The sequence below is a fragment of the Sturnira hondurensis genome, unplaced genomic scaffold (assembly GCF_014824575.4).
Source record: "Sturnira hondurensis isolate 20B ecotype Veracruz unplaced genomic scaffold, ASM1482457v3 Scaffold0021490, whole genome shotgun sequence".
NCBI lineage: Eukaryota > Metazoa > Chordata > Mammalia > Chiroptera > Phyllostomidae > Sturnira > Sturnira hondurensis.
The window spans coordinates 1,304,231-1,375,467 of NW_028094121.1; the positions used below are offsets into that span (position 1 = coordinate 1,304,231).

A 71,237-nucleotide genomic window follows, 5' to 3' on the forward strand; every position below is an offset into this window, starting at 1 on the left:
GTCACAGAAACAGCTGAGGGTCACCACCCTTGCAAGGCCTGAGGAAATCTACCTCTTGATTTGGAATGCGGGGCTTCTCAGAGCATTCCAGGTGAGCTGCGTCCCCCTGGGGCATCCTGTTGGGAAAGGCCCTGCTCCTTCCGCTAGCTCTGACTCTTTTGGCGGCATCCCCATCCCTGTCTCCATCCCAGCTCCAGCCTCAGTTCTCTCCCCATAGCAGGGCACAGTAGCTGCACCTGTGATGCGGCCATCCTGCAACACTGGGACAAAGGGACAGCGCCCTGAGCAGGCTGGCTACAGAGCCAGACCCCAAACCCAGGTGCTGACTCATGGGCCAGTGCTCCTTCCACCAGCTCAGCCCCTACCCGTCCTCTCTCTGGTGAGACCAGGAAGGGTGCCCTGCCCTCTGCATCAAGGGTCCCTGCGAGAACAAGGCTGGGAACCAAATGTCCCTGGACTGGAATCCGGGGGCTCCCACTTTCCAGGTGGCTGATTGGAAGCAAGTGGCCTCACATTTCTGAACCTCAGTCTCCCCTCTGTAATATGGGTGTGCTAATACTGAACCCACAGAGTAGCTGGGAAGGGTGATGGAGCAGGTTAGTTCTCTCTGGACCCCTCCCTTGATATCAGGACACCAGGGTCCTGCTCCTAGTCCAGGGAAACAATTTTCTGGCTGAGCTGGGTCTCGAACCTCTCATTTTTTTCCACGAGGAATAGGCTGTGGTGTGGTGAGGCCGGCAGCAATGGCCTGGGGGGCTAAGGATCGGTTCCTGGAAGAGAGTCTTTAGCACCTGGGTGGGGGCATAGCCCAGATGGGAAGGGCTGTTCCTCCCACCCATCTGCTCCTGGACCCCTCCCACCAGGGATGGCACTCTAGCCCCTCCCCCAGCTCCCAGCACAGATGGCAGGAAGGAAATGCCAAAGCACAGAGGCAGGGAGGGGCCGCCCAGCCCCCGGAGGCTCCAGCCCTTGCCAAGCTTCCCACAGGAGGAAGAAACAAGCCTCTCCCTGCCCATGGCACTGCCCCTACAAGAGCCACAGCCCACTGATGCCCTGGTGCCTTGCATCCTGTTGTCATGGTAACCAGGACTAGCTGATGTGCCGACAGGCAGACCAGGAGCCGTTGCCACATGAATCACTTGAACTTGATGTGACAGATACAGGCAAGTGGCCTGTGGTGGGAGGTGGTGTCCCTATGGGCAGAGGGCTCAGGCTGAATCCCTCTGGTCGTGACAGGTTTAGGGACCCCAGAAACCTGTGAGACCCTAGAGGTCCCTATCAAAGGTAAGTCCCCTTAGATCAGTCATGGGTCCTCTCCAAGCCCCCATTTTCTGATGCATGTAATTGGGGAAATGGACTGGGTGGTAAAGATCAAATAAAATAACGAGCATGGGCTTGCTTTGTAAATTCAAACTGGTCAAATGCTGGCTGTTTAGGAAGGCTCAAAGGCCCTGTCCTCACGTGGGCTTAGGCTTCAGTCCCCCTTCCATCACTTACTGACTTTGTGCCAGCCTCAACTTTCTGTTCTGTAGAATGGGGACAACCCAGTCTCCCCAGTGGGATTCAACATTTCTCTTAGTCACTTAATAAGTGTTTACCAAACCCATCCATGTGACAAGCACCATCTTGGGTCCTAGGGACACAGGAGTGAAGGAGGCCAACCCATTTCCTCTCCTGACTGAGCCTGCATTGTGTGGAGGGGCAGCCCCACGGCACCGCACATGGCCCGGAGGGTCCTACGAGGAAGGCAAACGGCTGGGATGCAGAGGACTGGGCAAGGGCTTATTTAGGAAGGGTGCTCAGGATGGACACTCCGGGAAGGTGGCATCTGGGCAGAGACCTAAGTGACGAGAGAGGGCAGGCTCTCAAGGGAGAGTGGTAGTCCCCACCTTGCCCAGGGACAGCAGGGCGGGCGTCCTGAAGTGTGTTGGACGTACAGGAGGAAGGCCACTGTGGCTACAGCAGGGTGAACCGTGACCTGAGACTTTGTGCCAAATGTGCGCTGTAGGTACGTGCTGCGGACGCTTTTGCGGCCGCTGCTGGGGCCAGCACAGGGAGAAGCCAGTTGCAGAGGCCCCAAGTGCAAAGGAGGACGGCGTGAACCCTGGGGCAGCAGTAAAGACGGAGAGAAGTGCTCAGATTCGGGATGCTTTCGGGAGACAGAACTGCTGGGACGTGTTCACAGTCCTGATAGGGGAAAGGGGGAGAGACAGGGTCACACCTGTGTCTCAGGTCTGAGGATATGGGTGATGGGTGATGCCAATTTCTAACATTGGAAAACCAATTACTTTATAATACAATCATCTGTGAAAATGAAACTTCAGTCCATGGCACGGAAGTTACCTCTGCAGGGGAGAAAAGACCATGGTTCAGGCCATGCCACCTCTCCTGCCCCGTCCCCATGGGCCTGCCCCAGCCTCTCTGGGAAAAGTGCTGGGAGAAGCTTCATGGCAAGGGGCTTGGTGGGTCAGAACTGTACTTTGCAAATGACGGAAACGCAACTCCCATCAGTGGAATCCAAGGACTTAGCCCACGGGAATGACCTGGCGAGCACTGGGCCTGAGGTGCTGCTGGCTCTGCTCTGCTCTCTGCTTCTCCCCACGTGGCAGCTTGTCCACCCCGACTGCACACTCACTTTTTCCCCCCTGAGCAGGAAACCCTGAATCTTCCCGGTTCTTTTAGAAAGAAAGATCAAACCTTATTTTTAATGTTATTCTCTTCCGTAGTGTTGGCTTGACCACCATATGATAATGAAGTTTGCAAAGAGGAAAAAGACAACTCCAAAAGCACATATATATTAAAAAAAGATTTATTATTCTAAAAAGTATTCAAATGCAAAAGCAATGAAGTATGTCTAAAACAGAAAAAATAAAATATGAAAAATTCATAATAGCTTCCTCTCCATTTTTATACCCTATAACTTCCAAGAAAGACTGACTCTTTCATTTCCAGTTGAAAAACTTGGAGAACTTAGTTGTCTTGGTATAAATTATGCTCCACCCTTGGGCTAGGAAACTATGGCCTGGGGCAGAGTCTCTATAAGAACACAGCAGCTCACACTGCGGCCGCAGGGCTATAGGAGGCTAGGGAAGGGCTCCCCGGGGGAGGGAAGTGTGCTGAGAAGGTAATGCTCCCAATATCCCTTGCATGATCTGAGTGTCAGTCAGCTCAATTCCCAATCAGAGAGATGGAAGGGAACCATGAGAACAAAGGAAAATTCGCAAAGGTTGGAAAACTGAGTAACTGTCACGTGGAGACCCAGGAGGGACAGCCAGAGAAAAGCCCACAGACCCAAAAGTCATCTACTGAGAGCAAAGGACAGAAAACCTTGACCCAACAGACAAAAGGACGAGGCTTCGGCAGGGTTTGTCTGTGTGTGACCGAGGCTGGAAAAGCAAGCTCTAGAGTGATTGTGGAGACCAACTATACAATCTGGTAAAAGTTTGAGAAAAACCCCTTTGTCCCCAGAGACTGGGGTTGCCAGAGATCTGGGAGCTGAACTGGCAGATCAGACAAAAGCAGGGATTGTCGATTGCCTTCCAGAGAGCCGGAAGCTCTCTAGCCACTCACACGTTGTGCAATGTCAGATAAATTAGACTTCACATCTCCCAGCCTCAGTTTGCTCAGATTTAAAATGGTGAGTGTGGAAAATAAAACAAGGTACTAATGCGAGTGCCTCTCCCTCATAAGGTCCAGGGAAGATGAGATGAGATAATGTATGTGAAATCGCTGCCACAGAGCCTGGCGCAGAAGGCATGCTCAGGAATGTCATCTACCATGTTCATTACTGCTACAGGGGTGGGTAGGTCCAAGGGAGTCCCTCTGGGTGCCTATGAGAGAATAGTCCCAGCTTTCATTAGTGGTGGCTGTGGCTACCATGAGCAACAGTGATGGGAGCTCTCCTTTCTGACCACCTCTATGTGCCAGACACTCTGCTAGGTACTTTACTTGCATTGCCTCATTTTCCCACCTAGTAAGGATTTGAGACAGTGTATCAGTTAGCTTTCGCTGTGTAATAAATCACCCCAACATTTATGACTTAAAACAACAACCACTCATTAAGCCCACGGTGCTATGGGTCGGAAATTCAGCCGGGCTGTTCTGGTCGTGGCTGAGCGCACGCAGGCAGCTGCAGGCAGCTGCTACTCCGTTAAGTGGCTCCACTTCTGGGAGTTGCCTCGCTGTCATCTAGGTGACGGGGGTGGCTGAGCCATGTGTCTCTCTTCATCCAGCAGGATGGCCCCAGCTTTTTCACACAGCAGCTGGGCAGGGTTCCAAGAGGACAAATGAAAGCCCACAGGGCCCCTGGAAGCTTAGGCCCAGAACCGGCCCCTCCACCACCTTCTGCTGGACAGCGTTCGTGGCAAGGCCATCCTAGATTCAAGGGGACGGGAGAAGCTGCAATTCGGTATTGCCCCGGCACGTGCTCAGAGAGGGGTGGAGAGTCGTGGCCACTTTTGCATCTACCACAGGCAGGTACAAGTATCACTGCCACTTTACACGTGATAAGATTGGGACTCAAAGAGATAATAAAAAAAATGCCTTGCCCAAATTACGCAGCCAGTAAGTGAGAGAGCCAGGATTTGAACTCATGGGTCTCCGTGCTCGACTGCGTTATGACATGCTCCCGGGGTAACTGGCAGGGCTCCTGTCAGCCACGATTCCAAACAGCCCCATCTAACAGGCATCAGAGAGCTTGGCTGAGTTGAAGGCGAGGCAGGAGCTGATAGAAAAGTTGAGGCTGGGGATTCAGATCAGAGCCTGCGGCCATGGCAAGGATGCCAGTTTTGTGACATGACTTCAGCCTGCCTCACAAAACCACAGAACTCAACTGGACAGGCCAGAGCTGACCTTCTCCCAGGCAGAAACCTTGCCTGGGCCTCGTATTGGCAGGCGCCCATTGACAGCTCCTGGTGAGGGAGCTCCCAGATCATGAGTGGTGACAGTGCAGGCCAAGAGATCAAAGAGGTGTCACAGGGGGAAGAAAGACCTGCCAGCTCAAAGGCACTCTGAGGTGTCTCTGCCTGTACCAAGGGTGAGCAGAGGGCACTGGGCTGGAGATGGGACTGACCCACCTCCTCACCTCCACTGTGGCCAGCCCCTCCCCCCACAGAGACACCAGAGCCAGGAGCACAGCTGTGCCCAGCCAAGCTGACGGGTGCCAAGACGGGCCTGGCGGGCTCCCTCTCATCTGTCTCTCTTTAGCAGGAACAAATGGGAATGAGGGAATCAATTAACAAGACTCCTTAGCCAAATGACTGCTGCTCCCTCCTTCCCCAGCCTGTTAACCCTTTGTTTCCAGGGCCGGGCAGGGCAGCCCTGGCTTGCCAACAGGGCTCACCCCCCGAGCCCGCAGCTGGAAGCTGAGCTCCTGCCTTGTCTGTGCCAAATGCCACTGGCAGCTGCCAAGCAGAGGAACCAGAGCCAGAAACACAGACACCTCCGTTCTACCTCAGCACAATTTGGGGTCGACCTCAGAGGATACTCAGGGACTCTGGCCCACGGGACAGGCCTGGCCCTTTTTTTAAATCTCTCCAGAGACATGAGGCCCTCTCTTGGGTCAAAAAACCCAGAACATAAGCAACAGGCCTAACAGCAGCCTTCAGATGGGGAGGGTGGGTCATGGCTGGACCCTTCCTGGAGCCCACACTGGGTCTGGGAAAGGTAGGGGCCCAGGAAACTGGGCAGGGTGCATCGGGCCACATTCAGTGAGCCCTGACAACTCTAACCTAAGAAGCAAGTGATCAGAGCTAAGAATTCTCTCTAAGGAATTCAGAAAGGCAACTGTGGGGCCTAGAAGTCCAGGGGAGTTAAGAGTCCTGGGTTTCAGCCCCATCTCAACAGCTGACCTGGAGCCTGATGATGTTTGGAATGATTAATCAATAGGCCACTCTTTCTCCCACCCACGCTCACCAAATGCCTCTACTTGTTCCCCAGGGTCTTTCCCTCGAGCCTAGGCAGCTGGGCTTCAGTCTTGAGCCACTGCTAATGCAACTGAGGGGGTGCTGTCATAGCCTTCGGGGGTCCGAGACATAGGTCAGCTCACCCATCCTTCCATTCCAAGTGAGTGCCTTCCGTGTATCCGGACAAGCAGACATGGGCCCTGGCCTTGGGCAGAGTGAGGGCGAGGACCACTCCGTGTCGAGGGTTGTCCATCAGGAATGAGGCCGACTATGCCCTGAGTCCCGCCTCAGCACCTCCTGGGTTACCCGGTGGGTGCAGCCCCCTCCTGCCTGGCTTCAATCTCCCTGACAATGGCCGTGAGCTTCCTGAGTGACGGTGGGCCCTACACAAGCAGGGGGGTGATGAAGCAATGGAGGACAGACTTGGGCAAGGTGGAGCGAGGTGAAACCAGCTGGAGACTGTCCAGTAAGCCGAGGGCATGTTGAAGCTCCAGGGCTGCGCGGTTACGGGTGGGCTAGAGCCGACTCCCTCCCCTCCCCTCCGTGCATTGGCCAGCTTCCTTTCTCCCATGGCAGAGGGGGATCTGAGCTGCTGAAAACCGCAGAGCCTCACTTTAACCCCAAGTTCAAAACTCTCGAGTCAGGGCTCTGATTGGCCCATTTGAATCATGTGTCCATCACTGAAACCATCAAGGCTGCTCAGGGGGTCTGTAATACATGGCAGCTCCATTCCAAAAGTAGGGTTAACATAAGGGGAAAATGGTTCCCTAAAGACACGGCCACAGGTGTCCACCAGACTGGCTTTGGGCACGTGCAGGTATGGAGATAGATGTATTGAGCCAATAAGTGCCCACCACACTGAAGGATTAAAGTTCTGTAGATCATTCAGAGGTGATTGCTCAGCAACAGCAGGCACTGCAGAAAGGAGAGTCAAAGTCGATCAGGGGCCTCTCTGGCTTTAGTCACTCCCTCTCTGCAATAGGGGGTGTTCTGGGCAATCTCCCGAGTCCTGGTGCCCTAGGATCCCACGGCCGAGTCTCCATACAGATGTGAGTGAGCAAAGACCCTCCTCTCAGAGGTCAAAAACCCCCTTTTATTTCTCAGGCCTGGGGAACTCCTTCTGCTCTTCCTCCTCCCCCACCTCCATTGCCCCACCCCCTATAACTGCCCCCCATCCCTCTGAGTCTCTGCCCGGTGTCCTGGGAAAGAGCACATGCAGAGCTGTCCAGAGCTGGACATCCAGAGCTCAGATCCCCGTTCTCTCTGTCACTTACGGGCTAGGTGATCTTGGCCAGGCTCCTTAACACCTCTGTGCCTCAGTTTCCTCATCTGCAACAATGGAGTTGATAATAAAAACTCTCTCACGGGATCATTTCGTATATGGCCATGTAAGTGTTAGTTATCTGTGCTATTATCTCGGCTGCCTCCTGCTCCACCCTGCCGTGGAAGCAGCGTGGGTGGGCACATGTGAGCCGAGACTGGGGACAGAGCAGTGCACCAGCCTGACTGACACTGCCCTGTCCCCCTCGAACTCCCTGCCTGGTTGAGGCAGACACACCAACGGGCAATTTCAGTGCTGGCCAGGGCCACTCTCTAGAGAAGCCAGGGGGAGCTGTGTGGCCACAGAAGGGGCTCAACCCCACAGAGGGAAGCCAGGGCAAGCTGTCCAGCCAGGTGACGGCTGGAAGACAGTACAAGTGGGTTGGGTGAAGGAGGTTCAGGGTGAGGGGTCCAAGCAGAGGGGCCAACAGCACGAGAAACTCAGCCTAAGGGCTGGCGAGGAGGCACAGGCTGGTTGCAGTCAATTCCCATAGAGGGGTCACGACAGGACTCAGTGCCCACCTCCCAGTGGGCCCTGTGCCTGGGTGTGACTTTGTGTGATTGACTGGAGCTGAGTGTGTACCTGAGTAGCCGTGTGGGGGACAGTGCTTTTGTGGATGGATTCCTGTGTGCAACTCTGAGTATGAGGGTGTAAAATATTGTGCGTTTGAAATCAGGGGTTTGATATGTCTGTTTGAGACAGGTTAGGGTGTGGGTTGTGTGTCTGTGATTGTGTGCCCATGGTGTCCCTAAGCTGTAGATACGTGGCTGGTTGGCTATGACCAGGAGTGCCCATTGGTCTGGTGTGCAAATGTTTATACATGTGTGAGTATTTATGCATCTGTGTGTATGTGTATTGTGTGTTTGTCTTTGTGTAGGTGTGTGTACACGGGTGTGTGAGACACATGCACTGCTGTCTGTGAAGTCCAGAGCGCTGCTCCCTGCTGTAGACCACACACACACACACACACTCACAGGGCTGGGAGGGGTGGCTGCCTGCCGCTGCCACAGCCAGTCAGAACTTGCTAATTTGCATGTTAATGAAGCTTGGGGAGCTCTCCAGCTCCAGACTGACAGGAGCCCCCCTGCCACGGCACCCCCTCACATCCTCCCCTGACAAGCCTGGGAGGGGAAAGTAGGGAGGGCTGAGAACCAGTGGAGGGAAGAGGAGGCGGAGGCTCTGGGCTGAAGCTCCCCTTCCTCTCTCTCTCTCCCACCCCAGTGCAGGCCCCAGGCCCCTCCACGTGGCTGCCTGCCTCCCAGTCCCACCGCACTCACCTTCCGGACTGGGCTAAGTGAAAGGGGCCGAGGCAGAGCCCTGGGGTGATGGCAGAAGAGGCTGCTCAGGGTTCCCCATGAGGTGAGGCTGGGCGGACCAACCCCTGCCCCCTACAAGGAGCACCCAAAAAGCCGCCTGGGGCACCCACCCTGGAGAGGCATCTGAGAGCTGGTTGGTGCCCTCAGCCAGTAAGTTCTCCCTCCTGCCTCCTGTACTGGCTTCGGCACAGGGGCAAAGGGGACCACTACGAGCTCTTCGCCCTGTCCCCAAGAGAGGGCCCAACCCGTGTGTGATCAGGGCTTCTGCCCAGGGAGGGAGAAAGGGAGACAGGGTGGGGGACAGGCCTGGGAAGAAAGACTGCAGACAAGGTATGTGGGCAGACTGGGGTGGAAACAGAGAGCACCTGCCCACTGAGTTCTGCGCCTCCAGGGAGACGAGGGCGGGTGGCAGGTGGGAGCCCTTGCAGCTTTGATCAACAGGTCAGTCCCTGGCTGTGCGCTGCCTCATGCTCAGTCCCCTGTCCCCCTCCACAGTCTTCCGTTGTCCCAGATCCTTCACCTTTCCTACCCCCACACCCTCCTGCCCCATCCCTCCTCCCCTCCTTCCTTTCTTAATCAGCCACATCCCACTGGAGGCTGGGCTCTCTGGGGAGTCATCAGCAGCTGGCTCCTAAAAACACTGTCTGGTTTTGTCTCAGAGGCGTGTCCCCTGCCTTGTCAGAGAGAGTCTGGGCTGGGGGGCCTGGCTCCTGCTGCCTCAGCTTGACCCCCACTGGAAATTTTCTTCCCCCCTTTGCCTTTTCATCTCCCTCATTTCTGACCTGGGTCTCAGCTGCTGCCTTCCTGTTTCTTCCTGGGCCTGAACCTCACTTCTCCCTCTTTCTTTTCCCCAGATGCTCAAATATTCTCATTCATTCCCCCCCCCACCCCGCCCCACTGCCCCTTGCTCTAAAGATTTCTGGGCACCTGCCCCTGCCCCATCCCCTACCTTGTGGCCACGCCTCTCCCCAGATGTGTCCAGGCCAAAGCTGGGAGGCAGAAAGGTGAGGCCCCCCCCACAGTCCCCGGCCCCCGCCCTGGGCCCTGGGTCTCTGCAGGTGAGAGGAGAGGCAGGCAGTTACTGGTGTTAATTGCAGGGAGGATGTCTGGCAGAAATAAGGTGGTTTTTCTGCTTCAGTGACGACTGTTACAATCAAATTGTCCACAGACAATTAGCGGAGTGGGAGAAATAAGAATTAGATTTCTAATTATTTTCCAAGTAAAAGCCGACCTGGACCCCGTGGGTGAGGGGGAAGGGCTTCTTGGGGAGAGCCAACAGGCACTTTCAGGGGCCTAGCTTCCATGGGCGGAGCCCCAGGTAGGAGTTCCCAAGGAGGGAAGGGAGGGGCACACCTGGCTAAGCCTCAGGTGTTGGAAAGAGCTGGAAATCTGGACACCTGGATCCCAGAACTAGCCCTACATGGTATTTGCTGTCACCTCCCATTTGGGGCCTCAGTTTGCTCACTCCAAAATGGGGGCATAATCTATCCCAGGCAGTAAAACCACAAGGAGCTGAGCAGGTGAGGTGGTGAAGGTGCCTGACAGACACTGGCACTGGGCGGGGTCCTGTATACCTGCGTGGATGCGCAGGCTCACACATGCACATTCCTGTATGGAAGCCTCTGCTTCCACACCCTTCTGCCTCCCTGGACGTCTGCAAGTCTGTGTCAGTGACAGAGGACAGGGACTCTCGGGAAAAGGGGGCTCAACCCACACAGACACTAACTCCAAACAAACTCGCCTACCCACCCCATATGAGCCTCCATTTTCACATGCATCAGATGTGACTGATGACGGTGCCCCTGCCTGGGGTCGAAGCCAGGGTGCCACGACACCTACATAAAGGACGTACTTCCTGTCAGGCACACGGCGTGTGCTCAGTGAGCATCGTGAATGGTGAAAGTGCCCTCCAAGGTGTACCACCCAGGGCTGAGGGGGAGGATGGGGCGGTTCAGGGGGGAACGGGTTAGGAAGCTGAGGGAAGGATGAGAGTGCACTTGTCAACCCTACTAAGCACAGGCCTGTGCAGAGCGCTCTGAGCTCACCAGGCCCAGCCTTTGTCAGGGGCCACAGACACCCAGAGAGATGCACAGAAGACCAAGCACAGAAAGACGGACTGGGCTGAATGGGGCTGTCCTGGGTGCGCGTCTGGGCTGTGCCCTTTCTGACTCGTCTACTTCCCCTCTCGAAACCTCGGTCTTCTTCCCTGTGCAGTGGGTGGCATATAAGTGGCTTTCTTCTGGAGTCGTTCTGAGGCTGCGACAATGCCTCCAGCAGGGGAACGGGGGGCTGTTGGCACAGTTACTGTGACTTGAACCCCAGCACCCCCATGAGTCCTGAACACGGATTCGGGGCCCGTGGGCGGGAGCCACTGGGCCAACCCCGGCCTCCAAGCCTGACTCCACCTCAAGAAAAAGGAAAAACTAGCCCACTAATGTCCTCAGAGTGCCCATACCTGGTGACAGCCAACACCTGCACGGAGAAGATTCCATGCAAGTGCGGCACATGCTCACACTCTGCTCTCACTGTCCCACACACACACACACACACACACTTGCTGGGGCAGCCGGAATGTCCCCGAGTGAACTGAGGGGGAGCTCACGGCCGCACCCACCAGGGCTGTGCTGGAGGCAGCTGCATCCCAGCTGTGGGGTCTGAGTGGGTGAGGGGAGCTGCTTGGAGACTCAGGCAGGAGGGAGGCTCAGCTGCACCCTGGGCTCCAGGCCACCATCTCACCTATCTCTGAGGCCAGCTGGCTGGGCTTGGCAAGGCAGAAGTCACCTGCCTAGAGGTGGCAAGAGCCTGTACCTGTATCGATCTCCCCCACTCCCCACTGCCCTGCCCGCCTTCCCCCACCCTCTGAGTTGCTTCTTCCTTTCTCCACCACCCCACCTCTGTCTTTGTCTCTCCGACTCCTTCTGGCTCTCTCTGAGTGCCTGATCCCTGTCTCTCTGGGTCTGGGTCTCCCTGCCCTGGTGCTGGGCTATGTAAATGTGGTATTTCCACTCTCATCACTGGCCTGCCTGCTTGGCTCACATTTAATTTGATCTGTGGCAGCACCTCTATGGAGCCACTCATCAAAGCAGGAAGACAATTAGGTGAATGTCAAGGTGGCCTAGGCCCCAGGGTGACAAGGGCCTGGGGCTGGGCCATGAGGGGTGGGGCACAGACACTTGGCTACAACCTTCTTCTCTCTTGGGGCCTGTCCACATTCAGGGCCAATACCTGTCGGTGGCCCGGACTGTCCCAGTGAAGACCAGGCTCTGCTCTGCCCAGGACCAGCAGCTCTGAGGGGCATGTCTGACAATCCTGTAATGGAGGCAGAGGTTGGCAGACGCCCCTCCCAGGCCCCAGAAAGTAAGAGGCCTGGGCACCTGCATGGCTGCAGTTAGGTGGGCACCTGGGCTGGGTTGGATTTAGGAGAGGGGCTGAGCTCTGGGCTGGCTCAGGGTCTCCTGGGAGAAGCGCACATTCTTTCCACAGGCACTCCCCAGCCCTGCCCATGTGCTCCTGGGAGGGGTCCTCTTCTGAGCCTAAGCCCCGCCTTTCACCCTCCCTCTCTTCCTCGCCTCCTGTGTCTTTATCTTTGGGCCTCTCTAACCTCTCTCTGACTTTATATAAACTCATCTCTTTGCTCCCCAGGCTTGCCCTTCTTCTGTGTCTTATGCTTCACCCCACAATGTTCTGAGTCTCCCTGACACCCTCCAGCCTCGGCTACTGTGATTTCCCGGCTTCCTCAAAGCCCGGCCCCAAGGGCTCACCTGTGGGTGGCGACCTTCTAGGCAAACCCCAACTCCCCACTCCCAGTCCCAGATTCCTCCTACTGTCCCCCACATCCCAGGAGCCCCTGAATCTGCCTCCCTAATGGTTCCCTCCTGTCAGCTGTCAACATACTCAAGTCTGTTCCTCCTTTAAACAACAGCAACAACATGAAGAAAATAAAAGGTAAAGAAATACTCTCCCTGACAGCACAACGTCGTTCACCAGGACTGGCTCTCTCCTTGCCCTGCAGGGGAACCTCTGGGAGAGTTGCCTACAGTCACTCCTTAATCCACTCCAAGCTGGCTTCTGTACCCATCATACCCTAGAAACAATCCTGGCCAAGGTCACCGGCAACCTTCTTGTCACTAAATCCCATGGTCACACCTCATCTGCATGCACAGCTGACCTGTCCTCTTTTCTTGGCTCCCTTGTGCTCCCATGATGCCTCCTGGACTTGTGCTCCCACGATGCCTCCCACACCTCTGACTGGTACAACTCCTTGGACTCTGCCTCTGCCTGTGCCTCCCAAGCCTGCCCTCCAGAGCTCTGTCCTGGAGCCCCTTCTCCATTCACCTTTCACACAACCTGGATGATGTCATCCATGCCTGAGGCTTCTGTCACCATCGGTGTGCCTATACTTCTGATCCTCTGCTCCAGCCCATTCCTTCTCCAGAGCTTGGGACCAGACTAGCCACCACCTCCTGACCCCTCCCTGCATGTTCCATGGCTATCTCAAACACAACATGGTCCACACCAACCTTTCCCTCTCACCCCACACCGCTCCTCTTGTGTTCCCCAACTTGATGACTGGCACCTCCTCTCCCAGTTTCTCAAGCCAGAAACCCGATAATCAGACCCAAGCCCATCACAGCCACACCGGGTGTACAGATTCATCAATTCTGCCCCTGAAATATCTCCTTCTGTAAGGCCCTGGGAGTCCACCCTCACCTTCCCCATCTTCCCTAGACAGACCCACTTAAGCCAGGATGTTCTCATTGCTCCTTGGAGGCATCATATGCTTTTCTGCCCTCGGTGTGTTTACTTACTCTTTGTCCCCACATGGAACGCTTCCTCCTCTCCTCTGCCTGCCCAAATCCATCTTGCAACCCTTCTTCATAGCCTAGATCCAACCCCCTTGAAGGAAGCCTCTTTTCCCCTCCCCGGCTGGCAGAACCTCCTCTCACCCTAAGCTCCAGGACCCTTCTTGCCTAGTTCATGCCTGCACACACAACATCACCTCCACCCTTCCTCCTGCATACATGGATTCCTACATTTCCCAGGCTCCTTGCTGGTAAGTGGGCCATGTGACTGTTCCTGACCAATGAGCTGTAGGCAGAGGTGAAAGGTCACTTCCTGGCCAAAGCACACAAGAGCTGGTACATGTTCTGCTGGCTGCTGCAGCAACCAAGAAAGCCTCTTTTGAGATGGTGGATCCTCAAGATCAAAGTAGTGTGGAAAGCTGAGTCGCCCACAAAGGACAGAAGCCCTGAGTGATGCCTGGAGAGATGCCAGCATTATTTGCATAAGCAAACAACAAACTTGTTGTGTTTATCCATTGAGATTTAGGGACTGTTTGTTAGCACAGCACAGTCTCTCTTAGCCTACCTAATAGAGCCCTCTCTGAGTGTTATTTCCCCACCTCTAGTCTGATAACTGTCTGCTCCTCACAGAGTGGTTGTGAGGATTAATTATTCGAAGGTCCACACTGAGTCCCCAAGGCACCTACTGAATACCAGGCCCCCTGAGAAGTGTCTGACTATGAGATGTCCTTGCTGGGTGGATGTTATTATAAACTGTATGTTTGTGTCAGGCCTAAATTCCTATGTTAAAGCCATAGTCCCCAATGGGATGGTGTTCGAGTTAGGGGCCTTTGGGAGGTGATTAAGTTTAGATGAGATCGGAAGAGTGGAGCCCCCATGGTGGGATTAGTGTCCCTATGAAAAGAAGAAGAGGCCAAAGCACTGTCTCTGGCATGGGAAGAATGGGGAGAAGGCAGCAATCTGCAAGCCAGAAAGGGTTCTCACTAGGAACCAGGTCTGTAGGCACCTTGATGTTGGACTTCCCAGCCTCCAGATCAGCGAGAAATGAGTATTTGTTGTTTAAGCCACCAGGTCTATGGTATTTTGTCACAGCAGCCCAAGCAGACAGAGATGGCAGAGCTCCAAGTATTAAAGAAAAGAGAAGATAGCTTTGTTCAGATGGGCAGGGCGGGCACTGAACAATTCGGGGTGGAGGGGGCAGTGACGAAGATCATCACACCGCCTGGAATGGTGAACTGTCGTACTCCCAGTTGTTTTGAACCCACCAATAAATATGGAGACTGGTTTTGTTGCTAGAAGAATTGGGAGGGGGTGCTCCGAAAAGAGCATGAGGGAAACAAGAACGGTGGTTATAATAGCATAATAATAGTGTTAGGAAACATTCACCTTGTGCTGCTATGTGCCAGGTACTGCTCCGAGTACTTTACTTACATTTATTCATTTATTTCTCACAGCAGATGCCCTATGAGGTAGACGTCATCCCATTTTACAGATGAGGAAATCAAGGCAAAGATAAAGTAAATAAGCTACCTAACACCCTGTGGATTATAAGTAGCAAAGCCAGGATTTAAATCTGGGTGGTTTGACTTCAGAATTGCTCTTTACCCCTCTACTGTGTGGGTTCATTGGGAAGAGAGAGGGCAGTGGGGGCCCCACCCCCAGCACAGCACCTGGCCTGGATTTGAGCTTCCAGAGTTAGGGCGAGGGCAGAAGCTGAAGAAACTGATTTCATGAGTTTGCGAGGTACTACACACCAGCACAGCTCTTTGGGACCCAGACGACAAGACACAGAGCTGAATAGGAACACAGCTCTCTCCACCTTTGCCCCTTTCACTCCCCACCCTCACCCTGCCACCTTGGCCTGGATGCAGAGCCCAGAACCTCTCTGATCCAAAGGGCAGGGGACTTGGAGAGTGTCAGAGGCAACCCCTGTGGCCTGGTATCAGTATTTCACTAGGCAAGGAAGGGTGAGGAGGGTTTTCCCAACACGTTCAAAGGTGGCAGGTGTGCACGAACAGGAGTTCGGGCAGAACCAGCATGGAAGAATGGGTGGGCTCCCATAATGAAAGACAGGTTTGTGGGCCCCTGTGATACACCACCTGTGGAGCCTGGCAGAAATGGGCCCTCAGTGAGCAGGTAGGGACTCAGCCTGAGTCATTTAAATGCAAACGGAACCTCACTGGTGTTCGGGGAGGTCCTTCAGCTCTGCGACACATTGTGCCACAGGCAGTGACTCACCTAATTCTTACCTCAACCCATTTTACAGATGAAGAAACCAAGGGTGAGAAAAGCTGACTTTCCAAAGTCACTCAGCCATTAGAAGTCGCAAACCCCAGACCTCTGCACGGTCCACATCTCCAGTGAGATGACAGAAATGCCAGCCTTGCTGAGAGAATGCCCCACGTCTCCAAGGACACCCCCCACTGGGAAGCAGGCCCTTCAGGTCTCCCACTGCCTCGCAGAGGTCTGTCTACCGGGCCAAGCCTCTGCCTCAGCCGCCCACTTGTGTGCTAGGGACAGAAGGGGGACTTTATGTGCAATCTGCCCGACTCTCCAGAAAGCACTTAGGTTTATGATGTGCATGAAATTGATCACCAGTTGGCGCAGCCCCCGCTCACTTGGTGCCAGCCCAGCTCTGGCAGGAGACTGCCCCCCTTCTCCCCCTTTCAAGGAGCATCAAAGCCGCCTGCCAAGGCCCCTCGTGAGGGTCCTTCTTCACTAACAAGTGCAGAGTGGAGGGGGGAGCTCTGCCCAAAGGCCTCTTCACAGCGCCTGTACCCCCGCGCCCATGACAGTGAAATAGCTCCGTGTTTTATGCCAATTCCAGCCTCTTCTGCTTCCCTCTAACAAGCTGATGCTTTCAAAGGCTCCACTAATTGGTTTGCGCCTCACACACCATGACACTTTGATAGTCACTTAGGACAGGCGTCCACCTGACACACCCACAGTGCGGGAGGTCACTCGCCTCACTGTACCAGGATGCCCTGTCTTGTGCGCACATGCGAAAGTGCCTGTGCACCCTGTTTCATGTGTGGGAGACATGTGTCTTTATGGGCACACCTATGTGCATGTGTGTATATGCTCTTTTGAGGTCATTTCTCATGTTGTCAGTGTCTGTGCACAGGTGAATGCTACCATCTGGGCACATGAGGGTGTGCGTGTGTGCCCACATACCTGGGTGGGTGTGTTTGCATGCATGTGATAAAGCCTGTACATTTAAGACTGCACTCTGTGTTTTGTATATGTTCTGTGTGGATATCTACTAGCAGGCACATACATGTGAATTTTTGTAAGTCTATAATAAGGTGTGTATTCTAGCCCAAGTGCATCTGTGGTGTGTGGGTGTGTGCACCTAAGCACAGGGCAGGGCAGGGCTGTGCATCTGTGTGCACGCGGGTGAGGTGTGGTGGAAAGGGAGTGTCCGGCTGAGCTACATATATGTGACCTGCATGTACTTGGGCATTTGCGCACGATGTGTGATGCAAAGGTGTGACATAGTGGCCAAAGGCCCATGGACTCCAGGTTTGAGCCTGGCCCTGCCATTTACTAGCTGTGTGATTTGGGGATAATCACTTGACCTCTCTAATCTTCAGTTTTCACATCTGTAAAATGGAGATAATAAAAGCATCTACATCACATCATTGTTGTGTAGACCCAATCGATACACATGGAGGGCAAGCAGGAAGGTGCAAGATGCGGGGGTGCACCTATGCACAGGTGGGAGAGTTCCTTCTTACCCTCCCAACACCCCCTCTCCCCGGAACATGGCGGTACCGACCCTTCCCCTGGCCACAACAGGAGAGAGACCCTGTGGCACTTGGGGAAAGAACTGGTCAGGCCCAAATCACACAGTAACAGCTACAGTCTCTGAGACCTTTGTCACACACCACGTGAGTGCACGTTTATTACCTACCTTTGACAGGTGAGAGACCGAGGCCCCTAAGTGGGTGCGAGTTGGTGGCTGAGCCGTCAGAGGACGCAGCCTGCAACAGGCTTATTCCTGAGGGAGGGGGCAGCTTCACGAGGATGGAGCAATGTGCACCTCACCTTTGTGTACCCCGTGCACAAAATGCACAAACCTGGAGCAAAGGGGATTCCTCACCTGGCCTCTCGCCTGGGGTGTCTGCCTCAGGACAACCCCCGAGGAGCCCAGCCCCGTCATGTGAGCACAGCTTTGGTCTAAGCCCACGACTTACTCACTGAGAAACCGAGGCTCACAGAGCGCTAGGAACTTGCTCAGAGCCGTTAGGACAGAAAAAAGCTACCACAGAGGCCCCTGGCACCCAGACCATGACTCTCACTCCCTTGTTCTCCTCCTCCACCCCGCGGCCACTCCACCGGCACTGCCCAGGCTGGGGCGTTATGGGGCAGGGGCAGGGGTCTCCCCACGGGCAGGTCTTGGGGCCATCCAACTAGCTGGCGCTCAGCCTGCAGGGTCCACCACATGCCCATTTGGAAGGGACGTGATCACTAGACCTGGGCTCCTGCACCTCCTCCACCTAAGATTGCAACCAGTATTCGTTACTTCTTTTTCCTTCCTATCTTGCAGGGCAATCTATGTTATTTTCTCATTTTTTAAAAATTAAAATTAAAAAAAATCACAACCAGCAGCACTGCGACCTCCCCAGTTGACATTGCCACTCTCATTAGCACCGTCCTCCCCCAGAGTCATCACTGTCACCAGCATCAGCGTGTGACAGCGGCCACCACCAAATCCCACCCCTGAAGCTGTCCTTACCCCTAGCCCTTAATAAATGTCTCCAACCTGGCTCCAGAATTCAGCAAAAATGGTCTTTCCCCGCCATTTGCATTTCATTTCTCCTCCCACCCCTATGCTCATTCCAGAATCATGTGACCTGAAGCCCTCCCCAAATCTGCATCCTGCCCTGCTTCCCTGCTCCCAAGAGCCCCTGGCCCAGCCTATCCCGCAGAAACCTCAGGCTGGGCTTTGGCCCTGAAGCCTCACTGGGGACTGGCAGTCAGCCAGAGAACCAGGAGGGCAGGAGGGCAAGCAGCCCCCTCCTCAGGCCTAGTGCCCCACCCACCCAGCCGGCTGCTGGTCTGCCTTCCTGAGCTCATTAACTGCAGGTCACTGTTCAGCAGGAAAGACAAGGCGTGGGTTCTCTGGGCGTTCATTAGCCGTGAGAGGAACAGTGTGTGTGAAATTAGCAGTCACCTGAGGACCTCGATAATTTCATAATTAGGAGGCCTAATGGCTCCAGCTCTGGATGGCAAATGACTTAACCCCTTGTCTGCTGGTCACCTATCCCCCAGCCCAAAGTGGAGGGGAGGGCTTGCAGTGGAGGGGAGGACTGGGGGTCCCCTCCAGTCCTTGACTCCCTGTGATCCAATCACATTCATTTCTGCCACTCCAGGGCCCGGCACCAGTGCTGGCACAAAAGCAGTGCAAATGCAAAGTGGAGTGAATGAAGGAACGAATGAATGACCAAACAGGTGTCTGAAAGGCAAAAGAGTGTGAGCCCCCACTGCAGGTGCTCAGGGGAGGAAGGACTCTGCATCTGCATGAGTAGGTGTTGTGGCCGTGTGCACGCCTGTGTGCGAGCGCACATGCCAGCATGAACACACGCACACACAGGTGGGTGTGTGATGCCTGCTTCTGAGAACCTTATGTGTGTCCTTGCCCGAGCTCACATCTGCTGCCTCCTGTCTGGAAACGGTGCTCGTCACGTGACAGGGCCCCAAGCGCCTCTGTTGAAGCCAGCCTCTCCTGGCACCACCTGAATAATGGTGGCTCTGGAATTTCTACACAGGGGTACACTGGAGGGAAAGAGGGGGTCTAGGGACTTTGCCTTGAACCTGCATTTGCAAAGCCATGCATTGTCTTTATTGAAATGAAATATCATTTGGGAAGCTGATGCTAATGACAGGGGACTAAAGTCGTACCCTTTAACATGGGGGGGGCGGGGCTGGTTATGACAGCTTCCCCAAACCTGAGCCTTTCTCAGCCTACTCCCCCTCCTCCCAAACTTGCCCTGGTCAGGAAGAGGGGAAGGCTGAGGTGCAGGGTGGGGTCCACTGGGCTCCAGGCTGGTGCAAGCCTTCCCCAACCTGGGACAACTGGTTCAGAGTCTTCAGGGACCCTGCCTCTCGCCCTTGATTGCAGAGTAGAAGTGGGGAGGAGGTGAGTGGGTGAGAGGGGAGGAGAATAAAACGGGAGGAGAGGAGGTATGAGGAGAACAATAAAAGACTAGAGAGGGAGACCAGGAGGAGAAGGGGGAAGAAAGGGGAGGAGGAGAAAGGATAGAAGTCCCAAGGAGGTGAGAGGCAGAAGATAAGAGGAGAGAGGAGAGGGGAGGGGAGGGGAGAGGAGGAGAGGCAAGGAGGCTGAGAGCATTATCAGCACTTAAAAAGCGAGCAGCTCAGTTCTTCTTTGGCACAAATAATGGCTTTTTATGAATAAATCATGTGTCAGACGCCTCCCAGGGAGTAGGCATGGAGGGGGGTGCGTCTGCTGGGCTCCAGGCTGGCAGGGAAGGGCCAATTGCAGACCCCCAGAGGCAGGGGTGTTGCCCCCTTTCTTCTGATGGGGCCCAGCAGGACAGAAGCCTTCTCTAGAATCACCACTGGCCTGAGTCAGGCAAAGCTCAGTCATTGCTTTGAGGTAGTCTCACTGCTCCCTGCTCAGGAGCCTGGCCCATCCCAGGCTGGGAGCATCCCTCTGCTCCCTTCCCCTCCCACAGCAAGGCAGCCCATAAGACGCTCCTGGCAGGGGAACATCAGCTCAGCTTGGTGCACCGGAGAGAGAGGTCTACGCCAACACAGGCAGACACATCCAGGGAGGAAGGCATGCAGCACACACAGCTCACACAGGCATGGACGTCACAGCCCTGAGCACACATGTGGGCACACTCAGAGAGGGAGATGCTGTCAATTCCAACACACATGCACAGGCCCACACAGATAGATACATATGGGGCTACGTGGACACACAGACCTACACACACACACCAGCAGCCCACCCTCCGTCAGTTAGGGTGGGGGCAGCTTTGCAGCCCATATGGTACCCAGACCCAGCTTGGCTGTCCCAGAGTCTGGATGTGGGGTGGGGCTGGGCTGGGGCATCTGTCTCAGGGGTGGGTCTGTCAGCCTCAATGTTCTTCCCACCCAGCAAGGACACCTACCACACCCCAGTGAGGTCTTGCCCCTCAGTGGAGCCTGGAACCTGTACAGGTTTCACTGGCTCCGAGCTCCTTGGTTCCTCGCTCTCACAGGCCCCTCCCAGAAGAAGTGAGGGCCAAAGGACAGCCAGGGTGTTGGAGGTACACAGTCCATGCAGAACTCTGGCTCTGCCCTTTGCCAGCAATATAACCTCGGAGTCATTCCAATTTTATTTGCTCCTCAAAACCAATCTGAGACAGATGCTACTGGCCCATCTTCCAGACCAAGGAAGTGAGGATCTGAGTGTATTGCGCTTTTCTTTCTATGACCACCCTCTCCTCACAAACTTGAGGACCCTGGTGTGCTTGTTTCTTCCTCCTCTCCCTGAGGCTGCTCCTTCTCAGCCTGCGGTTCCTCTTCCTGGGCCACGGTGCTCTAAGTGCTCATCAGAGCAGACCCGAGTGACCTGTTCTTCCCACTCTGCACCACCCCCACGCCACCTCCAACACCTCTATGACAGCCTCTATGCTCTCGATTCTCGGACCTCCCTCTCCAGTCTAGACACTTTCTGGGTTTCTGACCCCACGATCCAGCCAAACTCTCCCGGATGCCATGTTGCCCAAGCCAGGGAATACCATTTGCACAGTATATATTGTCCCATAGGACATAACTCAGATTGAGCCCGGCTGAGGCTGAGTGCATCATCTGCTCCAGGGCACCTCCTGCCCAGAAGTTCCCCATTCAGGGGAGAGTCCTGTCTGCCCAACCAGAAATCAGGCATCACTCGACTCCTCCTTCTCCCTCACCCCCCACGTCCAATCCACAACAAAGTCCGATGCCTTTATACCCAATGAGTCTCTATGGGACCTCATCCTTTCTCCTCCAACCCCACTGACCTCTCCCCCTCCTGATTTGAGTCACCACCGGTCACTAACCCTCCTCCACTGTTGCCCTACTCTGGCCCATTTGCTTCCATCATCACTCTTTCGTCTCTGCACCTCGACCACTCTAAGCTGCCTTTTGTCCTGGACCCTTCACGATCTCTTGACTCCAGGTTTCTGATCTCGCTGTTCCCTCTGCCTGAAGCTCTTCTGAACTTCCCAATACCGGCTCATCCTTCAACACCTGCAACAACACCCCTCCCCCACAGGCATATCCCTGACTCCTCAAGCACAGGATAAATATAACTGTGTTATTTGCTCCCACAGCAGACCCCCGGCTCCTGCACTCATTACAGCTCTGGTCTATAATCACCTATTTACTCATCTGTGTCCCCCTCAAGCCTCGAAGTTCCTTAAGGGCAGATTGTACCCTTATGTTGCTCTCTGTGGCAGCCCCAGTGCTTGACACAAGACCTGGCACATAATAGGTGCTTAATAAATCTTCCAGATGAATGAGTGAGTGGGTGAGTGCAGAACCTGTGCTGAGCGCTTTACATACCTTTTATTTACTCACTCCTCACAAGAAATCCATGCAATCAATGAGTAATATTATCCCGTGATCTAAACCAGGAAAGCAAAGCTACCGAGGTTGAAAACATGCCAAAGTTCAAACAGCTGGTAAAAAAGGGAGAGAAAAAAAAAAAAACACCAAGCAGGAAATAGATGGATTCAAACAGAAACTGGTGAGCCTTCAAAAGCCACCTTTCCTCCATGCCACCCTGCCTTCCCAAGCCCTGTTCCCTTTCTGACCCTGTTTTCTCATCTGTGCAGAACCTAATACAGAACCTGACACTAATGGGTTCTCAGTAAGTATCTGAGCCTTCTCTCCCAACTCTGAGGGTCACTCGGGGCAGAATTTCCCCAGGCCAGAAACTTCTGCAGCACGTGTTCACAGAAGCAGGTGCAGAGCTCAACAGGGGCACATTCCCGGCATCCCAAACGCAGGAGGCCCTCAACCCAAGTGCGCTGAGCACAGACAGGCAGCGGGGAAGGCTGACACACACACTCAGACGCAGAACCACAATAGGGACTCCGGCTCTGGAACGCCCGCCCCCAGGATCCCTGCCAGTTATCCTCCTCCCCCGCCACTCTCCCTGCTAGCCCAAGGCGCGGGAAATATTTAAAACAATTTTATTCATGAAAATATGCTGTACAATGCACTCTACACGGCCTCGACACGGCACACACGCACACGCTGACGGCACGGCCACGGTACACAGCCTACGATATGCGCCGGGGACGCCGCGCCCACAGCCCGACCCGACACTTATAAATACGGGAGAGAGGAGCCCTGGCACAGAGGAGAAAGGGGTTTGGGGGTTGGGGGTGGATCCGGAGCTGAGGCCCACAGGAGAGGCTGAGAGCTGTACTGGTCCGGGTGGGGGATCTGGAAGGGCGACTGACTCCGAAGGAGGAGGGGAGAAAGGGAGGGAGGGCTGAATCGTGAGGGTGGAGGGTCAGGGTTTTAGGAGGACAGCTGAGGGTGCACAGCCAATAGGTAGGTGTGAGTGTGTTTTCAGGAAGGGGGTGCTGGCTTCCGGTGGGTGAGGCTAAGACCAGTGGACAGTGTCGATCGGGAACCAGATCGGAGCTGGGGCGGTCGATTCGCTACCGCGAGGGCCCCCCACAAGGGAAACGAAGATGCAGAGACACCAAGACTCACCTGCCCTCGCCTCATTCCCGGGCTGGCTTCTCCGACCAGCGCAGCCCACCTCGCTCCTCCCCACCCCCACCCAGCCCGGAATTCAGCCTCCACCCCCAGGCTTCCTGCCTCGGGAGTAGGGGGAGCGGCTATCGGGAGTCTGGGCAGGAATGTGGGGCGCCCCAGCCCCTCCCTACCACTTCCCTCAGCAGCCATCTTCTGAGGAATGTCTCTAGCAGGGCCGGGGCTGCCTCCTGGATCCTCCCTCTCTGGAGCTGGAACAGGGGTGGGGACCTGGGGATCAGGATGGGAAGACGAAAGCCCCTTGGGGGCGGGGCAGACACCCGGGGCGCAGAAGGCGGCCCCTCAGCCAGGTACCCAGCTCTGGTTGGGGGGCGGGGCCCCGGCCAGGCCAGGCGGCGGTGGAGGCAATGCCGAGTCGAAGTTGAAGTCCATTTCGTCGCTGTCCATGAAGTCGTTGAGGATGATGGACTCGACGTCGCACTCGAGGCTGCCGCTGAACATGTCGAGGTCCAGGTCGGCCGGGAAGCGGTCTGGCGCGGCACCCAGTGGCCCGGCGGCAGTGGCGTATGGCCCGGGCAGTGCTTCCAGTAGGAGGCCACCAGGCGGGCCCCCGAAGGCGGCCGTGTGGCCAGGCGGCGCCAAGCTCGCGGTGCCCGCCTCGCCGGGCAGCGTCATAAGGCTGATGGGGTGAGCTAAGGCACTGCGCGAGGGCACCGGCGGCGCGTACGGGGCCGCGCCCTTGCCGGGATAGGCGGGAGCCGCGCCAGCCAGCGCCAGCTCCGCGGGCGCACCCAGCACCGGGCCGGGGCGTGGCGCGGGTGGCGGCGGTGGCGGCAGCAGCGCGGGCAGCGCCCCGGGGCGGAAGGACGCGGCAGCTGGGGCGAAGCTCGCCTGCTTGTTCTCCTGAATGGTCTGCATGGGTAGGCGGCGCAACGCTCCCAGCACCTGTGGCCCGAAGCCTCCACCCCCGCCGTAGGCACCGCCCTTGCAGCCCCCGAAGTAGGCGGGCGTCCCGGCGCGGGCCCGTGGCCCGTACGCGTCCTGCGAGCTGTCCAGCAGGGCCTCGGGCATCCCCGCGCCGCCGCCGTGCAGGCCCATACGGCCTCCCAGCTCCGCCAGGCGAGGCATTTCCCCCGGGCAGCGCGCACCTAGCGCGGGTGACAGCGCGCTCGCCGGACTCGGGTACATGAGCGGCGACGATGGCGCCAGGGCCTCCAGGGCCTCGTCATCCTCCAATTCGGCCGCTTCTGCGAGCAGGGGTCTCCCGCCGCCTCGGAAGTCGGCCCACGCCTCGTAGTCGTCGCTGGCATGCGAGGCTGGGCTGGTGGCCCATTTGGCCGGGGCAGGCACAGGCCCAGGGGCTGGTGCGCCAGGGGGGCTGTCATCGGGGCTTCGCTCAGGTGCCTGTAGTTGCTTCTTCTTGCTTGCCTTGCCTTTGATGCGCAGGAACTTGGCCCCGTTGTCCATGGACACTGCCCTGCGCCGCGGGGTCTTGCCGGTCTTCCCGCCCTCAGGGTTCAGCATCCACCATGAGCTCTTGCCAGTGCCTTCATTCTGCACGCGGATGAAACGGGTGTGGAGCGACAGGTTGTGCCGGATGGAGTTCTGTGGCCAGAAACAAGGACATGGATGGGGGAATGGGAAGTGAGGAGGCCATGAGTATGGGGTAGAGATGGATAGAGGAGGGGGAGGAAAAATAGAGAAAAGGAGAGGATAAAAGAATGGTAGAAGGGCCAGAAGAAGGAAGGGGAGGAAATAAGGAAGATGAAAGGGTGAATGAGGGAAGAGGTTGGGGGTGAGGGGAGGAGGTGTAAGTATCAGACAAACTCATATCTATCTAAACCCCAGAACCACATCACCCCGCCCCCATAGGCTGCCCAGAAGGTGGGGCGGAGCTTTGGGCATAGCTTTTCCCAAGAGGCATGGCCAACCCTGAGGGCTACTCTTAAGGGGCCTGCAGCAGGGGAGCAAGACCCCCTCTCTGGCTCAGCCAGGCCCCACCCTGGGGCCAGCCGGGCTGCCAGGGCCCCCCTCCCCAAGCAGATTATGTAAGGACTCATGCCGCTGTGGCTCATTTGTCCGCCCCCCCTTCTTCCCCAGCCTGGCATGGAGCCAGGAGCCCGAAAACCCAGGGCTCCAGAAATCAATCTCGTGGTGACTGATTAAGCCCTGTTTAGAACTAATTGCTCTTTCGTGTGTGGGGAGAATAAATTACCTGCTTTAATTTCGTGTCTTTAAAATGCAACTGCAGGTAGAGAAGACTGTTAACCCTTTGCTGGGAGGGCCCGGCCAGGGAAAGCAGAACAGGCTGGGCATCCCCACAGCAGGTGGAGGCCTGACACTTTTCAGAGATTTCCCCCAACTCTTCAGGGCTCCTTGGAACTCTCCATAGGCCTTGGATCCCAGCAGGCCCCTTAATACACATCTCTGGGCACAGCAGTCTCCCACCCCACTTCTGCTCAGTGCCCGCCTTCAGGCCATACCAGCTAGCTCTCTGGCCTGCCCTTTGGGTTACCCCCGCAAAGTTCCTTCCTGGTGAAACCTTCACAAACCTCCACAAAGCAAGTGGGTAAAGTGCCCATTTATAGATAAGACTGAGGCTCGGAGAGGTGAAGTGGCTTGCCCAAAACCACAGCCCTTCCTGCTGTCCCGGGTACTTCCCTGGGCTTCACCTCTGCCGCCCCTGCATATAACCTCTTCTAAATGTCTTTTGCGCCAGCCTGCAGCACTCCCCATATCACTGCCTGCTTTTGCCAGGCCTGTCCTGGGGACAGAGGAAGGCAGGAAAGGCCAGGGGTGACTGACTTCACACAAACCTATTGGGCCTGTCACACCCCACCTCTAGGCCTTGACCTCCTGGCTCCGGTATGACAGCAGAAACAGCATGGGCTTGGGCTGCAGGAGGCTGGTCAGGACGTTTGGCTCCTTTCAGCCACCTAGCTGTGTGACCATGGGCTGTTGACTTAACCTCTATGAGCCCCAGTGCCTTAGTGAACTACCCTGAAAAAAAATGGGTGATGTTCAGTAACCACCTCATTACCTGAGGTGTGGTTCTTGACCAGGTGCTCACCCTGTCCAGAAGACCTCACCTCTTAGGTCACCAACAGACCTGCTCTGTCTCTGCCTCCGCCTCCTTTCTACTGCACTGAATGTAACTGTGCTGGGCACCGACACTCTAGAAAGCTGGCATTACCCCATTTCAGGGACCAGGGAGTGGAGGCCTGGAAGCGTGATGTAACGTGCCCACAGTCCCACAGGCGGCACTGCCAGGCACCACTCCTGACATGCCCAGCTCACAGACCTGTCTCCACCCAGCCGTGTAACCACTGATCCGTGAGGGCTGTCCCTCCTGCCTCCTTCCCATCAGTGTCCAGAGGAAGGGCCCTTTCTGCTGCCCAGGGTACCCTCCCTCAGCCCAAGCTCCAGGTACTGACCCGATTCTTCAGGGCCCCCCAACTCTCCTGCTGCCTTATCTCTGGTACTTTCTGATCTTGGAAGATGATAGTTGGGGATCCAAGGCCCCTCCCAATGTTGCCCTGCCTGGCTTCTCCTGGGACCCTGAGAGGAGAGGGAGCTGGACCTCCAGGGAGTGGTGTTCCCTCAAGTAGATACCCCCTTTCCCAGCTCCCGCCCCTGCACCTGCCTCCCCAGCCCCTCCCCCACACCTGTGTTCAGGGCCTCTGAGGCCTCAGTTCTCCCATATGGGACTATCTGGCTTACAAGGCTCCGCCTCACAGCTTCTCCAGCTGAAGGTCAGTCAGGCAACACCTCTTTATCAATGTCACTGCGTGCCAGCCTAGTTCTGAGTGCTCAGGGGTGGAGGGAGGAGGAAGGACATCAAGTACCAGCCCCTGCTCCGCACTACCTGTTCAGCCCGGATGTTGTACGTACTTTATCTCGCGTAACTTATCAAACTCTGTACAAGTCAGGGATTGTGATCCCTATCTCAATATGAAGAGAGTGAGGTGCAGAGGTTAAGGAAGTTGCCAGGTCACACAGTTTAAGTGGCAAAGCCAAGTATTGATTCCAGGTTAGTGTAGGGTGTCAAACTCATTTTCAGTGGGGGCCACATCAGTCTTGCAGTTGCCTTCAAAGGGCCAAATGTCATTTTAGGACTGTATAAATGTAACTACTCCTTAACAGTTAAGGGAGAGCTCAGTGCTGCCGCTGGGTAGACACAAGGTGCCGGGCCGGATAAAACAAGGTGGAGGGCCGGATTCAGTCCTCGGGCCTTGTGTTTGCCACCTGTGGATTAGTGTCTAAAGGACACTGGCACTCCACAACAGGAGAGAGGACTGAGTCGGAGAACTTCCAAAGCACCTTAGGAAGCCCGTACTCCGGCGCTTCTTAAACGTTCCACGTAAACCTTCCCCAAAAGCTGGCAGCATGGGAAGACTGGGGCATGTCAAAAAGTCAAACTTCCTTACAAGTCTTGTGCTTTCTTTTTAGGATTCAAGGGAATTTTGCTTTGTGCTTTATAATACACCCAAGTTTTCTGAATACAGATAAAAATGTTCCAGGCCTATGAAACTTTGTATCCTCCCCTCTCTGCCCTCTGCCCAGCCAGGTACCACCAGATGCCTGAGCTCCAGCCTGAAAGCCCAGCTGATCAGACCCAGAGAGAAGAAAGGTCTTGGCCAAAGTTGCCGGGGACCTGGCGGCAGAGCTGGGAATTGCATCCCTAGCTCTGTGCTCTTCCCCTTCCACCAACCTGGGCAAGTCCCTCCTCCATTCTGGGCCTCAGTTTCCCTACCTGTAAGCTGACAGGATGGGCCAACTCTACTCTGAAGACCTTTTGTATTTGATAATGAATGTTCCTGGAATCATCCAGTCCAGAGGTTTTGAAACTTAAAAAAAAAATTTTGACACTTTTTGTGAACGGAAGAACTTAAGACAATACTTGAGTGTTACACAATCAAGCCATCAGAGGGCGGGGGCAGGGGTGCCTGAAGCTCCGCCTGCTCAGCATCCTTCTTGCACTTTCCCTTTGGGAGGGATTCTGCAGGCCAGATGGATGGGCAATTGGGGCCTAGTGGGTGCCACGCCTTGCCCAGAGTCCCCCAGGGAGGAGGCCCAAGGCTGGGTGAGGACCTCGGCCTGTGACTGCTGAGCCAGGCTCTACACTCAGTGTGCACCAGGGCTGTGCCCCAGGAGGGAAGTCCAGGCGCTGCAGCTTAGTGTGGCTCCTCAGGGCCCAGCCACCTGGTACCCGTCAGAGCGCTGGGCCAAGACCCAATGGCAAGCACCGATCACGTCTCACCCATGAGGCCTCCTGGGAGGCCAGAGGCCACAGAGGAGGTGAGGGTGGCAGAGGAGGGAGATGCCTCTGCCAGGCAACAGTAACCAGGGCTCCCTCTTAGAGTCACCTAGCAACCCGCCACCACAGCCATGCCCTGGCATGCCCAGGCTCCCCTAGTGCCCAAACTGCGCCAGCTTCTGGGGCCTCACACCTCCCACACCTCCAGACAGAGCTGAAGGTGGTTCCCTGGGGAGATGGGACCTCCCTGATTCTGGGCCTCAGGGAGACCATCAGGGGCAGAGGGAAGGGGCGGTGGCCATCCATCCTATGCCCATCCCGTTCTCCCTCAGAACCTGGTTGGAGGAAGCCAACCTCCAGGGGCCTCACCCACCAGAGAGGAGGCTAGTGCAGGACAGAGGGTGGGCCCTGGTCTTCATTTGGCTTCTAGTTTTGGCTCTAATAGCCACAAACAACGTGGCCCTGGAGTAAGATGCTTTGACCCCAATTTCCTCAAATGACCCCCTGCTTCTGCCCTCACTTCCCTGCGAACCTCCACTACGCAGCGGCCGGAGTGACCCTTCCATGTCCCTCGGAGCCCTCTAATGTGCCAGTCCCAGACCCAAGAACAGAAGCCCAGCAGGAACCACAAGCCCCTCCGTGGCCTTAGAGGCCACCCTTGACACTGTCCTGCTCAATCCCTCCCTCTGTCCCTCCAGCCTCACAGGTGTGGTCCTCCTGCCTTGGGGCCTCTGTCTCAGGGAGACATCATTCACTCGGCTACTCACGTCAGCCCCTTATCTCCTTTGAGTCTTTGTCCAGACGTCCCCTTTCAGGAGGCCCATCCCAGCTACTCTGAACAATTGCTCTTCTTCCTTGCCATTTCTTGGCCTGCTTGCCCTACTCTAAATTTTTCTAAAGCCATTATCACGTTCTAAATTAATATATAATTTGTATATATGGAGGCAATATACACATTAATAAATCACATGTATGTGTAAACATAATTTGGCTCCTCTATTATTTGTCTGGTTTTCCTTATATTAGGATATAAGTTTCATGAGGGATTTTTGTCCATTTTTTACTGTTCCACATGTGTTTGATACATGTGAGGAATTTAATAAATGTGTGTAGAATGAATGGGAGGGAGAGAAGAGGGAGGGAATATTGCGTTACAGGGAGAATGAATGAGGCTGGACGGAGTAGTTGGCACATGATAGGGCTTTCTCCAAACTGGGCTGACAGGAATGAGAGAATGAGAGACAGTGGGGTGGGGGAAGTCAGAAGAGTGTGATTCGCAGCGAGAACTGTGGAGAGGCGAAGATGGCCTCACAGGGCGGCCAGAGCAGCTGCCCACTCCAGCCCTCTCTCCTGCTCCCTCCTGCTCCCCAGATAGACCTGGTTAACCCAGGGCGTGCTGTGGCCGAGGTCCCTCAGCCTGTACCATCTGGCCAGAAGATACTCCAGGAGCCCCAGTGGGAACAGATAACCTTGTCCTTGCTGACGGTGTCTCCCTCATGAACAGGGTCTGATCCATTTGGTGGCGGCAGCTCATCTATCCAGCAGGACACCCTCATCTATTCCCAGGACACCCTTCGCCCACGAGCAGTAATGCATTCATCCGGCAGCACAGCCCCATTTATCCAGCAGCCCAGTCCCATTTATCCAGCAAGTACAACCTCATGTGCTAACAGCACTCCATTCACCTGACGGGCCCCCTCATTTATCCAGCAGGACACCCTCATTCATCCTCCAAGTTGGAGGCCCCCCTCCCCACTGCGGTGTGCCTGTGTTCTCCGACGGTGCAGCCCGACTGATCCAGCAGGACGTCATCTCTCCTACAAGTACACTTCATCCCCTGACAGTACAACCTCATTTATCTCATAATGTAGCCTCACCTTCCCTCCAAGTACCACCTCATTCCCTGACAGTACAACCTTGTTTATCTTCCAGTACAACCTCATTTCTCCTTCCAGCACAGCTTCACACTCTGATAGCCCAACCTCATCCAATCTTACTTCTCCAGCCACAGCCTGCCAGGAAGCGGGGGTAGAAGGGGGAAGAGAAAAGGGGTCCCACCGGCCCTGTCCCGTGTCTACAGAGGGCTGCCTGGTACTATGACTACATCCAACCTCCCCAGGCCCAAAAGGGCCCCTCGACTTTGAACTTCAGGTTGCATGGCCCAGTCAGCACTCCATTGCCCCACCTCCCCTTTGGTCCCCTCTGGGGCTAAAGAGGATCTGATCTACAGGATGGGTTTCCTCTATCTCCCCAGGAGGGAAAGAATCCCAACTGATAGATAGGTTTTGCTGATTTATGTGGCATGGATACTCCCAACATAGCCAATTTTAAGCTGCCAGTATGCCGTGATCACTGAGTGTGAAATTGCGAAGAAGTGTGCGTGGCGGCTCTCATGAGCCAGTGCAGGCCAGCGCACACCACTGGCTATGCATCCAACACTGGGGCAGGAGTGGGGGCAGTACCTAAGCCCTGCCAGATCTAGGCTGGGTTCATTACCTACTATTCTACAAAGGGGGGAAACTGAGGCTCGGGTGGGTTAAATAACTCCTGAGGCCACGAAGCTGGGAAGTGATGGAGCCAGGTCTGGGTCTCTGAGCTGTTGGATTCCAAAGCCAGGGTTTATACCCGCAGGGTGGTGGGCAACATCGCCCTGCTGCCCACATCAGTGGCCAGCCCTGCCCTGGTTCTCAAGCCCATTTCCTGGCTTGTATCAGAGACAGGAGACCCTAGGCTTGTGCCCCATCCACTACAAACCCTGTGCAACCTCCTGGCCTCCCTGGCCCCTGGGCAATTTCAGGACCCCTCTCAGTTAAGTCCAGGGTCTTATGACTGTCCTTCTAAGCCCAAAGCCAGGTATGAATGCCCCTCCAGGTTCCACCATTGTCAAGATGCATTCCATGCTCTCCTTCAGGAAACCGAGCCTGTCTACAAGGTGGGGATGGTAATCCCCAACCTCATGCGAGTGACATTGGGTGTCCCCTGTAAAACAGGGTAACAACACCAACATCCATGGGGGAGGTCTGGGACGTGGATGAGATCCTACATGTCAAGAATCTCATCCTCTCTCTGTCTTAGAGCCCCAGGAGCAGCCCCTGTCCCACCCCTCACCCTCCACCCCACTCTGGCCCAGTCTGGCCCAAGAATACACACCTGTCTCAGACAGAGCCACAGACTCTCCAGGGGTCACTTGCTCTGCTGCCTGGGGTGAAGCTGGGGTGCTCAATCCAGGCAGGCTTCCTGGCAGAAGGGGTAACCTGGATGACCACAGGGGCCTGAGGCCATGTGTAAATCCTTGGTACTAGGGCCTGTAGTAGAGGAGGGGTAGAAGGGCAGGTGGGGCATCAGGGCCACAGGTGCCGACAGGCGAGTAGGCTTGGGGTCAGCAGTAGGACAGAAGTGGGCAGCCAGGGGCTAAGAGGAACCAAATGTTCAAAACAAGTCATGAGATCAAGGGATAGGCCCTGGCATCCTCCACCCCGATTCCAGGAGACAGCAGAACCCATACACCCAGCCTGGGCAGCAAACAAATCAGCAGCAGAAATCCAAGCTCAGCCCTACATGGCTCCTCACCACCTGTGGGCTTGAGTCCAACTCCAAGTGCTGTTCGAGAGCCCTTGATGCTCTTCAGCTTCATCGCCTCCATTCTCTTAAGCTCATCTGAAGTTCCAGCCATCCTGGACGTCTCACACTTCCATGCCTTTGTACATTCTCTTCCCTCTCCTTTCCCTCTCTCTGCTCAACTAGTTCCTGCTGCTCCATCAAGGCTAGCTCTGTGGCTTCTTCACAGTCCCCTCTGCGAGCCCTGAAGATAGCTGCTCCCACCTCAGTGTTATTGCAGAAATCGAACTGCAAACTGGAGTATAAGTGTATGTGAGCCTGCCTCCCCACCTGAACTTTGTGGGCAATCCTTAGCCCACAGGAAGTCACACATAGGATAGAGCTCTCAGCAGCCACAAACCACTCAGGGCCTGGCCATTCTGTTCAGAGCCATTCAGGCCTCTCCCTGTCTCTCTCCCTCTGTACCAGCACCTCCCCACACCCCTGCTCAGGCCCTGGGAGCAGCTGCAGTGACCTCACCCAGCCCTGCCCTGCGCCTGGCTCTGGAGAGGGCCCAGCAGCTGTGCCCCAGCCCTGCTGGCTGGCTCCTGGAGGGAAAAGAGGAAGAGTGGGCATGGTGCCAAGAGAACCATCTGCTCTCCCAGGGGCATGGCCACCCGCACAGACATTGGCCTCGCCCCCAGGGGCTGCCCTTGGCCCCCTGTACCCATGCCAAGGGGCTCCAGGAGCCCAGGGCAGCCCACCCAGACTGGGGCACCAGCCATCACCTGCCATCTGTCTTCTCCTGGATTCTGAGAAGTCCTTACAGGACGTGTTGCAGCATGAATGTCCACTGAAAAATGAACAAGTGCTCAGGATTAGCTTGGTGCAGAGGCCAGAGGGCAGCCCTGGGTGTGCTGAGCCCTGCCTGCCCCAGCCTTGCTGGGCTAAGAGGCTGTGATCTCTTGGGGAGGGGCCTGCACCCCCTCACATCTGCTCAGCTGGCAGGTGCCTCTGGCAGAGGGTAAGCCCCTTCCCCCACAGCCCCAGCTCAGGTTACAGAGGAGGCAAGGCCAGCTGAGGACAGGGGGAGGGGACAGGAGGGTGGAGGAAGCATCACAGCTTCCCAGAGTGTTGGGGGAGGGGAATTCAGATCTCTAGATAGGACTCAAAGCCAGAGAGGAAAGGACCAAGCCCAAGGTCACAAAGCCTCCCAGTAGGCAAAGAGGAGCTGATGTCCAGGCAGCCCTGGGTTCAAGAATGACCTTGAACAAATCATTGCCTTCATCTGTAAAAATACAAAGCCTAAACCCTGCCTGCTTGCCTCCCAAGGCCATGGGGAAGGCTTTACAGGCTAGAAAGCAGTGGGTAACCCTAAGGGCAGGACAGAGCTTGGACATCCTGAATACCTGACACCTCGGGAACAGAAAGGGAGGCATAACAACAAGGACCCCTCTGCCCCAACCCACACACACAAAGTCAGTGTCCTCAGAGATCAGAGCCCAAGGTCCCTACACTGCATAGTAGTAGGGAGGTAGTTCTTTTTCCTTTCCCACAGCAATGGATAACAGTAATGATGTTTGCTAAGATTTCTTGAGCACTTTGCATGTATCTTTCCTATAATTCTCACAACAAAGCAGGCAAAAGTCCTATTATCCCATTTTGTAGAAGAGGAAACTGAGGCTCAGTTGCCCCAGGCCACACAGAGGATGAGTGGCAGAGCTGGTATCTGCTGCTCCCTGCTTGTTCAGACTCCTAACAATACCGATGCCTCACCTCCAAGATCCGCAAGTCACCAAAGGCTGTGGCATAGCACCTCAGGCCTGGCATCTTGGACTCCACCCCCTCTCAGGTTCATTTTCTCTACCCGGGTACCAGGCCCGCACTGGGCACCAGGGCCAGTCCCCTGTACTCCATCCTCCACACCACCCTCAAATGATCATTCTCCATCCCCTAAAGCTTAAAGCACTAACTCCCCACCTTGGCATTCAAACCACTCACCCTCAGGCCCCTGCTTACTTCTCCAGCCTTAAGTTCTGGCCAGTACAGCCAGACCTCCAAGGGCTCCTGCCCTGTGGGTCTAACCTCCTTTGTCAGTTCCCCTCTCCCACCTTCAAACACTGTGGCTCATCCTCTGGCCTTCCAACACGACCCTGAGCAGCCCATCCTGAATCAAAATCAGGAGTCCTCGTCTTGACCTGGGGGCGCCTCAAGCTCAGGGAGCCGCTGAGTTCCTCTGGGTGGCACTATGCTGTGGGCCAGGAGTAAAGTGAGTGGAGGAAGCTGCCATCAGGCTTGGGGTGTGCAGACAAAGGGAGGAGACATCACAGGGTGGGGGACATATCTCAGAGAGGTCTCTGACAAACCCAGGGACCTCGACTCATCCCCGAGGCTGCAAGTCTCAGGGCCAAACTCCGAGGGAAGCAGAGCAATGATGAGGGCAAGGGCAGTCAGCTTGGAATGGCCTGGCCAGGGCACTGGTCTCGGGAAGAACTGGCCCTGGGGAGTTTCAGTTCTGTCACTTACAGCGGGATACTGGGAAAGCCACTTTATTTCTCTCAGCCTTAGTTTCCTCATCTGCAAAACAGGGACAGTAACAGTATCAGCTTCAGAGAACTGCTGTGAGAGATAAACAAAATCATGCAATGAGAGTTGAATCCTGAGCTGGAACAGTTCAGCGTGGATAAAGCAAGGGTCAAAAGACGAGAAGGTGAGTGACGTGGCCGCAGCAGTTGACTGGGGCCAGGTGGCTGAGGCCTTGCACTTCACACTGAAAACCCAGGATTGGATCCTGTAGTAACAGGATGGTGAGGTACACACGCTCTTGTCTCTTCCACCGGATGGGGAGCTATCAGAGAGCAGGGGCTGCAACTTTCAGGTTCTTCACCATTCTGGGTATTTACACTGATATTTTCCCTCCATCCCCACAGCCAAAGGCTCTCGGTGGCTGCAGGCATTTGCCCATTCTCTCCCTTTATGTTCTACACAGTGTAATTCCACAATGTGGGGGCTGGGCAAATGTGTTGGGGATGGTGGGCCGGTGTCAAGTCCCTGGGAGCTGACTGCAGGGGTTCAATTCAAAAACAGTTAGGAGGAGGAGTGGTTCAACCCTGGGCCGCCTGCTTAGCGAAAAGGCTGGTCCACACTGGGAGCAGGAAAGAGGGACAAGCAGGAGCCTAGGAAGTCACCATCTAAGGCATCAGTTCAGAATCTGACCCATCAGATTAAAATACAGATTCCAGAGCCCACCTGATGAGAGTCTACCATAGAGGGTCTGAGATGGGGAGTGAACACCTTTATTCACTAAAAGCTTCTACGTGACTCTGATCATCAGCAAAGTTTGCCAACAGCTAAGGATTTAAGGCAGGAATTATTCTCAGGCAGATGCAGTGGGTTCCAGAATCACCTAAGAGGCAGGTCTTTGTTCAAACCACTTAAGCACCCCTCCGAGTTTCTGAGGGGTTCCCCAAGGGATCAGTCCATGAGAGTCAATAGCTGCCTTGGTGAGCATGTGACAATGGCAGTCGGTGTGGGTTGAGAACTCCAGTGTCTGGTGTAAAGGTGGCAGTGGAAAGGCAGCCTGAGATCACAGGCAGCAGGGAACACAGGAGGGAGGGCAGGGCCTGGACAAGGCCAGCAGAGGGCCCGGGGTCCAAACAGAGCAGTGGGAGCTTGGTTGGCTCCCAAGGGAACTGAGTCCCAGAGGGTTCTGGGGCATGCGCAAGCCTTGCAGCAGGAGGGTCTGCTGGTGTGTGGGGCTGGCACCGCACCAGCACTGGAGATGGTAGAAACAGACAGGTATGCACCTAAATCCAGGCTCATCCTTGTCCCAGCTATGCTGCCTTGGCCAGATGATTTCACCTTTCAGGGCCTCCATTTCCTTAACTGCAAAATGGGGCTATAAACACATACCTGGCAGGTCTCAGGGAAGATGAAATGAGAGAGATTATGTGAAGTGCCTAGCACCAGACATTATGGCTCTTAATTCTTGTTCCCCTTCCCACAAGAGGCATCACCCCCTTGGAGACTAGAAAGGTTCTCTGCAAAGGAGGAGGCCCTGGGGGGAGGGTGTGGGAGGCCCCTCCCCCACACGCCACCTGGCCCCCCTCCCACCTCCACATATGGGTTGGGGGGTGGGGAGAGGCAGCAAACAGCCAAACCGTCCCAAACAGGAGTTGGTTTCCATGGTAACCAGGGTGCCAGGAGGAAGGGGGATGCTCTAGATCCAGCTGTCCCCTGAGCACCCTACCCAGGCCCCAGAGCCTCAGCTAATGCCCACCCAACACCCTGTACCCCCATCTGCCTCCTCTGGGAGCCAGTTGAGACTGCCATGAATACTCCCTTCATTACGCCCAGAGTATGTTTGCTACCTGAGTACTGCCAGGGGCAGGGTAGGCAGTTCCAAGCAGGAGTCCTGAGTTCGAGTCCATCGAACTGTACTCAGATGCTTCCACACTGAGAAATCCCTCCTATCAGTACTTCGTGTCCTCTGTCCCAACTAACCCCTCACAACTCCTGGAACCAGAGGGTTTGTCAGACACAGCCCAGGAAGGACCAAAGACTGTGTTAAGGCCCTCTGGACACTGATGGGAATACCAGGGGCTGGAATGGGACAGAGCTTTGCTCCAGCTCACACACACTGGGTCAGGTTTCCCTGCAGGCACTCTGTCCACCCCTCTCCCACTCCCAACTCCACAGCTCCAGCTGACCCCAAAGGATTGAACTAGGGCACCCTGAGTGCTACTCCAGGGAGATAGGACATGGCTGAGAGGAGGAAGCCCTAACATTAAGACCAGTAGCAACAGGATGGCAGTCCCCAAAGTCATGAGCTCTCAGTCACTTAGTGTATATGAAGGGACTCCCCCTTCCCCCTGATTTGGATGTAGAAAAACTAGACACCAATGGGTACCTGTTTCCCAGGTACCCACACCCACAAGCTGTAGTAGGGAGGGGGTACTGGTGAGTCAGCCACAGGTAAGGGGGACAGCAAGGTGAGGAGGGGCTCTCTGTTACAGCGGATGCGCCCACATCCCGGAGACTCCCACCCGCAGACACAGCCCAGAATCGCCCTTCATCCCTCACCAGACATGCATAAAGGGGTTTCCACAGCCCCCTGGACTACATGCAATGGCCATCACCACTGAAAGACAAAGAGCACCCTTTCAAACTCCAAATACAAGCTCCCTTCCAGCCTCAATGGCATGGTAAAAGCTTGAGTTTTGGGGTCAGAAGGAGGTTCAATTCCCAGGTCTGCCACTTCCTAAGGATGTGACCGGAGGGCGAGTCACTTCTCCATCTGGGACCAGGGATCTTAGTAAGCACCTGGAAGAATGGTGGCCAGGATTTGATGGGATATGCTCTTGGTTAGTGGGTGCCTCCTTCCCGGCCCTCTCAGCCACCCCCACTTCTCTCTGGCAGAGCCCCAACTCCAGTCAGTCCTGAAGCTGGAGTCCTCAGGGCCTGAGAGTGGGGCCCCAAACCGCAGAAAGTGGGGATTGGGGGGCACTGAACTTTCCAACCCACAAACCCCATCCCACCCACCCCCCGCGCCGTTCATTACCTTAACACAAGTTAAAAATAACCGTCTCATCTCTTTAAATTAGTCTGTCTGCAATTACCGCCTGGCACGGCGCTGCCCGCCATCCTCCCGCTGGAGCGGCGCCAGGTGGCAGGCGGGGGCCCTCACCCTGTCTGTCGGTCTATCTGTCTGCTCCCTGGCGCCCCTCCTTCTCCTCCCAGCAGGCGGGAATCTGCCCCTAGGGCCCTGGGGGGTCCAGCTTCCCAAGTTGCGTGGGTATGGGGCCAGGGCTATGGGCTTGGGGCAGGTAGGAGTGAGGAGACAAGGCTGGGAGCAGAGGACTGGGGTGGGGGCTCCAGAGCGCGGGGGAGGGGCGTCAGGAGGCCCTGAAAGCCGGAAGGGCCCGCCGAGCCAGCGCTCGTGGGTGGGTGTGAGCAGGTGGCCGTGGGAGTCTGCCGGGCGTGCCAGCAACTGTGCCAGGAGCGGCTGGCACGGGCTTGTGCCCAGGAGGCGGACAGCTGCCAGCCCCCCGCTCGTGCAGTGCAGGGAGGGGGGAGTGAGGACACCCCCCAACCCCGGCTCGCACAGCCTCCTCCCACACCCCACCATCCCTTGGGGCTGGGGATCCCCGAGGACAAAGGAGGAGGAGGGAGCCCTGCTCCAGCAGGCTTTGGGGGGAGGAAAGATGGGGGCGTCCCCTGCACTCACAACCAGTGCTCAGCTGTAGCAGGACCCTCCTCCTGGCGGCTCAGATAAGCCCCTCCTTCTAGCCCCCACCCCACTTAGGACCTACAGTCCCGCTTGGGCCAGATGAGGGTAGCACCACCCCCCCTGATCCAAACCCCAACAGCCAAGCTGCTCCAGGCCCCGAGGGAGAAGGAAGTCCTCACCCACTGTGCTCCTCCCCCACAAGAATGGGAGGCGCCCAGGCTTGGCCTGGGAGCTCCCAGGGGAGCAGGCAGCCAGGAAACAGGCAGAACAACTCCAGGAGCTATAAGAGAAAGGAGCGCTAAATGGAAGAAGCGCCAGGATGCAGAGCAGCCTGGAAGACTTCCCGGAGGAATCATCACTAGGGAAGGTGGAGCTGGAGCATCTGAGAAAGTGGGAGGCTCTACCTGGATGTCAAATACCCACCCTTCCAGGACACTGCTGAGAGATGGGACCTGCTGCCCAAGCCTCTTCCCAGACCGGGAGACCCTCTACTCTGAGGGGAACACTATCAGCCTCTTCGAGTTCCCAGCACTAAGCCCAGCCTCTTTTCAGGCTTCAGCCTGGCGGGTGTACTGTGCTTGCCGCCTCCTTCAGTTTGCACAGCTACCTCCTCATATCACCGGTGGGACCACCAGGCATAGGCCAAAGACATCAGCCCTTCCTGATCTGTTCCACTCTACCTTGCCCATGCCACCTCCCAGCCACACCTAGAAGCCCTGGTCCTATAGTCTAGCATGCCCAGTGGTCCCCCAGACCCACCTCCTTGCCTTTGCATATCCACTCAGCATTCCCTGGAAGACTTTCTCCCAAATTCTACCCACAATGGAGACAGCTCAGATCAAGTTCCACCTGCTCAGTAAGGGCTTGCCTGGCTCCCCAAGGGATCTAACCTGCCTTCCCCGAACCTCTGCCCCCACCTTTGGCCCTTTCTGCATGTAAAACACAGGGCCTGGGGATGGAGCTGGCTGAGCCCTGATGTGTCCTGAAGGCAGGTCCTCTGTTTTTCCTTGAGGCCCCCCTATTCCATCGAACACAGGGTTTAGTACACCCCAGGGATCCACGTGCAACACTTATGTGGGGGAGGAAGGAACAATGGGCCCTGCCCTCAGCCTACGTACCTGAGGTGTACCACAGCCCCTGCTAACCAGAAGTTGGCTGGGAGTTGGGGATGGCCCCTCTACCAGGCCCCTGGCAAAAGTGACTGGAAATGGGGGAACAGGCATCAGGGAGGAGCAGGAATGAGAGGAGGAAAGAGACTCTCTGGGGAGTTGAAGTTGGGCTTGCAGGAAGTAGGAGAATCACCACCAGGGAATGAGACGGGAAAGGCCAGAGGCCCCTCTGAGGAGCCCTCCTCCAGTGGCTGGGTGGTCTCTGCCAAGGCCTGGGTCAGGAGCCCAAGCCTGAGGGTCCCTCTCCAATGCCCCAGCCCAGGATGAGCTTCCAGGACTCCCTCCTTCCCTGTGCTCAGGACACAGGGAGAACCACTGTGTCCTGAGCAGCTTGGTGCAGTGGAAATCGAATCCAATGAGCTGGCGGGAGACCTGGGCTGTCATCCAGGGCCTGATGCTCATTGATGGCCTGAGAAGAGTCCTATCCCCTTCCTGGGCCTCAGTCTCACAGTCCGAGAAATGAACTCATGGGACTAAGTTATCTCCAAGCACATTCCCAATCGCACGTTAATATTTAGGCCTGCCCCCATTCAGAAGCCAGCAGTGTCCCGCTCCCACACCCAGTCCTAGCAGGACGCTATTTCAGAGGTTCTGTGGGGCAGTCAGGGGAGAGACACCTGGACTGGAGGCCAGCTTTCCCAGCTACTGATGGTGTGACCTTGGGCAGTTTACTCCTCCACTCTGCACCTTAGTGTCCAGCTCTGTAAATGGTGCAGGAAAACCTACCTCAGAGACTGCTGAGAGCATTTAAGGAGACACCTGGCACAGATGCCTGAAAAGATGTCTGGCACAGGGCTTGGCCCTGAAACTCTCAAGAAACTGCAGTTCTCTCCCATCTTCCAACCTCATGTCCCCTCTTACCATCTTCCCCCATTGTCCCTATTCGTCAAGCCCAGCAGGAGCGCCACCTCCTGCAGCAAGCCCTCCTTGATTACTCTGGCCTACAGTGCCCTCCCATCCACCCATTTCTTTACTCTTTCACCAGACATGCACTGGTGGTTGCTGTGAGCACAGAAATTGCTCTGACACTGCTACTGTCTTCCAAAGGCAGTGTGGGGAAGGGAAATAAGACAAGACACAAAAGACTAAGACCTATGACCGGCAGAGAGAGGGCCAGAGAAGAGGGAATCCTAAGCTAGCTAAAAAGGGTTAAGGAAGGCTTCCAGGAAGAGGCTACTGAACTCTGTCCTTCAGGACAGGGAATATATCTACAGGGAGAAAAGGTGGGATAGTGTATGGAGAGCAGAAAGGGAGGTGGGAGCAAAGCCCAAGGGCAGGACCCACTTGCAGGGAATAAGTGTTCCAGTGGGGGCTGATCCAAAAGGGACTGAAGAGGCTGGAGAAGATGGCTCATGTCTGCTCCTCCTGCCTGTGACCCCACCCCACAGTGGTCTGAGAGCCATGGGCTCCCAGGTCAGAGCACCCATGACCCATACAATGCAGCCCCTAGGCATCTAGAGCTGTCCATTCCCATAAGCCCCACCTCCTCCACTGGCACACCTCCTTCTCTGACCCTACCTGAAGCCACCACCAAGCATGGCCCCCTGCCTCCATTTAGGCATGCCTCCCTGGCAGAGACCCCTCTCTTCCATACTGAGTCTGACAGCTCACAGGCCTTAGGCACAGACCCCCATCTCCAACTTCCTATCCCCCCAACACATCGACTATTCCCACTCCCCAGGGAGATGGCTAGAAGCGGGTAGGGAGGCCACAATTCACTCAAGCCCCTGTCCTCTTCCAAGATGGCTCTCCCCTTTCCACTGGCTGGCACTGAGGCTTCCCCTGGGGTACCCCTGCCCCTCCCCCCACCGCCCAATACATCTGAGCTCAGGAAGCCGGGGAAGTGGAAGACAGACAGCCTGTGGTAGACAGGAACAGATCCCCAGCCCTTGATACCCTGCCCTAACACCAGCAGGGGTCATCGCCAGTCTACCACGCTGATAAAAGACAAGGGGGGACAACAGCTGCCCCATGGACAACTCAGATCCCAGGTCACCTGACAAGTCACCCCACCCCAGACTGGCTGGTGCCCTAGAGTGAACTGGAACCACAGGAAGAACTGTGAGCCCAGGGCTGCACTCCTCATTCTGGGGTAGGCTCCAGGCAGCGAGCGCAGTGGGAAAGATTTTGGGGAAAGCAGCTATTGACCCAAGTCATTATTCCATCTCTTTAAGGACGGTGCTCCGATGGAGAGGGTAAAACAAGAGTAACACACTTGGGGGTAAGTGTGTTCCCAAAGCACACTTGCGGGGGTAAGAGGTTCCCAATGTCCGAGACCTGGGAATGTGTTCCTCTGCGATGCCCCCAAAGACGGGTTGGCGGTGTCCCTCGGGGGTGCTATAAAGTGTCAGTCAGTCCCTTGTTACCCCACCATACCTCCCACCCTGTAGCCAGAGCATGTACACAGCTGCTCCCAGCACGCCCCCTCCTGTCTGCTGGCGGGTCCCGCGCCCTGGGCACATACTCCGTGACCCCTGGGGGGTGCCCCGGGGCCTCCCTCCCGCCGGCCCGCTCTGAGCTCAGAGGCACCGAGAAGCCCCTGAAAGCTCCGGCTGGCAAGCCCAGTGCCCCTCCCCAGCCGGACGCCCCCACCTTCCAGCCGGCAGAGCTGTTGCTGTCGCCTTTATCCTTGAAGTAGGGCACGTAACGGACCATCCAGTCGTAGATCTGGGAGAGCGTGAGCCGCTTGTCCGGAGCGCTCTCGATGGCTTTGGTGATGAGGTCGGCGTAGGACAGGTTTCCCCACGCGTTCCGTCGGGAGCTCTTGGCTTTCCGCAGCGGTCCGACCTCCGCTCCCAGCGGCGGCGCTGGGGCCATCGCTGGGGCCGTCGCCCGGCGCTCCGGCCCGCAGTCCTCGGCGCCCTCAGCCACCCCTGAACCCAGCGCTCGATCTTCTTCGCCGGCCAAGTCGGGCTGCGGCAGGGGCCAGGTACATGAGCGCGGCCGGCTTTGCGGCGCGAAGTCCGGGTCCACGTCCACCTGATGCGCTCGCAGCTTCGCAGCCATGGTCCCGCCCGCCTCGGGCGAGGAGGAGAGGGAGGCTCCGCGGAGGGTGGGCGGGAGGCTCCGGGATCTGCACGCCCCGGGGAGGCCCGCGGGAGGGGTCCCTGGCGGCGCCGGCTCAACCGCGGGGCGCCATGGGCCGGAGCGCGGAGACAGGGGGCTGGACTCGCTGGAAAGCCCAAAGGGAGGGAAAGATGGGAGCAGTGAGGGGGCGGCGGCCCCGGAGCCCAACGGGCACACACCTCGCCCAGCTCCGCTTCTAGCACCTGCCGCCTGCCTGAGCCTGCAGCCGACACTGCCACCGTCGCTGCCGCCGCTCCCCTAGCGCCGGCCCCGCGCCCGGGCCCCGCTCTCCCGGGACGAGGCCGGATTGCACCATGCCGGAGCCCAAGCCCGTGCGGGAGCCCGCGCCGCCGCCGCCGCCGCCCCGAGAATGCCGCCGCCGCCGCTCCGGCTCCAGCGCCAGCTCCCGCGCCTGCCGCGCTCAGCGCCGGCTGCACCTCGGAATGGGCGGGGGACCGGGAGGGGGCGGGCCCGGCGCGGGAGGGGGCGGGGCGTACCCACTGGCTGCCGCGGAATCCTCTGCCTGCCGGGTGCCCCGCCCCTTGGCCGGGGTGGGGCCGCGAGGCGCGCGGCTCTGGACGACCCTGCCACAGCCCCTGCAAGGAACAGCGCCGCCTACGGAGCAGGGGAGGAGTGGCGGGCGCGACACCGCCCCCTGCTCGGCGCTAGGGGAGGGGGCGCGGGGGCGGGGTCCGAGAGTTCTCATTGGTTTTCAGTAGGGCCGTCCCGCCTACGGACTCGGCCCGATCCCTCCCAGAAGCGCGTCAGCGGGTTATTGTTACAACCCGGGGTTTCCCGGGGCAACGGTGATGGGGCGGGACTCAGGGCACTTGGTCCCGCCTTCTACTCCTGGGAGGAATGCCCAGCCCCCTGACTCTAGACCCTTGGCTTTTCCAAGTCTTAGAAACCTGATGGGGCTGATGATCCAGGGGCCTTTGTGCCCCACACTGGCCTGGGGAAGGAGAATGGGTTAGGAATACCTGGGTTCTGGACCAGGCTTTGTCACACGTTTATCTTTTCCATCTGCAAATGAAGCTTTCATGGGCTCTTAGGGTGCCTGTGAACATAGTTTTAGAGTCTCGGTTCTCAAAGTTTAAAGTGTGAAAACACGTTGCTGGAACTCACAGGGTAAGCCTGGATTGGGACTGTAGATTTTGCATTTCTAACAAGTTCCCAGATTATGCAACCAGGACTACACTTTGCAAAACCACTGTTTTAAAAACTCTGTGGGATGCTCTTGCACGGGCTGTTGGAGGAAGGACTTGCCTCATAGTTCATTTTGTATGGGGAGAAGCTTCTCATTCATTTAACAGTTCATTCATTTACTTAAATTGAGCACCTTTAATGCTCCAGGCACTGTTCAGGCCACTATGGCAAGAGCAGCAAAAGAGACAGATGGGGCTCCTACTGCAGAGGCTAGTGCCAAGTCAGATGCTTATCATGTCATCATCAGGCCTCAGAAGGGAGAGGCTGGCTGAGAAGTTGGGCAGCCCGTGACCTCATCCCACAGGGCCCCAGGCTGGGTCTCCTGTCACCACACCACCCGCCAGCCTTTGCTCAGAGCATCCCCTCTGCCTAGAGCACCCTTTCACCCCCTCCAGGCCGTGATCAGAGATTTTTCCATTCCTCAAAGCTCAGCTCAAGTGTCAACTCATCCCTGATCCCTTCTCTAACCCCAGCTCCCAACACCGCTGCTCCTAGCTCTGTTCCTTGCCGGCTCACACTGCTGTCCCCTCTATCAGCAATGCCTATGTTCCTTGAGGACAGTATTTCTCTTTTGCAGTCAGGAAACTGAGGCCCAGAGTGGGGAGGTGACTCACCTAGATGAAATGGCCAGGACTAGAATCCCAAGCTCATCAGCCAGTACCACACTCCTGGAGAGGCTGGAGACAGCAACTTGCAGACTTCTCTGGCCATGGGAGACAGCCTCTGTCAAAAATTTCTTCTTTCCAACTGGGGTCCCAAGGAGTAGAGCTAAGGGTGAGGGTGCGGGAGTGTCTAGAAGGTCCCCTCCTTACCCTCCCCCAGGGTAGAGCCAGGACCAGCTTGTAAATGCCTGGCACAGCATCTTCCTGAGTTACATCCTGTAGGCCAGGGTGGGCATGGGAAACATTGCTGTCCCCCATACTCCTCTGCATATATGCACCCACTTTCCAGGTGGTCTGTTTAGAGTCACAAGGGCTCTGAAATCACTGCTGGACCCCCTCCCAGAGTTCCCACATGCCCTCCCTGCCTGGGGAGCCCACATGGGGAGCTGCCCTCTGAGGTACCCCGGAGGCCAGGCAGGCCTCATGCAGGCTTCGGCCCTGGCCCAGCCTGCTCTGTGAGATGGAGGCCTGCTGGGGGCCATACCAGAGCTGGGAGGTTCCTTAGCTGGGGGCCCTGGCACAGGCTGCCACTGCAGGGTTGGAAAGCTGGATTGGCAGACACTCCTTGACTCAGGCTGACTCAGACTCTGCTCAGGCCCCTGCCCTACCCAGTGTCCACAGCTGCTGCCTGCAATCTCCTCCGGGACCCACATCTGGCACACTCAGCCCTGCTTCACACACATACAAACTCACTCCCACCATGCCGCATGCTGATACTCACTTTTCATTACTCACAACTTGACCCCAGCTTACGCACTCACTAGGGGCAGTATAACATAGTGGTTGAGAGTGTGGGCAAGTTACTTAACTGCTCAAAGCCACTATTTTCTAATCTATAAATGAGTGTTGTCGTAGCACTGACTTTTCATAAGATATTTGAAGAATTCCATAAGATCATGGATATCAGAACTGAGCTCAGGGGAAGTGCTCAATAAAGGCTTGCTGTTTTTATTATTGTTGGTACATGTCTTCCATTGGTACCCACTCTCACCGTGTGCACACTCATGCCCACACACACATGCTGGCTCACTTACATGCACACTTGCATATGCCCCATCCACTTGTATCCCAATTGCAGAGGCTCAAATCTTCCTACAATTCTTGGCCCAGGTCTGTCCCCTCCCCACCCCTCTCCTCCCCCATGCTTGCTCTCAATCTGCCCTTTACCCTCCCTACCACTCCCACATTCATTCCTGCTCACAAACAAGCCCCCACTTGCTTACCCTTGCATTCCTCCCCTTCCACACACAGACACATTGGCTTCTGCTCACACTTTCCCTGGGCTTAAAGATGCTTGTTTTCCAATGCAAGCACACTCTCTTGCTCACACACTAACAGACAAGTGCTTTACCCACACTCAGCTCCTACTTGGATCACGAAAATTGTGTACATACACCCAGACAACCTCAGTGCATGCCTCAATACCTCTGTTGGTCCATCAGTTCCCAGTAAGGAGACCACACCACACAGCTCTCTCAACACAGAATGCTGCCGGCCGACACCCCGCCCTGGGGAGTGCCACAGTGACACTCCCCCGACCCTCACAGGACTGTCTCCTCCCCTCCGCTCCAGAGTTAGTTCCCCAGCCCCTCCCAGCTCTCAGAATAGCCTCTACCACTGCGGCCACTGCCACCTCCGCTGCTGCCACTGCGGAGCTGTCAGGGTCCGCCAAAGCCTGCTGCCCCAGAGTTCAGTGCCAGCTGTCCCAGCGCATTCAGGGCAAGTAAGGACAGAAGGACGGGCTTTTCTGAGATCTCACGGACATAGCTGCCCAGCACCCCTAGAACCCCTTGGCAGAGCCCATCTGGAAGACAGTCAGCTTTCAGAGGAGCCACTGCCACTTGCCCAGGATCTTCCCAGTCCCCCAAGGGCTTTTCCAGTGTCCCCAGATCCTCATACCACCCAGTGAAGGCAGAGACAGCTGCCTCTCCTTGATGGTTCAGAGAACTCGAGGTCTGGGAAGGGAGGGGTTTGCTCAGAAAGCACTGTGGGTTGTTGGGAGCAGAGCCAGACCACGGCCAGCCTTTACAAGTCCCTGTGGGGGATACTAGAGGATCCTCCCCTAAACCACACAGTTATCAAGAACCACCCCCACCTCCACCTGTCAGTGCTCAGCAGAGCCTGGTTTGACATTTGATATCACTGTTGTCAGGAAAAAAGAATAGCCCAGAGGGGAAGTCTGGGGACGCCTCTGGAGGGGGAGGGGCTGATGTCCAGACAGGCCTCCAGGGGTGGAAAGGGGGAGTGTCTGCAGGAGCCAGAGGGGACATCAGGACAGCTGGGAGAGCCTCCAGGGCAGGCTCAGGCCTGGCCCAGGGACAGAGTCAGGGAGTGGGTGGGGCTGAGCTGAGGCTGTGTAGCTGAGGGGGACAGTGCAGTGGGGGAGAGCCCTGGTGACAAGACCCAAGGTTCCTTTAGCTGACTCGGAAGTCCATGCCTGGGGCAGACTTCTGCTGGCTTTGGGGAGGCAGCTTGGACTGGCAACTGCTGGGTGCCCGAGAACATGTGGCCCAGGTCAAAAGGAGCTAATGTCCTCCTGGGCCAGGGGGCTGTACCCCTACAGACAATGGTAGAGAATTAGAACTGAAGCGAGCTGTTTGTAAAGCCCACGCCCATTCCACACGCCATCTAATTCAATCCTATATTCTTATCCCCGTTAGTTTTACTGAGTACTTACTAAGTGTCAGCCCCTGTAGAGCACTGGACAGAGACTGTCCAGAAGAACATGTCTTCTTGTAAGCACAAATTTTGCCTTTCTTGTCCACTGCTGTGTGTCCCCAGGACCTAGATAGAGCCAGAACTGGCCCGGAGATCTTCAAGTAATATTTGTTGAATAAGAGAATAAACTCACTTCCACCTCACAACCACCGGAGAGGCAGGTACTATCATTCCCATTTTCTGGGTGAGGAAAATGAGGTTCAGAGAGGGGAAGTACAGCCTCCTACCTCCCTGGGACTCAACTGGCGTCTGGGTGTGCTTCCTACATGGCACCTGGTGGCAAAGGGAAATGAGCCTAGGGCCAAATCTCTTTTCTGAGCCTTACTTTCCTCATCTGTGAAATGGGAATGGCTACACTTCCCTGTGGGAGATAGTGAAGATCACAAGCAAAGAGCACATTGCAGACAAATGTGTGCTCCCCTCAAATATATGTTCTTCTCCACCTCAGGTTTGCCCTGATATCCTAAATTCCAGCACAACCGCACCTGGGATCCGCGATGCTTGTAAGTCCCCTTCTTTCCATATTACAGAAGGAGGTACATAAGCCTGCTAGGGCCGCGGCAACAAAGTACCAAAGCGACTTAAGACGACAGGTATTTGTTTTCGCACAGGTCTGGAGGCTAGCGATCCGAAATCAAAGGATTGGCAGGGTTCTGCTCCCTGAAGTCTCTAGGGGAAAACCCTCTCTTACTCACTTCTTCCCAGCTTTTGGTGGTTGGCTGCAGACAATCCCTGTGTTCCTTGTCTTGCAGACACGCCACCACTCCAGTCTCTGCCTCCATCTTCACATGCTGTTCTCCCCTGTTTCTTCCCCACGTCTGCACATGGCATTCTCCTCTCTGTGTCTCTCTTTGTGTAAGGACACCAGCCGTATTGGATTAGGGCCCCCCTACTCCACTTGACCAAATCTTAACTAATTACATCTGCAGTCTTTATTTCTAAATGAGGTTACACTCTGAGGTTCTAGAAACAGCATGACTTTAGGGGGCGCGGGAGCATTATTCAGCCCAGTACAAGAGAGGTAACAGAAGAGGTATAGGATCTGGGGGCTGGTAAAACCAGGCTTGAATTCTGTCTCCTTCGCTAAGATGCTGTCTGGCTTCAGACTTCTGTGAGTCTTGTTTCTTACCGTGTGAAGCGAGGATCCCAACCCTGACCTCCCAGGGACACTGAAAGGAGAAGGTGAAGCAAGGTCTTGACAGCAGTGCCTGGCAGAAGACCTAACGTCTGGCTGTGGCCCCACTGCCCTGCCCTGCCCGGGACCCCTCCTCTGGGCTGTCCTGACCCCAGCCTGTCATCTCCCTCACCCAGCGATGCTGTCAGAACACCGGGCTGCGATATTCCGCTTCTGGCCCTGCCCTGGGCTAAGTCACCTCTCTGCTCCTCAGGGGCTCTGTTTTCCCATCGGTCAAATGGGAGGGGGGCCTGGAGCGGATGGTCTCAGAGGCCCCAGTCTGCAGTCATCAACACTATTCCCATTCGGGAAATGGGGAAACTGAGAGCATCTGCGGAGGAAACTGAGGCAGCATTGGCTGAGGAAATCTCACAGGGCTGTTGTGAGCATGACAGTAATAACAAATGGAATGATATTTGTCAAGTGCTTCCTAAATGCAGCTTCTATGGTAAGTGATTCCATAGTTCTCCCTTGATCCCTAATGAACCCTGAAATGTTGGGACTATTTCAGAGGGGCAGCGGAGGCTCGGAGAAGTAGAGTGACTTTCCACAGGTCACAGAGTCAGAAGCCTGAGTTTTCTGACCCCAGAGCCAGTGCTTCCACCTCACGTGTCGCCGGGTGGGTGGGGCCAAACTGAGTGGCCAGTTGAGCAGCGTTGGGATATATCACTTCCCTGCTCCTTGTTTTGTGGAACACTCTCAGCCCATACACTTACCTTTTACTTTTTAATCCTAGCGATTTGATACTTGAGTTCGACTAAGTAAGGACAGGCCAAAAATGTGGTCCATGCAAATGATGCCATCCCACCCTTCCTAAGCTCTCATCACCAAGGTGCCAAGATGGTCCCCTTGGGAAGCCTGGCCCTCCCCAGTGCCCTGGGACCCGGGGCCAGCCTCAGTGTGCTCTGTGCTTGGGAGCTTCTCCACCGCTCCTCTGGGTGCTGTGTGTGCGGCCCCAGCATGGCCCTGCTACAATGGCAGCATCTCTCACTGCAGGGTGCAGGTGGGTCGTGTGTATCCAGGCTCTCTCCGCGGATGCCCTTCGGAGGCCCCCTCCCCTGACAGAGGAACCTGATGCCGTCCACACTCTCCCCAAGCCTAGCTGCTTCTGCACACTTGTCTTGAGCCTTTATTTCCTGCCCTCTGCCCCTCAACATGGAGAGAACACGGGAACTGAGCCCAGCAGCCCTGGATTAGCTTCTGGCTCTGTCTGTGCGACCATGAGCAGTTCTTCTCCCTGAGCCTCAGCTCCTTAGCTGTAAGCTGCATGGGCTGTACCTACTTCACAGGACCATTGTGAGGATGATGACAATAATGACACAGATAATAGCAAGGTTATTTATCAAGGGCCTATCAAGGGCAAGCTCTATGCTAAGTGATTCCATGGCTCTCACTGGCCCTTTATCAACCTGGAGAGGTTGCTATTATTTCATTGTCATCCCCGTTTCACAGATGAAGATGTGGTAACAGAATTCCCTGGAACACAGTAGGCACTTGACAAGTGCTGGTTCTTTCTTGTGGCTTTTGTTTTTTCAACCATCTAAATTCATAAATAAATTGCCTGTGCTCCAGCCAAGCAGGGGCACACAACCGTTCTTTCCACCCGGACTCCTGCAGGTGTGCAGCTTGCTCTGTGACGGCAGCACGGCAAACTGGACACCCAGGCTGGCTCCTTCCCCCGAGACATTTCGTCCTCAGACCCATCCCAGCCAAACTCGTGAAGAGGCTGTGCCGGGGGAGGTGGGGCCCCAGAGCCAGCCCTGCTGATGATTCGCTTAACTCCTCTGAGCTTCAGTTCCTTCTCTGTTCACATCTCAGAGTTAGTGATTGTAACAAAACAAACAAACAAACAAAAACATAGCTACTCCAAAACTATTGGCTGCACAGCCTCTCTGTCCAATTTAGCCATGTGAATGAGTCAGAGTTAGAGACCAATTAACAACACTGACCAGCCCAGTACACGAGGGAGCCATAAACACAGGGAACAAACCAAGGGTCAACTGTGGAGTGGAGGTACTATGGCTCTACCGGGGGGCTGGACGGGCCCTTTGTCCCCACGATGCAGCAGGTGCAGTCTTGTTCGCCTGCAGGGGAGCATAGAGGTAAATCATGTATTTGATCAAGGCAACTACCTTCAGTGTCTTCGTTCTCTTTTCCCATTTTATTACAAAGCTCTTACTCTTTCTCTTCACTTTGTCGTCCTGTTGTTATTGTGTGTGTCATTTTATAAAAATCAGAATCTACCTCAAGTCCCTCTTTAGGAATTAGACTCGGCATGAACGATGGGTGAGGACAGGAAGCCCAGACACGGGAAGTAAGTCGCAGGCAAGGTGAAGACTGCACCCAGGCCTCACCCCGCCTCCCCAGGATGAACTCCTGGCGTCCTTCAACCCTCAGTTTAGCTCTCACCTCCTCAGAGAAGCTGCCCGGACCTCTGTGAGTGTGTCAGTCCTTCTTCCTCTGTTCCCGACGCACTTCTGTGGCTCTCCTCACTCTCGTTGTAATTATCTGTTTCCACATCTGTTTACTCTAGTAGTCTGTGATGTCTCCTAGCACTGGGTCTGTATCCCACTCATTTCTCAGGCCCAGCCCAGGACCTGAATGGGGCAGGAGGGGGTGGAATGTGAGAGGCTTCACAAAGGTGAATGTTTGAACTGGTCTCCCAATAATTTCCTGAGCACCTAATATAGTCCAAGAAATAAAACCTCTCTTGGTTGAGTAATGATCAAGTGAGAGCCATGGAATTACTTAGCATGGAGTCTGTACTCTATCAGCTCCTGATACACGGTTGCCGGTATTATAAGGCTGGGGGACAGTGGTTCACTGAGCCGGGATCACAAGTGAGGGCAGGAACAGCAGAGGAAGATGATGGATTCGGTTTGGGGGTGTTGAGTTGGAGGTGCCTATGGGACAGGCAGAGAGAAGACATCTCTTCGACAGGCATTGATACACAGCGCAGAGCTCGGGACAGAGGTGCGGACAGGAGGCGTGAATGTGGGAGTCCCTGACACAGAGATGGTGAGAGCATGGGAGGGGCTGAGGCCCTGGGGGTGATGTGGAGCAAGATATGGAGAAAGCAGGGAGTTAAAGGGGGATGCTGAAGGATGCCCGCACATTACAGGGAGCAGAGCAAGAGTAGACCGCAAAGGATTCCAGAAGGAGCTGCCAGAGAGCTAACAAAGGGTAGACTCATGAAAGCCAAGAGAAGCGAGTAGTTAAAACAGAAGGAACTAGTCAATACTGCAAATGTGACAGACAGGTCAAGAAAGCAAAGCTTAAATGTGTGTTCTATAGTATTTGCTTTCTCAGACCAGTACAGGCCAAAAAGTAAGGCAGCAGATACCCACAGTGTATGCCCTAGCCCCCAACAAGGGCTGGACCAACTTTTAAAGCTCATGTAAGAAATCTTGGTCAGTCACGGGCCCTCGAAGTTGAGCCCGCAGACCCTCAAGAAGCAACGTGGAGGTGAGGAGGGGCTGAATTTCTCTGCATGAGTTTCTGCCCAGTCTCTAAGCGGTTCTGAGTCTCAGTTTCCTCATCTGTGAAAATGGACAATATCCAAAGTTTAACCAGGGCTGAGTAAGAATTTAATGACATCATTGTATGGTATGCAGTAAATAACGGACACTCGAAAGTTACCGTTCTCGCTCTTTATTTTAAAATTAAAAAGTCTATCCCTGATGATCCTGAACCAAGGAAAAGGTAAATTCAGGTCCATTACTCCTTTTTAGGGAACACAGGGAAGGGTGTAGTGTCCTTTAGAAAGCTTCGCAATAGAAGCCACATCTGTCTTACTTTTGGAAACAGTTGGTTTTGGTGACAAGGTACCCTGGGAGGTGAATCCACAAGTCCCTGGAGTGGGTGGGGGTCAGACCTCTCTGAGCTCAGCTTCCTCATCCGGGAAACAGGAGGAGAAAACCCACATCACACAGGCGCACAAAGCTCCTGGCCAAGAGCAGGTGCTTCTCTTCCCCCTCAGCTCGTATTTGTCAGATGAGGAGGCCCAGACAGGGGTAGGGACTTGTCCACAGTCACCTACACAGTTTGCTGTGATGAAACCAAGACCAGGACCTCACTCCCCTAGCCTTCGGGCCCTAGACTGTTCTCTCCTCCTGAATCGGAGTGCCGTGTGAGCCACCGCACCGGAGCCGTTCAGACCACGTGAGTAGGGGCTGAGCCTAGAACTGGCTCACACTGTCCAACACCACAGTCACTAGTCCACGTGGTTACCGAGTCCTTAAAACGTGGCCAGTTCCAAATAAGTGTAAAAACACACCCGAGTCGAAAGATTTTGTATGAAAAAAAATGTTGGCGATACCTCACTATTTTTATATTGATCATATGTTGAAATGATGTATTTTAGACATATTAGGCTAAATATTGTAAAATACCATTTTAAGTTAATGTCACCTATTTCCTTTTACTGTAAGGTGGCTATTAGAAAATTTAAAAGTACATAGGTGGCTCTATTGGAACAGTATAGGTCTCGCACATAGGACGAGCTGGGGCTGCCCTATTCTGTGCAGAGGGAGACTGGGTCAAATTCTAGACCACGCACCTCAAGAGGCATGTAGGCAAGGAGGAGCCTCTCCAGAGAGAGTAAGGAGGGCGAGGAGGGCCTCAGAAGGAGGCCATAGCATGTCACAACTCAGGGACACCGTGGACATCACAGTCCAGTGAACTATGTCATGAAGGGACAGTTGAAGGACCTGGACTGGTTCCACCTGAAGAGACTATTTGGAGAGGAGACGTGATCACTGTCTCCAAATAGCAAAGGACAGTCACCTGGCCAAGGGAGCGGACATGTTCCGTGGGGCCTTGAAGAGGAGAGCTGGGCCCTGAGGCAGAGTTCCAGGGAAGCAGACTTCCACTCAAGAGCAGGCAGGGACTGTCCCCAACGCAGCTGCGCTGTCCCTTCTGGGGACATGGAGGGTGAACAGAACCTGGTGGAATTGTTTTTGAAGGGGTTAGCATGGAAGGGAGAAATGTTAGATTACCTAAATGGAACACGCCCTCGCACTGGGAGCCCCTGGGGCACTCTGCTCGGGGTGGCTGCCCCAGGCAGGTCAGGGCAGAGGGCTCCCAGCAGCCCCAGCCTAACTGTGACACCACCACAGCTGCTCACAGCAGTTACTACGCAGGAAAAATTCCGAGACCCCCAGTGGCTGCCTGAAACCACAGACAGTACGAACCCTGTGCCCTCTGGTTTTTTCCTATGTGTACACGCCTATGATAAAGTTTAATTTGTAAATTAGGCACAGTAAGAGATTAGTGACAGTAACTAATAATAAAAGAGAACCGTTATAACAATATACTGTAATAAAAGTTACGTGAATAGCTTTGGGGCCCTTCTTAAGTAAAAGAAGGATTACCTGAGAATGAGCACCGTGGTTTGCCAACAGCCTATCTGACAGCTGATACAGGCCCTAAGCGACTAGCCGGTGGGTAGCATATCCAGTGTGGGTGCACTGGATAAAGAATGATTCACGTTCAGAGCTGGATGGAGCAGGACAGCACGAGATTTCATCACACTACTCAGAACAACGCACTGTCAACATAAAAAACGTCCAGACCTGTAGAGAATTTTTATAAGAGTTTATTTTAGCCAAACTGATGACATATACTGGGGAACAAGATCTGAAATGCTCCTGAGAATAACAGTTTTGCAGCTTCTCTTTGCATTTGAAATCAGGAGGGGGCATAGGGCAGATTGGAGAACGCAAGGTGTTGAATTAGATTACAGGATAGTTCAGATTATGTGCTCTTTTCAGGGTTAATACCTGCTTCCAGGGGTATTTAGACATTTCGAAGGTGTGTGAACCCAGCTGTACAAGAACAATGGACAAGGCTGGCTTAAAACCTTTCACTAAAGAAGTTACAGGCCTGGGACATGACTACCTTCCATGACCTGCCTAGTTAGGAATTCATGGTCAGCTCACCCTGGGAGGCTCCTTGCCATGGAACTTTTTTTTTTTTTTTGGTCCACAGCACAATTTAAAACCTAAAAATTGTTTATTTCTGGAATTTTCTATTTAATATTTTTTGGACCATTGTTGACTATAGGTAACTGAAACCACAGGAAGCTAAATGGCAGATAAGGGGGAACCGCTGTATTGGGCAGCTACTATGTGCCAGAGAACTTTACACATATTATAGGTGGGTAGGGGAACTGAGGCTCAGAGAAGAGGACTGGACAAGGAGCCTTGTCCAAGGCTACCCAGCCAGAATGAGGTGGGATTTGAACCTGGCCTGGCTGAAACTAGTACCCACAGGCATGGGGCAGCTTCCTCAGGAAGCCAGAGGGGCAAAGGCCAGCTGAAGCCCTAAGGGACTGGCTCTTCTTCACGGGAAGCCAGGGCCCCACTGGGCTCTCCAATTAGCAAGAGCAGAGAAATCAGAGGCAGCAACAAGCTCTGCTAATGAGCTGCCACATTAAACAATGAGTCACACTTCCATACGGTGCCGCTCCAGCCCTAACCCGGAACAAACAAGCTGTGAGAAACAGTTTACAAAACAGCGAGGTGTGACTGTCTCCCTGCTGCCGCCTGCTGCTGCCACCACCACCGGCACTGCAGCCACCATTGCGCCCACTGTGCCCACCGCCCGCAGGCAGACACAGGCACAGAGGTAGCTCTGGGGCCAGTCCTGGCTTTTGAGCTCAGTGGAGTCCCCATCTGCAGAATGACCTCAGGACAGAACCCACGTTGCAGTTTCCACTGCCATTCTACCCATCCCTAGGACTTAAGGGCTCTGTCACTTGGTTATTCTGTGATGTAGATCTGAAGTCTCTAGTCTGTATTATGGAGATAATAATGATATCTAGCTCATTTTTCAGTTGTGATGACTGAATGCGATCATCACATAAACTACCTACTGCAGTGCCTGGCACACAGTAGGTATACAGTAAACCATAGATACCTTGCTCCCCTTTCCACATGAAGGGAACCCAGCTCAGAGCCAGTGTCGTAGAATGCTCCCAATAAGAGGGACTGTCTCCATTTCCTGTAGTAAATTATACTTATTTATGCCCCAGGCTTACTTCCTACTGAACTGCGGGATCCTCTGACTAGGGACTTTCTTACTCATCCTCACACTCCCAGGACCAGCACCAGGAGGCAGCATGGTAAAGTGGGGAGAGCAACAGACTTCAGGAAAAGATCATGCCTCTGGCAGTTTATTAGCTGTGGGATCCTGTGTGTCTAGGATAAAAACCGTGTCTTGAACCCTACCCTGTGCCAGACAAGTGCTTCAAGTGCGTTATCTCATTTCACCCAATGATGGGTATTATTATCCCATCTCACAGATGAGACACTAGATTCTCAGAGCAGTTAACTAGCATGGTGTATGGCTTTGCAATGTGTCGAACTTGGCTCAGCTGAACTACAGTTCCCAGAATGTTCTTTCCAATATGGCTCTGGTTAGAATCTCCAAGTGGTCCTGCTTCTTTAATTGAACCCTGATTGATATACATGATATAGGTTCCATAGTATAAAGCTAACAATGGAGCTAGAGTTCAAAATGTGTTTGCTTGATACTCAACTCTAGATTTTTCAACTATTCTACCCTAATAATAATAGCTAATACTTTGTAGTAACTGTAGTTACTAAAGGTAGTTTTTATTATTATCACTCCATTTTTACAGGTGAGGAGACTGAGGCACAGAGAGGTTAAATAATTTGTCCAAGGTCATGTGACTCATAAATGTTGGCTATACAATCCATTTTTCTATCTGCTATATTATTCTGCCTTGCAACTCTACTATACTACAACTCATTCTCTATACCTCATTTTATCTAATCTACAAAATGGAGATAATCATATGCATAAGATTATACTGATAATAAATAAAAATGTCATTACAGGGCTTCTAGGAAGATGAAATAATACAGACTGGACTTGCCCTCTGTCCTGAACTGGAAACCTAGATAAAAATATATAAAACAACAGTTTTCAAATATTGAACATTGAGCAGCACAAAACAGCAACTCCTGAGAGAGGGAAAACTCATGAGGTGAGCCCTACAACTGTCAGCTTCTGCTTGGAGAGAGTTTCCAGGCTGCAGCACAGGAAGCAGGGTCCCAGCTGTCTCCTTGGGTTGAGGAGACAGAGCATGGAGTCTGCGGAGGCCAAAGCAACTAAAGCTCACAGGGAAAAGAACTTCAAAGGAAAGAGCTTTGCAGAAAGAGAGCTTTAATGATCTGCTGAGAATTCCCCTCAAACCTGCAACTGAATATTGAGCAGCATTTGTATATGAGGAAACTACCCATATTTGAAGACAGAATGTCACATGAGAGCAGAGGAAACAATTTCCAAAATACACACAAGACCTTGTTGATATCCCTTCCAACCAGAGTGAAAAACCTCATAAAGCACAGGGCATCGAGTTGATTCCTTAGAAGGGTATTCCCTCAGTAGTGAGGGGAAGAAAAGGTAATGGTTCTGTCTAATAAGGTTGAAAAATGAGTCTCAACAGAATCATGTTACTATCCAGCAACTTGACAGCATTCCGAAACAAAGTTCAGGAATATTAATAAGAATAGTAAAATGACTAGCACACAGCAAGGTAAAATTCACAATATCTGGTAACCCACCAGAAACTACCATACATGAAAAAAAAAGCAGGAAAACATAACCCATAAGAAATAGAAAAGCTAATCAATAAAAACAGACCTAAAAAGAATCCAGAAGATAGACTTAGTGTATAAGGATATAAAAACATAACAATATACCTATTTTCATATGCTCAACCTATATACTGTAGGAAAGATTGATCATGTTAAGCAAAAACTGGGAGGAAAAGGTCCAAATCAAACTTCTAGAAGCTGAAAAGAATACTGTGTCTGAGATTAAAAATATACTGTATTGGATTAATAGAAGATTTGATAACACAAAAGAAAGAATTAGTAAATTTGAAGATATAGCAATAGAAAGTTTCCAAGAGAAACTATTGAGATACAGAGAAAAACAATTTAATGGAGATATCATCGCTGACACACAACACAACTCCTAGTATAGGTGTGATTGGTCTCCACAGTCCAAGGAGGGGGAGAGCAGAAAAATATTTGGAAAAACAATAGTCAAATAATTTCCAACTTTGATAAAATTATAAACCATGGATTCAAAAGTTTCAATAAACATTAAGCACAATAAACATAAAAGTTCACATAGGCAAGTTTATTATTGCACCTTTACACAAGAAAGTTGCTTAAAAGTAATTATACCAAGAAAATCTGAAAAGCAACCAGAGAAAGAGACATATCACATAAAAAAGGAAAAAGAATGACAGCAGACTTCTCATTGGAAACAGTTCAAGTCAGAAGACAGTGGTACATCTTTAAAGTACAAGATGTAAAAAATAAAACAAAACCCCAAACCCCACCAATCTACAATTCCATACCCAATGAAAATATATTTCAAAACAAAGGTGAAATAAATTTTCTTTCCAAAATAAAAAAGTTGAAGTAATTCATCACTGGCAGACCTACACTATAAGGAATATTACAGGAAGTCCTTGAGACAAAGGGAAGTCAGTTTCAATTTCCATGTGGGATAGAAATCTGGATTTATGCAAAAGAATGAAGACCTCTGGAAATGGTAACTATGTGAGAAAATATGAAATATTTTTTTAAAGATTTTATTTATTTATTTATTTCCAGGCAGAGGAGAAGGGAAGGAGAAAGAAAGGGAGAGAAACATCAGTGTGTGGTTGCCTCTTGTACATCCCCCACTGGGGAACTGGCCTGCAACCCAGGCATGTGCCCTGACTGGAAACCAAACCAGTGACTGTTTGGTTTATAGGTCGGCACTCAATCCACTGAGCCACACCAGCCAGGGCTGAAATACTTCTCTAAGGGATAATTTATTGGTTTAAAGCAAAGAATAAAAAGTATTCAGGATTTATACCATATATAGAAGTAAAATGTGTGATAACCATAACATAAAGGCTAATAAGGGGAGAAATGGAAGCATACTATTCTAAAGTTCTTATTCTGTACATGAAGTAGTGCAATATTACTTACAAATAAACTGGCATAAGTTAAAGATGTATAATAAACCCAAAGTAACCACTAAAAAGGTTATAGCTAATTAAACCAATAAAGGAGGTAAAGTGAGATCATACAAATAATCCAAAAAAAGAGAGAAAAAGAGGAAAAAGGGAAAATGTATACATGGAACTAAATAGAAAACAAATAGCAAGAGAGTAAATTTAAACCCAATCATATCAATACTCAAATCAAATATAGGTAATCTAAAAGCCATAATTAAATATAAGGAATATTGAAGAAATGTTGGCCAATATTGTCAGATTATTTACCCAAAGGAAGATTCAACTATGTGCTGACTCTAAGAAATCCACTGTAAATATGAATACTTAAGTATAAATTTAAATTCTATAAAAAATTGACAGAATTGCCAAGATAAATGGAAAAAATCTACAATTATAGTCAGTGTCCCTTTCAGTGTCCCTTTCTCAATAATTGATAGAGCAAGCAGGCAGGAAATCAGGAAGCATACAGTAAACTTGAACAACATGATCAACTAACTGGACCTAATTAACATTTTTGAAACACTTCATCAAACTACAGTACAGTACATATTCTTAAAGTGCACCTAAAATTTTTTACCAAGATAGACCACATTATAACCATAAAAAGTTTCAATAAATTTAGGATAAGTCAAAGTATGCCCTCTGACCATAGTGAAATTAAATGAGAAATCAATAACAAAAAGATATTTAGTAAATCTCCTCCAAATGTGTGGAAATAAAATAAGATACTTTTAAATAATCCATGGGTCAAAAAAGAAACCAGAAGGGACACTAGAAAGTATTTTGAACTCGATGAAAATCAAAATACAACACGTCAGCATTTGTGAAATAACACTAAAACAGTACTTAGGGGAAATTTTAAATGGCTCGACACCTATATTAGAAAAGAATGAGGGTCTCAAATCAATGCCATCAGCTTCTACTTTAAGAGCTATAAAAATACAAGTAAATTAAACTTAAATCAGCAGAAGAAAAGAAATAACAAAGACCAGAGCATAAATCAATGAAATAGAAAACAGGAAAATAATAGAGAAAATCAATGCGATCAAAGCTGTTGTTGGTGGTGGTGATGGTGGTGATGGTGGTGGCAGTGTGTGTATTTAAGATCAAATGGCTCTAGAAAAATACCAGATGAAAGGAATGCTGCAGAGCACAGTCTGTGGAGGCTGACAGTCCTGATTTTAGTTACACTTTAAATATTGGTAACTATGAGATCTTGAGTTGTCTGTGCCTCAGTTTCCTCATTTATAAAATGGAGATAATGGTACCTGACTTGTATTTTCATATATTATTCGTGGGAGAGAAAATGTGATAACTCTATAGAGCCCAGTTTGTCAACACTGATCAAACATTTAAATGCATACATCCTTTTCTCCAATAGTCCCAGATCTGAGACTCTATTTTTTTTCTTTAATGGGAATTTTGAGACATAATTCGCAAACCACACAATTTGCTCATTTCAAGGGTAAAATTCAGTGACCTTTTACTTTATTCACAGACTTAGGCACCTTTACCACAATCTATTTTAAAAAGTTTGATCACCTCAAAAGGGAACTCTGTACCTACTAGCAATCCCATTTCCTACCGATTCCTTAAACTGCAGATAAACACTAATTTAATTTATTTCTATATAGATTTGCTTACTCTGGATATTTCATATAAACAGAATCACATAAAATGTGATCCTTTGTGACTGGCTTCTTTCACTTAGCATAATGCTTTCAACACTTATGCATATTGTAGCTTGTGTCAGTACTTCATTGCTTTTTACTGCTGAGTCTTATTCCATTGTATAAATACACCAATGTTTATCCACTCATCAGCTGATGGACATTTGGGTTGTTTCTGTTTTTTGGCTATGACAATTAATGCTGCTATGAACATTCATGTACAAGTTTTTGCATGGAAAATTTTTGAGTATATCTAAGAGTGAAATTTCTTAATCAAATGATAATAACTCCATGTCTGAGATTTGGAAAAACTTTCGAATTGTTTTCCAAAGTGGCTGCACCAGTTTACATTTTACAGCAATGCATGAGAGTTCCAATTTCTCCACATTCTCACCAACTGTTATGGATTGACTGTTTGCATCCTCCCAAAATTCATATGCTGAAGCCCTAACCCCCAAGTGGCCATATTTGAAGGTAGGGCCTGTGAGCAGATAAAAAGCTGAATGAGGTCATAAGGGTGGGGTGCCAACCTGAACAGGCTGGTGAATTTATAAGAAAAAAAAAAGAGACACCAGAGCTCTTTCTCTGCACACACATCGAGAAGATAGACTCCGTGTGAGCACACAGCAAGTCAGCAGCCATCTACAAGCCAGGGAGAAAGTGGCCAACAGAAACCAAAGTGGCCAACACCTTGCTCTTGGACTTCTAGAACTGTGAAAAACAAAATTCTCTTGTTTAAGCCAACCAGTCTGTGGTACTTTGTGATAGTAGCCTGAACAGACTGGAACACCAGTAGTGGTTATTGTTTGTCTTCTTGATTACGGCCATTCCAGTGGAAGTGAAGTGGTGTCTTATTGCAGCTTTGATTTGCATCCCCATATGGCTAATGATGGTGAACATCTTTCTATGTGCTTATCAGGCATTTGTGTATCTTCTTTTGAGAAACATCTGTTCAAATACTTTGCTGATTTTTAAAAATTGAATTATTATTTTACTGGTAGGCCTACAGAAACTCTTATACACATATAAAATGATGCCCACAAAGCCTGTTTGTCACAGCAGATTCTAGATAATCCTGGTGTTTGGTGTTATCATTAGAAACTGTACAGTTCATTTGCACAGTGAAATATTATACAGCTGTGAAAAAGAAAGAGAAAGGTCATAGAGTATTTATGGAAAGACCCCAGGATATATTATCAAATGAAAATAAACAAAATGTATAGATATGATTCTTCCTTTTTTAAAGGAAGAGGGAGACATAAGAATATCTATATATGTATAAGATATATTTTTCTTATATTACCATAAAGAACCAATGGAAGGATCCACAAGAAATTTTTAAAAGTGGTTACCTATGTAGTGAAAGGTGGGTAATGCAGTTGACAGAAACAGGTATAAAACTGAGCTTTCTCATTTATACTTTTATATATTGTTTAGATTTTTGAACCATTTAAATGTTACTTATCCAAAACACAAATAATTAAAATATGAAAAGTTTAAAATGTCAGTAAAGTGTCTGACCCTTAGGAGGTGTTTCCTCTGGAAATAGGCCTTTGTCTGCCCATTGGGGATGGATGGCCTTCAGAGTGGGAGCAGACTAGGGCGTGGCCACACGAAGTTCCAGGCTTATATCGTCCTGGATCTCTAGGAAAAAGCAGTGTTTACTCATCCAGCATTTACAGATAAAAAAATCTCAAGAAAGGACTCTTATTTGCTCTCCTTGAGTCATGTGGCAAGAAGCAGGAACTGTAATCTGACAGCGCATCAGAATCACAGAGAATGAAGGAGCAGTAGAAGTCTCATTTCTTCAAAGTGAGGAAGGGAAGATGCTATTATCAAAGGGGACAAGAGACACTGTAGAGATCAAAACAGGTGTCTACCCCCAGCAGAGGAGACAGGCATATAAAAAGACAATCTTAGGGTGGTACATGCCCTGAGATAGGTGGTCACAGTGTGCTATGGAGCCCAGAGGAGGCAGCAGTCAAGCCAGGAAGACTTCTCGGAGGCAGTGGTGCTCTGGCTGAGTTTCAGATGAAGAGCAGGAGGCCTTCAGGGGAGAGAAAGAGAGAATGTGGACAGTGTTCCAGTTAGAAAGAAAGGCAACATCAGTAAAGATGCAGAGGAGGAAGGCAACATTATGAGCTAAATAGTGTCCCCCCAAAGTTTGTGGAAACCCTAAACCCCAGTATCTCAGAATGTGTCTGCACTTGGTGATAGGTCCTCTAAAGAGGCAATGAAATCAAAATGAGAGTGTTAGGGTGGGTCCTAACTTGTGTATTTACAAAAAGAGGAAATTTGGACATACAGAGACACCAGGGACAGGTACTGTCTCAGGGCGAAGACCGTGTGAAGGAGACACAGCAGGAATATGGTCATCTGCAAGCCGGAGAGAGGCCTCAGGAGAGACCAAATTTGCTAACACCTATTGTTGGTCCTGGACTTCTGGCCTCCACAACTATGAAAAATTACATTTCCATTATTCAAGGCCCCCAGAGTGCGGTCTTTATTACGGCAGCCTGAGCTGACCAATGCAGGCAGGATAATGCAGTGAGGAGTTTCTGGCTGGTCTGCAGGGTGTGAGGCAGGAGTGACAGGTTCTTGTGAAGACAGACACTAGCACAGCTCTGATCTGGGAAGCACGTGGTTTAGTGGGGGAAAAAAAAACCAGCTCATGTTTCCTGAGTGACTGACTGTCCCACCAGACATTGTGCTCAGTTCTTTACATGCATCCGCTGGTTGAATTCTTACCACAGTCCTCTAGGGGCTATTGTAATCCCCTAGGGACAGTGGTGAAACGGAGAGGTTAAAGGATCTGCCCAAGATCACACAGCTGACAAGTAATGGAACTGGCTTTGGACCCCAGATCGGTCTGATTCCAGCCTTAAGGTAGAAGGATACTCAGGATCTGGTGACCAACTGGAAATGGTGGTGGTGGGAAGAGGGACCATGGGCAATGACTGAGGTTTTGAGTGCAAATGCCTGACATAGCTGGCAGTGCCACAGGCTTCCAAGACCTGGGGTGGGCTTGAGGCTTGAGAGGCACTGTGACTAAGTAAAGCCAAACACCTGGGTTTAAATCCCAGCACTCTCTCTACACATGACCTTGAGCAAGTGCCTTTGCCTTTTTGAAACCTCAATTTCCTCATGTGGGGATAATGCATTTTTCTCAAAATAACAAGTGGTAGGTAGTGATAGTAATTTTGGAAATGTTCACTAATTATAGCTGCTGTCACCATTACAAGCATGAGAAAGGGGTGGGAGGTGATGTGCTCTTCTGGGTGTGCCCTTGGCCTCCAAACGTTCTGCTTCCAGAAACTCTTCCCCCACAGGCCCCCTCACTGTGGCCATTCTTCTGTGCTTCAGGGCCAAGGCCCACTTCCTCCTGGAAGCCCAACCCTGGTTGTTGCACAGGGTTCTAAAGTAACTGAGTGTATTAGTCCCCCCTTTTCTGTGGGCTTATACACTCCAAGACCCTCGGTGGGCATCTGAAACCACAGAGTGTACTGAACTCTCTGGGTACTATGTTTTTGTCTATACATACATACTTATGAGAGAGTTGAATTTATACATTAGGCACAGTAAGAGATTAACAACAACAATAGTAAAAAACAACAATTATAGCAATATACTGCACTTAATGCTATGTAAATATGGTCTCTCTCAAAAAATCTTCTTGTGCTGTGCTCACCTTTTCACTTAAAGATAGCACTTCCCGCTTCTCTTCAGCATGTCTGAGTTGCCAGCATCACTATTCTTGCACTCTGGGGCAATTACTAAATTAAACTAGTAATTACTAATTACTGATTAGTAATTAGTCTGTGTTGCTACTTCCACACAGACGTGGTGATACTGCGACACTCAATCTGATCACTCGGTGACCGGAGAGTGGGGAGCACGCACAGCGTGGACGCTCTGGAGGAAGGGAGGGTTCTCGTCTGGTGGACGGAGTGGGATGCTGTGAGATTCCATCATGCTACTCGGGACAGTGCGTAGTTGAAAACTTATGAAGTGCTCAGTTCTGGAATTTTTCTCTTCATATTTTTGGTCCGTGGTTGACCACACGTAACTGAAGTCCAGGAAAGCAGAACTGTGATAAGGGGAATGACAGTAACTGTTCTGCCTCCAAGGGGTAGTTGCTTCGGGGGACACTAAGGTCTCCTGTCATGCCACCGTCTCCTTCCTTCCCTTCCTTCTTTCCTTGTCCCTCTTTCTCTAGAAATCTATGGTGTCCTTGCCATCAGGCCCCTGCTATGTGATCACCTAGGAGACCGGAGACCCCAGTCCTCACTTCCGAGCACCTTGACTTACCTAGAACCCAGCAACAGTTGGAGTGAGGCAAAGCAGTGGGTATCAGAGGTGGGCCTCTGAGACCTTGGAGGGGGCACAGCAGCCACACTCCCTCAGGTCTGATGACCCATTGCTTCCTCCATTTCTGGGGCCTGGCTTGTGACCCATGCGGGGTGGGGGTCTCATTTCCTCCCTGTGAGATTTACAGAGGGCTGAACCAATGTACATACACCTCCTAGGGTCTGCCACCCCCTCTGCTAAAGAATGGGCACCTACTGAGACCTGAGCACAGGCAGGCCAAAAGACTCAGGCTGCCTTTGGCTTCCGAAGGGTGACAGCTCATCTTGGGGACTGACTGTAAGGCAGGGAGGTGGCCTGGGAACCTGAAGAAGAGTTTGCTCCTTTCTTCTGCAGGTCCCTATGTGGTGAGGGGCTAAGAAGTTGCTCCCCAACCTGAGGCCTGGTTCAGACCCACCTTGGGGGGCTCACTGCTGGGGTGGGGGTGAGGGAGCACTCTGCCAGGGGCTTCCAGGCAGCAGCCTCCTAACCACCCCCTCTTCTCCACATCTCTCTCACCTTCTCACGCACTGTCACACTTATTAAATGAGATAATCAGAGTAAAGCACTTCCCATCCTGCCTGGCTATCAAGTGAGCACTTGATAAATGTGAGCTTGTGGTCATGCCCCTGTCCCCCACACACGGTCACACACAGTCTGTCTTGCACACTCGTTGTACATTAGCACTCTCAGTGGCTCTCTGAGTCCCGCACACCATTTGCTCCGATTTGGATGCACCTCTCATTCTCCCATTTGCACATACACATACAGGGCCACCCTCATCACACCCATACACACCCTCCCACCCTACCCCATTCTTCCTCTGTGTTGAACCCTCCCTGGCAGGCTCCTGGCAGGGCGGTGGGGAGAGGCTTGCTTCCCATGACCCAGCCCCATGCCAGAGGCCTGAATCTGGAGAAGCCTGGAGAAGGTTACCTGGGGCTTGCAGGAGGGATGGGAGAGGAGGAAGGCCATGAGGTGGGTGTGCCAGGCTCACTCAGCCTGTTCACAGGGAAGGTGAGAAGTCTGGAGCCTGAGACCAGCCTCTGAAAGAGACAGCGGGATAAGGGGCAGAGGGGTAGCAGAGACATACACCAAGCCTCTACAAGACTAAACCAAACTGGGAGCAGGGATTTGGAAGGGCCACCCGTGACCCACAAGGCTTCCCCCACCTCAGGTCAGAAGCAAGACCCTGAGCCTGAGGCCGACAAGGGCCTGGGACGATGGGAGCAGAGAATCAAGGACTCTGCTTTCTCCCCATCTCCACCCCCAGAGTAACGTGCAAGAGCTGTGATCCCTGGACAGAGTCAGAGACAGACTGACCTGGGGAAGACAGGCCACATGAAAAGAAACAGAAACTGTGGCTTGAGCATCAGAAGAACAGGGAGGTGGGAGGCTGAGCTCTGGGCTCCAAAAACATGCTCAGTGCCATCAAGGCACACTCATTAGATGCCACCCAAGGACGTACAGAGACACACACTCAGCTGCACAGCAGACACCTCTCCCCCAGCTCTCGTACCCACATGCACACAGTACACTGTCACATGTCAGGACCACACTTGCACCAGCAGCACACAGAGCACTCCAAGGCACACTGAACTGCCCCCAGCCAAGGCCCAAAGCAGCCAGCAGGGATGTTCCTCCCTCTCCAGCCTACACCAATGATCTGGAAGTAGGCACACACACACACATGATCTCAGAGACACACATGTACACGTGGACATATATGCATAGACCTGCGGACACTGCTCCCCACAATCAGATAGTTCTGAGATTCTCTTTCCTTTTCTCCCCACTGCCTTCGCTGGTCTCTAGTTCCACCCTGTGTGCCTTCAAAATGCATTAGGCCAGAACCTTTTAGTCCTCAGCTTCCCCATTTCTGGCCCCCTTTCTTCACCAAGAATTCATGCACACATGTGCACATCATACGGTGGTTTTGGGAAGCCCTGGGAGAGCAGTCTCACATCACAGGGAGTGCCCCTGTCCCTCAGCCTCTGGAGGCCTGACAGTAGGGATTTCAGCAGGGCGACCACTCCTACGCCAGGACTTGGCCTCCTGGTTCCTTGTTCAGACCCACTAGAAACCTCATCTGCTCCTGCTACTTTTGCTACTTAGTTGCAGGTCCAGAAGGTACTAAATTTCCCCCTGCACTCTTGTCTTTAGTCCCTCTGCCTAGAATGCCCTCCCTACTCTCGCTGTCAGTGGGTCGTACTTTTCTGAATTTCGTGGACCATTTAAAAAGTTCTAAAGAAAGTTTGGGGAGTGACAGAGGTCGCCAAGTTTTCCTTTTGCTAGTAAGGATATTGAACATGTGACTATCGTCTTCTATTCACGGTCCTTTCATAAAGAGAATGCTTTAATACCAACGAAGTAGGGAGAACGGTATCTCAGGATAAAGGGTAATCCTGTTCGCTGAGAGCATTTATTTAGCTTTACGTAAAACCCACTGCATCACCATTTTTGTCCTTTTGCCCATGAGCCACAAAAAACTTCATCACAGCTCAGTGCTTGGAACCACTGAGTCCTCAGCTCACACTGAGCCCCCTCCTGGAACCCAGCCCCGGCCCCGACACCCGCACCCACCCACCCACCGTCGAACTGCACTGTACTCTGCACACAGAGCCACAATCGGCATTGCTTACTGAGGGCCTACTCAGTTAAGCACTACCAGGTGCTTAACACAGATTATCTCATTTTATCCTCATAGCCCTGAAAAATGAACGTTTTACAGATGAGAAATCATTTAGTGTCTTTCCCCCAACCCTCTACCTCCTACTGGAGGCCCTGACAGAAGGTAGCAGCATGGGGTAGTGGAAAGAACTCCAAAGACAGGTCTGGCTGCAAACCCAGGCTCTCCGCTTGCTGGTGATGCTGCTGGAGCGAGTCTCTTCATCCATCTGAGTCTCAGCTTTATCACCCGTGTGATAGAACAGAACACCTGCTTCTCAGTGTTGCCCCGAGGCGGTGCGTGTAAAGCTCCCTCTACAGAGCCTGGCCCATGGAAGACACTGGGTGATGTGAGTCACTCCCCTCCCCTGTCACCCGCTCTCTGATCCCCATGACTTCTCTACACCCCATTCTCTTGATTGCCCTCCCACCCTTCTTTCCAGGCTCTTAAGTTAGCCCCAACTGCTTTCCTTCCCTCTAAGGGTGGGAGTGCTCTGGGAAACAGTCCTCGGTCCACTTTTCTCTTTTCTCTACACCCCTTGACTAGATGGTCTCATCTAGTCCCACGGCTTCCCACCCCATCTACACACGGACTCCAAAATGTGGGTCTGCAGTCCTGCTCTCTCTCCAGACTCCAAACCTGCTTCACACCGACCCGTGAAGACCTCATGGACCTCTCAGACTTGGTACATACAACACAGACTTGATTCTTCTCATCCTAATCCATTTCTTCCTGAAATTTCCCATTGCAGTAAGTCAGACCATTGTTACCCAGTTGCTCAAGCCAAAATCACAGTTGGTTCTTCTCTTCCTCTCATTCCTCACCTACACTCATCAGCAAATCTCATTGTCTCTATCTCCAAAATATGGCCCAATACTTCGTTTCTCTGTCCCTTTATTACTGTCCCCAGACTCTGAGTCCCCATCCATCTCTCATTTAGTTCACACCAGACACATCCTAGCTGGTCTTTCTTGGCACCTAGTTTTATTCCTTCAAAAGACTAAAGTTGAAGTAGTCTTTAGATTAGCTAAGGAGAGTCCTTCAACTTGGTTCTTTTTCAAAATTGCCTTGGCTATTCTAATTCCTTTGCATGTTCTCATATATTTTAGAATGAACTTGTCACACATACACACACACACACACACACACACGCACCAGTTTGTTGATGTTTTGATTGAGGTGGCTTTGATTACCTATGTATTGGCCTAGGCATAACAGACATCTTAACAGTATTGAGTTTTCCAATCCATGAATATAGTCTATCAGCCCATTTATTTAGTTCTTCTTTATTTCAACACTTATTGATAGTATTCAGTATAGGGGTCTTGAAAGCCTTTTTCCAAGTCTACTTCTGAGTATTTTATACTTTTTATGCTATTATAAATACATTAAAAATTTCCCCTTTCTATGCTTACTGCTAATATGCAGAAATAAAATTGATCTTTGTATCCCAGTCAGGGCACATGCCTGGGTTGCAGGCCATTTCCCAGCACAGGACCCATGAGAAGCAACCATACATTGATATTTCTCTCCTCTTCTACCCTATCCCCTCTAAAGATAAATAAATAGAATTTTTTTAAAAATTGATCTTTGTGTATTAACTTGTATCCTGTAAATTTGTGACGTTCTCTTACTAGTTTTGAGGATCACTTAGAGTCTACAAATAAAGGCAGTTTTAGCCCTGGCTGGTGTAGCTCAGTGGATTGAGCGCAGGCCTGCGATCCAAAGGATTGCTGTTTCATTCTCAGTCAGGGCACATGCCTGGGTTGCAGGCCAGTTCCCAGCAGGGGACACAGAAAAGGCAACCATACATTAGTATTTCTCTCCTTCTCTCCTTCCCCTCCCCTCTAAAAATAAGTAAATAAAATCTTTTAAAAATTATCTTTATAAAAAAAGCAGTTTTACTTTTTCTTTTCCAGTCTTTTTATCTTTTAATTCCTTTTCTTACCTCTTGCATGGGCCAGGATTTCCGGCACAATCTTGATTAGTAGTGATGAGAGCCAGCACCTTTGCCTTGCTCCTGAAAAGGGAGAAGAGCACTCATTCTTTCATTATTAGGTATGGTATTAACTGTAATTTTTCCATAGATGTCTAATATCAGGCCGAGAATGTTCTGTTCCTAGTTTTCTGGGAGGGTTTTTGGTTTTTGGTTTTAAAATATGAATGGGTGCTAAGTTTTGTCAAATGCTCTTTTTTTTTGCATCAATTGAAATGATCTTCCGGCATTTCTCCTTTATTATGTTGATGTGGTGAATTGAACTGACTGGTTTTTTAAATGTTGAACTTTGCATTCCTAGAATAAGCCCCATTTCATAATAATAAATTCTCTTATTTATATAGTTTGGGTTTTTTTGTTACATTACTCTCTTATTGAATGTACTTACAATTTGGACTACACAATTGCTCTTTTTTTATTTAATCTTTATTGTATTTTTCCCATTACTATTTAGTCCTCTTATGCTCCCTCCCCCCAACAACCACTCAGTTGTCTATGTCCATGAATCCTTTTTTCTTTTTCTAGAACTTTATTTGATAATGTTTTGTTAAGAATTTTTGCATCTTTGTTCATCGGTGACACTTAGCTATAATCTTCTTCTCTTATGAATGTTCTCATCAGGTTTTGGCGAAGCAACCTGTGTGGAGTAGAGTGTAATTCTCTCCTCTTTGAGTCTGGGCTGCCTTAATGGCATGTTTGACCAATAGGTGTGCCCTTCCCAAGCCAGATTATTATGCGCTCTGCAGGTTCTACTCAGGCCACTTGGAACGCTCTCACTTACAGCCCTAAGCTGCCATGTAGGAAATCCAACCATGAGGAGGCCACCATACTAGACGGGATCCTGAGCTAACCAAGAGGTCATGTGGAGAGGGAGGGGAAGATTCCCAGACAGCTGCCAACTGTTACAGCCGCCAGGCATTTGAGTCACCACCTGAGGCCCCAGACACTGTGGAACGTAGATAATTGAGGCATCCCCAGTGTGGTCTGTCCGAGATCCTAACCCTAGAATCATGAAGCAACAATAATAAATTATTGTTTTAAGCCACTATCTATTGGAATAGCTGTACAAAAGTAAATACCAGCAGGAAGATTGTGCTAAGCTCATAAAATTAGTTGGGTATGTTCCCTTGTCTTCTATTCTCTGAAAAAATGTGTGTAAGATTGGTACTATTTATTCCTTAAATATTTGATAGAATTTACCAGTGAAGCCAGTGGGGTAGAAAATTCTTACATTATAAACTCAATTTCTTGAATAGATATAGAGGTACCCAGATTTTCTGTTTTTTCTTATAAAATGATCTTTAAAAATGTCAATAAATTATATCACTGCCCTTATGAAAACCCCCAATGGCTCCCTTTGCTCTGAGAATGAAATCCAGAGTCCCTTCCATAATCTGTAAGGCCCTTTCTAATCTGGGTCCTGCCTGCCTTTGAGATCTCACCTGAAGCCACATTCTTGATATTTACAGGGATAATTCCTTAATGTCATTTAGATCTTTAGCTGAGGAGCCAACTTCAGAAGGGAGTATTTTTTTTTATCCAACAAGTCAAAATAATCTTCTCCATGGGTCTATATCATTTATTCATTTAAAAATGCTATAGCATTTATCACTAGCTGACATGAGCGTTATCTTTAGTTTAGTCCCTTATTATTTCTATGTGAGTTTAAAATCCCCATACTCAGTCTCATGGGAGGAGCCCACAGAGATATCTCTTCCGATGGCCTCATCTAACAGAGAAAATGAGGTCCAGCCAGCAAGTAACCTGCCCAGATCAAATCCCAGGACTATATCCCAACTCTGAGATAAAGCTACACCACAGGGCCATGCCTTCCAAGAATTTCAGGCCCATGTGGCAGTGGCCTTGTTGGTCTTATCTACAGTGGGGTTTCTAGAGACTAGAACATCTTGTCACATAAGGTGGCAAATATATATTTACTAAATTGTTGACATGTTGCCCCGGAAGCCCTAGGCCTAATCTGGGTGTATTTGTTGAGAAAATGCTGGAAAAGAGACCTAGAAGAGTCTTGGCCTCTACTTTGATTGGTTCCAGAAGTAGCCAGCGTTAGGTACGAGAAGGGGCAGCTTTCAGTGGCCACACCAGCCCACCGGTTGGTTTGTTTTCTGTGGGGTCTCACCCCACATAGCTTGGCTTCCACTTCCATCACCAAGGCTTGGAGGCAGCTTAGAGGCCATTTAGGAGAAGTAATCCAGGTGCAGCACCTAGGAGCAAAGTCAGTCACGGCTGCTAGTTCTAGTTCAGAAGCCCCTCAGTCTGTATCTTTGAAAAATCACTTCTCCCCTCTGGTTCGGACCTGACACACACTGTAAATGCGCAATCATTCTTGAAGAAAGATCCATTCCATACCTGCATTTCAGGCATTCTATCCTACCCCCACGCCCTCATTACAGAGGAGGAAACTGAG

At 52.4% G+C, this 71,237-nt stretch overlaps 1 protein-coding gene across 1 annotated transcript; it reads right to left on the minus strand.

The window, feature by feature from the left end:
* Nucleotides 1-22,521: 22,521 nt before the first annotated feature.
* On the minus strand, nucleotides 22,522-42,733 carry FOXO6 (forkhead box O6). The gene is made up of 2 exons (XM_037032580.1): nucleotides 41,853-42,733; nucleotides 22,522-24,673 (listed from the first exon to the last, which is right to left on the minus strand). The coding sequence occupies exons 1-2, from the start codon at nucleotides 42,264-42,266 to the stop codon at nucleotides 23,411-23,413; spliced, it is 1,677 nt and encodes a 558-aa protein (XP_036888475.1). The 5' UTR covers nucleotides 42,267-42,733; the 3' UTR covers nucleotides 22,522-23,410.
* Between the last annotated feature and the right edge of the window lie 28,504 nt (nucleotides 42,734-71,237).

Bases quoted from the DNA above. Each gene is read 5' to 3' on its own strand.
- FOXO6 (XM_037032580.1), bottom strand. From the start codon at position 42,266: ATGGCTGCGAAGCTGCGAGCGCATCAGGTGGACGTGGACCCGGACTTC. The intron at 24,674-41,852 runs GTGGGGGCGTCC...TTCTGGCCACAG, and splicing joins ACAGCTCTGCCGGCTGGAAG to AACTCCATCCGGCACAACCT.